This window comes from Capra hircus, chromosome 29, assembly GCF_001704415.2.
Source record: "Capra hircus breed San Clemente chromosome 29, ASM170441v1, whole genome shotgun sequence".
In the NCBI taxonomy this organism is placed as follows: domain Eukaryota; kingdom Metazoa; phylum Chordata; class Mammalia; order Artiodactyla; family Bovidae; genus Capra; species Capra hircus.
This window is the reverse complement of record NC_030836.1, coordinates 46623250-46693905: the sequence shown is the minus strand read 5'-3', so window position 1 is coordinate 46693905 and position 70656 is coordinate 46623250. Positions and strand designations below refer to the sequence as shown.

The following is a 70656-nucleotide window of genomic DNA, read 5'->3' as shown; positions in this document are numbered from 1 at the left end:
AGGACCCATCTTTTAAAAATGGAAGCGAGAGAGAAGAGTGTTGGTGAATTGTGGGAAAAGGACAACCCCGGTGCATTGTGGGAATGTCATATGGTGCAGCTGTAGAAGATAGTGTGCAGGTCCTCGAAACACTAAGCACAGAGCTCCCCTTTGATCCAGAAGTTCCACTTCACGGAGTATCCTCCAAAGAACTGAAAGCAAGCCCATGGACAAGTATTTCGGCGCCATGTTCCCGGAAGCGTTATTCACAGCGCTGAAACGCGAATTCATGATCTGACAAAGGCTTCGCCTTGTTTCTTGGAGTGGTTTGTGGTCCCGCTGCAACGAATATTTGAGATCCTGGGTCTTGGACACCACTCACAATCTACTGAAGCAAATCTATTTGTTTTTCTCTTTTCCCCTGTTTTAAAAAATTTTGTCAAGTGATTCTGATGTACCTTATAAGTTGAGAACCACTGATCTGGTGATCCAGGTCAGAGGCTTCTACACTAGGCTGCATATTATCACCTGAAAACGTAAAAAAAAAAAAAAAAAAAAAAGTTTCTGGAAGATTTTTACTCATTAGTTCTTAGGTAGGGCCTATGCACATTTCAAGAAGCCCCCCAGATATGTCTGATGCAAGAAACCACTGGTCAAGACTTTCCAGTGACTTATAAGGAATGAATTTGAAAGCTACCCCCATAACTCTTGGGATTAATCTTATGAATCAATTGTTAAACTACTGCTTTTGATTTAAAGTCATATTTGAGACTGAAATCAAAAGGCAGGAAACAGGTATAGAGTTTTGGTAAATTGAACTTTTGTGACCTATTTTAAAACAAATCATATTTATTGAATGAATGGCAAGGCACATGTATTTTTATAAATGTATTTACCTTTTGAAGATTTCTTGAAATGTCTACAGTATGTATTAGCATCGACTATTTTGGGGACTTCCCAGGTGGTGCAACAGTAAAAAATCTCCCTGCCCATGCAGGAGACTTTTTGTAAGAGACCTGGGTTTGATCCCTGGGTTGGGAAGAACCCCTGGAGAAGGGAATGGCTACCCACTCCAGTATTATTGCCTGGAGAATTCCATGGACAGAGGTGGGCCCCAGTCCAAGGGGTCGAAAAGAGTTGGGCAGGACTGAGCAACTGAACACGCACAAAAGGTAGTAACAACTAGTGTCCGTCAACGGAGAGATGGATTTTTAAAACGTGATCTAACCATATGGTAGAATATTTTTTTGATCTAAAAAGGATTAAAATTCTGATACATGCCATAACATGGATGAACCTCAGAGGCATTGTGATAAATAAAATAGGTCACGGATTTCCCTGGTGGTCCTGTGGCTAAGACTCTGTGCTCCCAACCCAGGGGCCTGGGTTCAATCCCTGGTTGGGGAACTAGATCCCACATGCCACAACTAAAGATCCTATGTGCTGCAATGAAGACCCAGCAAAGCCAAATAAACAATTTTTTAAAAAGAATTAAAATAGGTCAGACACATATTGCATAGTTCCACTTATATGAAGTGCCTAGAATACACACATTCACAGAGACAGAGAACAGAATGTGGTCACCAGGGCCAGATGGAAGGAGGAATAGGAAGCTGTTTAATGTGTACAAAGTTCTCAGTTCTGCAAGATGAAAAGAGTTCCAGAGACTGGGTGGACAACAATGTGAATTTACTTAATGCTACTGAGCAGTACACTTAAGGATGTTTAAGATGGTAAGGCTGATTGTCTCAGATGAGAAGGTCCAGGTTCCTAGGACAGGCAGTAGAACAGCGTGAGGACCCCACTGGGCCCATGGTCATGAATTTGAAAGAAAACCAGTTGAACCAGTCTCAGGATGTTAATGCAGAACATTCAACTTTCCAGGGGCAGCTGAGAAGGGCAGGTGAAGAGGAGCCAGTTGGGTTCGCCTCGGTGGGGGTTTGCCAGGTGGATGTAACAGAGGAAGAGAGTGATGTATTAGGAGAGGCCAGCTGCGGTAACAAAGAGCCCCCAGATCACCCTGGTGAGTACCACAAAATTTTGCTTGAAGCTCATGTTAAAAGCCTTCTTTGTTCCTGGTCAGGGGTCTCTCCTCCAGGGCCCCGCTTCTCTGTTGCCTTCTCTCGGCAGCTCCCTAGGTCTGAACTTTCACACCAGGAAAGGGGAGGTGTGAAGGCATGTCAAACACGTAGCCTCCTTGGCCCTGGAGGGGCATGTTTGGCCTCTGTGTGTCACAGTCCATTCATGTGGTGGGCAGGCAGCCTTCCTTCCACGTGGAGATCCACGGGGCCAGGCACTTTGGGGTTTCTGTGTTCCTGTTGTCTTCAGTCGCGCTTAGTTGCGGCCCATGGGATCTTCGTTGTGGCAAGCAGGATCTAGTTCCCAGACCAGAGATTGAACCTAGGGCTCCCTGCCTTGGGAGCAGAGTCTTAATCACTGGGCCGCCAGGGAAGTCCTAAAGCAGGCACTTTGGAAGGAGTGCCCTTGCCCTGGCTTCTTCCCCTGGACCCAGGGAAGCAGGAGGGCAGAGAGGCTCCCCCAGGACCCAAGGAGTATCGTGCTCCTAGCCCACCGCAAGGGGAGGGGTTACAGGGAAGTGCGGTCTTCCCATGTTCCCAGGAAGAAGGGGGCCCAGGTAGTGGAAGTTCTCACGGGGTCTCTGCCAGGAGGGTGGGTTTAAGAGAGCGTGATAATTGCAGCTTGATCCGAGGGTTGAAAAAGATCAGAAGTGGTAGCCAGAGTGCTTCCTTGGGGGTCCAGCGGCTAAGACTCTGCACTTGCGATGCAGGGGGCCCGGGTTCCATCTCTGGTCAGGGAACTAGATCCCACATGTCGCAATGAAGTTTGAAGATCCTGCGTGGGGCAACCAAGACCCAGCGTAGCCAAATAAATAAATACTTTTAAAAATAGAAAGAAAGAAAAGAATAGAAGTGGTAGCCAGGGAAGGTCCCAGTGGAGCACACTAAGATCAAACAATAGGAGCTGGTGGATCTAAAGTAGGATGCTGTAAAGGGCTATTTCTGGTGGTGAAACAGCACAGTTCAGTCCAGTCACTCAGTCATGTCCGACTCTGCAATCCTGTGGACTGCAGCACGCCAGGCTTCTTTGTCCATCACCAACTCCCAGAACTTGCTCAAACTCATGTCCATTGAGTTGGTGATGCCATCAAACCATCTTATCCTCTCTTGTCCCCTTTTCCTCTTGCCTTCAATCTTTCCCAGCATCAGGGTTTTTTCCAGTGAGTCAGTTCTTCACATCAGGTGTCTGAAGCTGATTGGAGCTTCAGCTTCAGCATCAGTCCTCCAATGAACACCCAGGACTGATTTCCTTTAAGACTGACTAGTTTGATCTCCTTGCAGTCCAAAGGACTCTCAAGAGTCTTCTCTAACACCACAGTTGAAAAACATCAGTTTTCCAGTGCTCTGCTTTCTTTATGGTCCAACTCTCACATCCATACATGATTACTAGAAAAACCATACCTTTGACTATATGGACCTTTGTTGACAAAGTAATGTCTCTGCTTTTTAATATGAGACATATTAAATAATGTCTCATATTAAATAATGAAACAGCACAGGGCCCCCAGCACATGACTGAGTGCAGGTGGACATGTGGACAAGAGGCCAGGAGAACAGAGTTCTTTCTCCTTTCACTCCCCAGCTGTGGGCCAGGCTCTGTTTGAAGCTCTAGGTAACTATTCACTTATTCAATCCTCTAACCACTGTATGAGGTAGGGGCTCAAATTGTTCCCACCACCGCCGGTACCCCAGAGGAGCAGCCCCTGGAGAAGGATGGGGGCTAAGGGGTCGGTAGAGGCAGAGGCCAGCACAGGTGAGAAGGGAGAGGGGGGAGGTCTCACGGGCAGGAGGACCAAGGCTGCGGGCCTTTGGGGGAGGGGATCGCTGCGGGGCCTTAGCTCCTGTCTGGAGGCCTGGCTTCCTGGGAGAATCTGCTGGCGGATTCCACTTGCCTTCCGGGAGTCAAACCTTTGACCCAAGGCTCCAGGAGCTGCCCTTGGCCACCCTCGCACCCTCCCCCGGCCAGTCTGGCGCCGCAGCCTCGGGCGGTGCCTAGCTGTTATCTGGTAAATACAAGCTCTAATTGCAGAAGCGACTTCATCAAGCCAGTCGGAAAAACCCGGAAAAGCCTTTAGCTGCTCCTGATGAACACGGGAGCGGCTCCTATCGGGTCCCAAGCGCGGGGAGGGGGCTTGTAAAGCAGGGGAGGCCTGTGCCCCCAGCCACCCGCCCCTCGGCCCAGCGCCCTCTCACCGACAGCGGCCGCTGGGAGCAGGAATCCTCCTCGCCCTCCTCCCCGTAGCCCCTGACCTTGGAATTTGGCCTGGCAGCTGTTGGGGAGAGGTGGGGGGCTGGATACGGCCTCTGGTCTCTAGGACCCAGTGGATTCCAAGGCTGCTGCCAAGCGCCCCTCTGCCCTGTTAGATGGCTCAGAAGCTGGGCACCGGCCAAGGTCACACAGAGGGCCGCCAGGGGAGCCCCACCTCTGGGAGGCTCCTTCAGACTGAGATGGGAGTGGGGGTCACCAAGGACAGAGCTAGGGGCATCAGGCTAGGGACCGGAGGTGCTCCTTGGGGGAGAGACCATCCCAGAGGTTAGACCCTCTCCCTAACCCTTCCAGGAGCGAGGGGCCAGGTCCTGAGCATGCAGAGTGGGGAGTTGGGGGTGGGGTGCCCAGCTCTGGCCATGGGATCCCGGATAGACAGAACCACTGACTCCTGCCTGTGCCCCAGCCTCAGCTTACCCATCTGTTCAAGGGGCCCTCGAGTCCTGCTGGGTTTTCTCCACAGGAAGGAAAGCCACTCCAAGGCCACTTGGCACAAGTCCAGTCCGCAGGGCCTAGGCCTGACTGAGCAGGAAGGAGTCCAGTGGGGCACAGTTCCTGAACCAGGGTTTCCTGACGCCTGCCCAGAGGTTTGGTTCCCCACAGTGTGACTTCCGTCAGAACAGGGATCTTCTAAACAACTGCATTTCTTGTGTCACAAAAATAAGGCATCTAGGGTGCAAAACCAGGGGACAGGTTTCCACCAAAATCGGAAGGTGGGTTTGGAAGGCTCTCTGGTGGGGACACAGGAAACGCACACAGGGGACCCCAGGGATCACTGCTGATAGGTGGATGGTCACTGCCAGGGTCTACCTTGGGGGCCCCAGGAGGGCTTCCTGTGCCCTAGGGCCTCAGAGTTAGATTTTTGGGGTCATTTCTAAATAAAGATAATCAGAGAGACGTGGTCAGGCTTGAAAATGCTCTTCAGTGTGCCACAAACCATGATTATTTTTAACGAATCCTGCTATTAGCTTGGGAACAGTAAAATTATCTTGTGCAGGAGTTTTTGCAGGTGTGTTAAGAGCACTGATGTGTGGGACTTCCCCGGCGGTCCAATGGTTAAGGCGCCATGTTTCCACTGCAGGGGGCGTGGATTCAATCCCTTTTCTGGGAACTAAGATCCCTCCTGCCACACAGCACTGCCGAAAAAATAAAAGGCATTGATTTGTTCAATTTACGTGTTTCAAATATGCCCCAGTTTTTTTTTTTTTTTAATAAATATTTTTAGATTAAAAAACATTCCATTTATTTTGACTGTGCTGAGTCTTTGTTGTTGAGAGGCTTTTCTCCAGCCGGGCTGAGTGTGGGCTACTCTCCTTGGCAGAGCGCAGGCTTCACATTGCCGAGGCTTCTCTTACTGTGGAGCACAGGCTCCAGGGCAAGCAGGCTTCCGTACTTGCGGTTCCCAGGCCCTAGAACACAGCAGACGCGGTAGTTGTGGTGCTCACGCTTAGTTGCTCTGGGGCCTGTGGGATCTACCCGCATCAGGGATTGAACTCACGTCATCTGTATTGGCAGGTGGATTCTTTTCCAACGAGCCATCAGGGAAGCCCTATGCCCCAGTTTCGATAATTATGTTGAGGGTACCAGCATGCCTTGGAGATACTGCGGCTTGAGTTCCAGACTACAACAAAGTGAGTATCAACATAAAGCAAGCCACACGATTGTTTTTGTTTGTTTCCTAGTGCACATACCACATACTCCTAGCATACCGCAGTCTATTAAGTCTGCAACAACCATGTCTAAAAAACAGTGTACATCCTGTCAACTGGAAAAATCCACAACCTAAAAGTTTCGAATTACAGTTTTTAAAAGAAATTTTTGGCTGCGCTGTTTTTGTTGTTGCGCCCTCGGGCCTTCTCTACTTGCGGTGAGTTTGGGCTACCCTCTAGTTGCAGTTTGGGGCTTCTCACTACAGTGGATTCTCTCATTTCACAGCACAGGTTCTAGGGCCTGCAGGCTTCAGTAGCTGAGGTGCATGGGCTTAGTTGCTCTGGGTCATGTGGCATCTTCCCAGACCAGGGATCAAGCCTGTGTCCCCTGCATTGGCAGGTGGCTTCTTAACCACTAGACCACCAGGGAAGCCTGAGAATTGTTTTATTGGGTGAACATTCTGAGATAGCTTGGAGAGACTGCTCCAAAGAGGTAAGGGATGACTCAGGGTATAGAGGAGTTTTTGCAATAAAAACCAGGTAGTGGGATCATTCAAAGATTACTGTTAATTAAAGGAAACTAGACATGTCGAATTAATGAATTTAGCACTTTTCTATGTATGGAAAGATGCCAGAGTCTATGTTCACTGAAATAATTCCTCTGCTCTGCACCTGAGCTATCTAGGGCCTGTATCCTCTTCTTCCCCATCCCAGTTCCTCAGGGTGCACCGCTGGGTGTGGCTGCAGTGGCTGATGGCTGGATGGCCACGGCCTCGTTCATTGATATGGCAGGGAACATTCTTTATCCACATACTTAAAAAAAAATACTTTATTGCTAAAAAATGCTAACCATCATCTGAGCCTTCACTGAGCAGTAATCTTTTTGCAAATCTATCAATATCAGCTGGAAAAAAAAATGCACAACCTAAAAGTTGAGAGGTATGTTTATTTGGGGACCTTCCTGAGGAATGTAGTCTGGGAAAGAGACTTTCAGATGGCTCTGAGGAAACATTCCAAAGAGGCAAAGGGAGAAGCTGGGATATACAGAATTTTTGCTGGAAAAAAAAACAAACAACAATAAACAAACAAATAAATGAAACTCAGAGTCAAACATTAAAAGATTACTGCTAACCACAAAAATCAGACATCTTGAGTTAATGGTTTTAGTGTTTTCTCTGGATGGCAAGCTGCAGGAATCTGGGCTCAGCGCAATTATTCCTTTGATAGGTATCTCAGCTATCTAGTGCCAGCATTCTATTTTTCTCCATCCTGAATTCCCCTCAGGGTACACAGCAAGGGGGCTGCCGCAGTGACTGATGGCTCCGATGGCCACAGCATTCATCGTTTACCGAAATGGTGGGCAGTAATTTTGGTCACAAAAACAAGATCTCAGATCACAATAACAAATATAATAATAATAATGTTTCCCCAAATTACCAAAATGTGACACAGACATGAAGTGAGCAAATGCTGTTGGAAAAATGCTACCAATAGGTCTGCTCCATACAGGTTGCCACAAATTTGGGGGAAAAAAAAGTGGTATTTTTGAGGAGCAATAAAACACGTTTTGCCTGTATTTCTTCATTTTTGAAAAGTGCTAGGTGCCTCAAAGAATGGAAAAGGCCCCAGGCCCTGGTAGACTTCCGGGAGGCTCTGTATTGCTATTAACAGAGTTCTTTGCTCCCATCTCCCCTGGACCCCCCTGCCCCTGCCCCAGCCCCTGGCTAATGGGATGAGTTCCTGCAAGGCCACCCTTACTATTAATAACACCAGGGGCTGGGGATCCAGAGAGCAATCAGTACAAGTCCACAGCTACCCTTTGCGTGGGCCTGACCTTGAGCCCAGCCCTTTCCCTGCTCCTTCAATGATTCTCCCCACCTCCAACAATCGAGTAGGGTAGGAACAGTCATCTCCATCTGGTTTAAAGGGGTAGGTAACTTGTCTTAGGTCACACAGCTGGTGGACGCAAATGCTCCAGACAGCTTTTTACCTCCAATGCTATACTCAAGATATCTGCATGTGGGGGGGTGGGTAGGGTGAGAGCCTGTCCCAACCACCGGACACATGGGTGTATGAGTCCCCTGCTTTCATTAAATTCTGTGGGCCCTCCGTCCTGCCTGGGGCCTTGGCCTTGAAACACTGAGGCTAGGTGTAAGGTAGAATCGTGTCTCAGAAAGGCCCAGAGGCCTCTGGAAGCTGCTGGGCCTGCTCGCCCTCAGGCTAACAGAGCATCCTGGGCACGGGTCAACCCAGGCACTCAGTGAAGAGCCCAGTTCCATGTCACACTGCTGGCAGGGGCTGTAATTCAATCTTGAACAGTTACGATTTCAGTCTGATGGCCTCTCTCCACCCACATTAACATTTTAAGGCTCAGAACTGAAACTGAGGTGACTGGGTTGAGTACAGCCTGGGAGGGGGTGGTAAGCAGAGCCAACCAGGGCTCTCCTGCAGTCCTCTAGGAAATCCCCACTGTGCCAAGTGCCTAGGACTTTCTGGGTCAAAGGTGCTTTTGGTGCAGAAGGATGGAGTTCCCCTATATTCAGGGGGAGGAGTCCTGGGTAGGTCCCTGGGTCCTGTCCTTACTAGCTGCCTGCCTTGGACAAATGGTTTTACCTCTTGGGTGAAGCTCAACCTTCTCACCTGAGAGACGAAGTGCTGATTATACTTAACATACTGTTGGCTTTGAAAGTTCAAAGATGCTGGATACAAGTAAGGAGCTTGCCTATGGTCTGCCCAACAACTCCCCTGCCAGGCCTCTCACGCCAGACCACAGGAACCAGTCTCCAGGAAGGCCAGAGTCTGGGCAGGGCCTCGTAATCTCCCCCACGCCCTGCTCCCTGGCCCATCCTGAGGCCCATCACCCATGCCATATGTCTGCTCTGACAGAATTTAGCATCAAGGAGCTTTCAGAAAATTTTTTCTGATGTCCTAGAAGAAAAGATTTTATGCTTGGAACACATTCCTCCCAGCACCAGCACCTGCCGTAGCAAATTTCTCTCCAAGCCTTGTCCACATGTGCACAAACGATCACATTCTGGTGATCAGAATGTCCATTGCATTCTCATCTTACACAGTATTGTCTTCCAAGGCTGGTTTGCTACAAGGCTGTGCATTATTCATTACTCAATGCCAGCTGCTGGATAAGAAGCCACACCAAGCAGAGACTGCATGTAACAACAGGAGGGTGGGGGTGTCTTGCTCGCTGCACACATCCTGTACGCCCACCCGTTCACCCTTCACAACCACCCTGTGCCCTGCGAGTGATAACCCATTTTACAGCTGAGGAAACTGAGGCTCAACCCAAAGTGATAGTTAGCAAGAGCTGAGCCAGGACTTCATTCGTTCAGCAAATATTTCTTTTTAAAACCTTTTTCTTTCTGGCTGTGCTGCATCTTCATTGCTGTGTGGGCTTTTCTCTAGTTGCACCAAGTGGGGGCTACTCTTCTTTGCAGTGCATGGGCTTCTCACTGCGGCAGCTCCTCTCGCTGCAGACCACAGGATCTAGGGTGTGCAGGCTTCAGGAGTTGCGGCACGTGGGCTCAATAGTTGCGGCTCCTAGAGCTAGGAGCAACTAGGGCTCTAGAGCACAGGCTCAGTAATTGTGGTGCATGGGCTTGGTTGATCTTCCCAGACCAGGGATCGAACTTGTGTTTCCTGCATTGCCTGGTGGACTCTTTACCATTGAGCCACAAGGGAAGAACTTTTCAGCAAATATTTCTGGCACACTGAAGGCACTCAAGGGAAAAACGAACCCTTCCTACTAACTTCACTCCCGGCTGATGCGCCGACATCCTTTACAGCTCAGACTGGGACGCTAGACAAACATTTAGGTTATTTCCAGCTTTCTTCAGTGAGAAATAATGTGGTGATGCCAGTTTTGTACATGTATTCGGGGCTTTGTGCTGCTGATGACTTCTTGTTTGGGGAGGAAGTCCTGGGGATGGGTGCTCCCTCAAGGGTCATGGGCATATTTATCCTTCCGGATTTCTCCTTTCGGTAGTGATGTGTCTGATATTTTTCCTGAGCACCGTGTGTTGGATACATCATCACAGATGATTCAGGAAAGTTGCTCCTATTATTATGCTCATTGCAGAGGTAAAAGCAGCCTGAGGCTCCTGACTGCCTAGGAGAGATGTCTTCTCAACCTTTCAAAGCTCAGCTTAAACACCCCCTAATGTAAAATTTAATATTTTACCATTACCATGCCAAGCTACCTCAGTCTCTGCCATGGAGGTTTTGCGTGGAGTTGACAACCCCGGGGCTAAGGGTGGGCCCTGACTGGCCATTGAGAGAGAGCAAGTCCAGGACTTTAGTTAGACTGTAGTGGGCGGGAAGTTTTGCATCCATACAGGCATGATGCTCTTCACATGAAGGAACCAGGACACCTGCCTTGCTCTTCACCTTCTTCACCATGGCCAAGGGTCCTCACCTGAGTCATTCAGCCTCCACAGGACTCAGTCTCCATATCCATTAAATGGGAGCAGTAATGGACATAACTTTCCAACATCTTTAATGAGGCAATTTCTTATTCCTACAACGAATTGTGATCCCATAAGGAAGCTGTGGGTTCTAATAGCCCAAACCAGCAGACACCAGAGTTCCCTCAAAGGACAGGGGCCCAACCCTCACTTCCTGTATCCCTTCCTCCCTGCCACGTTTCAAGCATTCCTGTGAGATTACCAGGCTGCTGCCACGGGATAGTGGCGTAAAGGCCTGTCACCTGGGCAGACCATAGACACAGCCCCACCTTCTCAGGGCTGGTATTTTTAGACAAAGTCCTTGGCCCTCTTATCTAAATGGCCTGACTGGAGACCTTGACTTCTCAGCTTTCCCGACATCCAGCTCCTCCTCTCCCCAAAGTGCTGGGCCGGCTCCCAGCTCCCTCCAGTTCAGTGTCCAGGCCCACCTCCACAGCTGTCTTGACAAAAACCCCCTTTCATCATAACCCTTTGTTCAATGAGCCCTCCCCTCCCGGCCCCCTCTTGGAGCAAGTGCAGCCAAGCACACACTGCTAAGAAGAGATGTTTTCTTCTCGAAGACTGTGAAATCCCTACACAGAAGCCATTTCCTGTATGCCAGGCGCTGAATTTCCTAAGCAACCAGGGAAACCTCTTGTCCCAGCTCACGCCGGGTAAAAAGAGGATCCGTAATTTTTAAATGTATCCGTACTCCAATTACTTTTGGAAAGGACTGGGGCGCCGGGGTGAGAGAGGAGAGAGGGACACGGGGCAGTACATGGGGTAAATGGAGGGTGGGAGGAGGCCCTGCCCCCCCCACTTCCGCGAGCAAAGGTGCGTTAGTCACAGTCACGGGACTGCCTCCTGTGCGGGGGCGGGCGGGGCGGCCTCCACAAAGCCAGGAGCCCCCGCGACACTCACCTTTGGCCAGTGTTCGGGGAGGTCGCGGGGACGCCGCCCCGCCCGCCCCGCGCCCGTAGGCCCAGGCATCCTCAGCACCACGGACAGGGAAACTGAGGCTGCAGAGGGTTGGGCCGGCGGCGCGGCCTTGAACCTGTCTTCCCCCTTTCGGGCCTCGGCTTCTGACCCGGGGACAATAATTTCTCACGCTCCAGCTTGGACGGGGTGTGGCCACGCCTCCCGGAGAGCGGAGCGGGCGCCGGGAAGCGTTCTAAAAACACACCTACGGAGCTGCAGAAGGAGGTGCCTCGCTCCAAGGTCGTGGGGAGAGAGAAGCCGGCCTCCGGGCACCCGCTTCCTGCCTGCCCGCCCCCTGCCAGGCCTCAGCCTCTGCTGTCCTGCAGGTTTCGAGGGGGGTCCAAGCAAAGTTTCAGGCCCCATAGCCGAGGTCTGGCTCTCCCGAAGTTCAAGGGCCGCCCGGCCTCCGACCGCTCTCGGGGAACCCCCAGAGGGTTTACTAGCTTGCTCCATCGTTGCGACCCCAGGAGCCCGCTCGACGCTCCGCCCCCTTGAGGCGCCGCCCCTTCGAGGCCCCGCCTCCCTCGCTCGCAGCACTCGGGACTGGCAAGGAGGCGGGGCGGGGCCGGTGTGCTCCCGCAGCCAATGAGAAGGCGGCGTGGAGAGGGCGGAGGCGGTTGTGATGCACCGGGGCCCGCGGGCGGCGGCCAATCAGAGGCGAGCTCGAGGGCGGGCTGTGACGCGGCCGGCGCTCCTCGTGCGGCGGCGGTATAGGAGCGAGCGCCACGGCGAGCGGGATCAGCCGAGTGCTGCCGCCGCCGCCGCCGCCGCCCGCCGCTCGCTACCTCCACTCCGCCGCCGCCGCCGCCCCGCACCGGTCCGCCGCGCCCCCAGCCGCCCGCGCCCCGGGCCTGCCCGTCAGCGAGGAGGGGAGCGGCCTCGGCGCCCGGCCTCCGTGAGGGGGGCGTCCGGCCGGACCCTGAGCCTCGCTCTCACGCGCTGCGGCCGACCGCGCCTCCTCGGCCGCCTGCCCGGCATGAAGACCAAGTTCTGCAACGGGGGCGAGGCAGAGCCCTCGCCGCTCGGGCTACTGCTGAGCTGCGGCAGCGGCAGCGCGGCCCCGGCGCCCGGCGTGGGGCAGCAGCGCGACGGGGCCAGTGACCGCGAGCCCAAGCAGCTGGGCGGGCGGCAGCCGCCGCTCGCGCTGCCCCCGCCGCCGCCGCCGCCGCTGCCGCTGCCCCCGCCGCCCCCGCCGCCGCCGCCGCCGGCGGACGACCAGCCCGAGCCCCGGACGCGGCGCAGGGCCTATCTGTGGTGCAAGGAGTTCCTGCCCGGCGCTTGGCGGGGCCTTCGCGAGGACCAGTTTCACATCAGTGTCATCAGGTCGGTGGCAGGGGGGGCGGGCGGTCAGGTGACGCCGGCCGGGGGCGGGGCCCGATGAAGGGGGCGCGGGCCCGCCGAGGGGCTCTGTGGCCGACTAGGGGCCAGATCCAGTAAAACGGACCCCGCGGCCCCTCAGGGCCACCCCCCACGCCCCGCCTGAAGGCAGGCTGTTGCAAACATACCGGTGTCGTGGGAAAGCAGGTCTCTTCTAAGGAGAACAATATTGTTCAGTCACAAAGTACACTTTGTACAGAAGCTTAAAATGTGTCTGAAAGAAGTGAAAGTGTTGGTCGCTCAGTCATGTCCGACCCTTTGTGACTCCATGGGCTGTAGCCCATCACGCTCCTCCGTCCATGGGGATTCTCCAGGCAAGGATACTGCAGTGGGTTACTATGCCCTCCTCCAGGGGATCTTCCCAACCCAGGGGTTGAACCTGGGTCTCCTTCATTGGCAGGCGGATTCTTTACCGTCTGAGCCACCCAGGAAGCCCGAAATACGTCTAGCAAGTCCCTTTGGGTTTAGGGCCTTGAATGAAGGAGGGATATTGTGGCCCGCTTAAAAAAAAATCACTTGGTGACTTTTGCTTTTAGTTTCTGTAGTCCAAGATTAGATCTCTTTCCTGTTGAAAGAGACATTTGTATGCGGTGAAGTGGAGGCCTCTGTTCATTCCTCACTAACCTTGCAGACAAGTAGGTGGGTGACAAGCCAAAATTAGGATGTGTGGCTCTAAAAATAACTACTAAAGGTAAAAAGATTTTGCCCCCTTTTTTAAGCTTAGAAAACTTAATCATAAGTTTAAATTACAAGAAATGTGTGTGCGTGTCTGTGTGTGTACGTACGTATTCAGGCTTAACCAGAAAACATAAATTTGCTTTTTGTCAATACTGTGCCTTTGAGATGACCACTTGTCATTTAGTAGACTTCCTTTTGTTGAGGCATTTAAAAATGTGTGGTCTTTTACTGCTAATTTTCTTTTAACTGTTTGACCAGGTTGAGTGCAGTGTCTGGAAACTGGCTGGCTGGCTGGCTGCCACCAATAATCCTGAAATCCAGTTTTCGTCATTTGATTCCTTTTCTGTGCCCAGACCGCAAATGCAGCAGAATTAACTGACCTTCACTTTCTTTTTGTGCCAGTGGCCTTTCTTACAGATATGCTTAGGAGCAGTGAGAGTCGAAGAGAAAGGAAAGCCCAAGAATTGCCTAATTAAATGTTTTGTTTTTTTGTTTTTTCTCCCCAAATGAAACTTTCTTCCAAGCTATCACATTTAGTTAGGCCTGAAAATTCTGTGAGAGGATGGTCCCATGTGATGCTCAGATCATCCAACTGTAAAATGGAAGGTGTAAAGGGGCAGCGGCTTGCCTGAGGTCAGTGGCTCTGAGCCGACCTTAGAGCAAGCTGCCCAGCCTCTTGAACCCACTGCCTACTCCAGTGCTCTCTCCTGTTGCCTCTGAAAACATGTGGACACCCTGGATCCAGCCGTAGGTGTTTTTGTGGCCCCTTTCTGGGGAGTGTCACTCATTAGCGAAACCTTTTGTGTTTTGTGCAAATCTGACAATCTTAAAAGCTTAGAGGATGTCGATGAAAAAACTAATCAGTTGTCAATCTAAGAAAGAAATGGGAAGTTTTATTCGAGCCAGGCTGAGCCTCGTAACCCAGAGAGTCTCTGAGAGCTCTGAGAACTGTTGGGGGTGTGGGAAGCTGTGTGTACGTGGCCAAGAGCGACCTTGCTAACAAGTACGCGTCTCAGCAGAAGGTTGCTGCTAATCAGGAGGAACAGACATCTGTGTTAATGATCTCAGTGTGGAAAGGTGCAGGAATCCGGCTTTGTGAAATATTTCTCCTGGAAACAATCCGAGGGCCAATTCGGTCATTTTTCCTGGAGCAAGAAGTGCCTCATCCTAATCTTTGCCCTGAATTCCTTTTGGGATGTATGTGAGTCAGTGACCGCAGTGGCTAATGATTTGATGCTTATAGAACTGGACGGTGGGCAAGATTCTCTACAGTCCTTTCCCTTTCAGTCTTAATTTGACCAAGGTTTAGGAGGCATTTGGTGAGCAATTCCATGGTGCTAGCCATGCTCATTCCCAGGTCAGGGAGGATTTCCTTGATAGGCCCCTTGATGTGCTGTTAGGGGACTAGGCCCTGTGAACAGCAACCAAAAGCCTCTGGACCACATATCTTAGTAGTCTGTTATGCTCCAAGAAACAATTCCCTGTTGTTGCTTCTTCCCACATGTAGAGCTATACTACTATAGTCACTGGTTTTACAGAGCTTTATACTTAGTCAATCATTTCAAGTTATCTAATGGCCATTAATTTTATTGGAGGCTTAGTCACACATTTGATAACGCAGGAGACACTAATCTTATAAAATAGGCAGAATGCAAGTAATATAGCTAGTGACATTAACAAGGTCATGAGTGACTATTTAAGAACTCGCATTAGGTGCAGCCCAGTCTCTTCTGGGCCAGTTGCTGTCCTGAAGGGAAATGATGTGTTGGCCTTGTAAATGTGACATATGTATGTATGATATACTTTAAGGGAAATGATTATCAGCACTAAAGTTCACTGAAGATGTCTGCACATGCAAGGCGAGTGACTCCTGAGACGACTGAGAGAGAGGAAGGATTGAGAGAGGAGTTTTGTGGCTGGCCCCAGAAGAAGGAAAATTGATCTTAATGGTTGAGTGGGTATTTCTGCCATTGGGGAGGGCTGGTTAGCAACGTAACACTCCAGGGGGGAGGGAGCAGGCCGAAATGGGCAGAGAAGAGTTTTATGGTTCAATTTTTCTTGTCTTGCTGTAAAATACAAATGTTTATTTCATCAAGAATGTTTTGTTTCTTTTCTCCAAGAAAAGACACAGCTTTCCTACTGGCTTGGTGGACCTTTTAGAATAATGTATGGTGTGGTGTCAGTCCTGTTTTCTGGAATAATGTAGTTGTGGAATGAGTTGAATGAGGAGAAAGAGGTGTTTTAGGGTATAGAAAGTGGGTGATGCCTAGTTAAAAAAAAAAAAAGACAAAAGAGACAATTCAGAGTGGGGAGAGGGATACACCTGGTTGAAATTCAGGGGCCCTCCACAGCCAGTTGCTTTGTAGGTTCTGGTGATCACATCTTCCTGGCCCACATCTCCAGCCCTGGCTTTCTGCTGGGTGCTGGTCCGTCTTCGGCTTATGAGAGCTCGCTCAGCTCAGTCCAACCAGTCTGTCCCATGTTTAACCCTTTTGCTTCTCCCCACCCTGGAATATGCTTCTTTTTTTTTTCTTTTTCTTTGAACTATTAATATTAACAGCAGCCGGCTGGTGCCCCAGGGTTATTTCTCAGACTTCTCATTCTCTCTGGAAGCCCTTGTCAACACACAGTGGCAGCTAAACCCTGGTGACCTGCCTCTGCGCCCACACCTCCCGTCTGCTCCAGCCCTGCTGTCCTGGCTTAGATAAAATAAAAAATCCAAACTTGTTTGCATGTGTTACACTTGGGCCCCAGCCTTACTTTTTCAGAGTGGTTCTTTTTTTGTTATTGTTTTATAAATCTCTCCTTTCCCCTAACCAGCAACAACTAGCTGAGCTAGTTACGCTTGACCTTGTATTTCTTGAATGAGCTTTGTGTTTTCAGTCTCCAGGCCTTTCTTCGTTCCTCACTCTACTTGGCAGCCCGGTGTCTGCTTTTAAAATACCTCCTTCAAGGCCTAAGTTAGAGAGCCAGAAGAATTAATTTCTTACTCGCTTAGGTTTCTTCTATAGCACTTTCTGCACAGACGCCTTTGTGTCACAGCACTTACCGTACTGTGTGTTTATTTGTTCAATTGCGTTAGATTGAATTTTTAGAGGGAGGTTGTGTTCATCTTTACATCTCCAGCAATAGAAAAGTGCTTGACTTTAGCCCCTGGATTTTAGCTTAAATTGGCTTCTTTTCTGTCCTTCTAATGTTGATGACAGGAGTCTTTGTCATCAGACTGCTGGTTGCCCAAGTCCCTCCAGCTAAGAGTGGTATAGGGAAAGATACAAATTATCGGAACATGAAAATTGTCTGTAATGAGCTGACCACTTGGGAGTTTTCTCCTTGCCTGGACATCATAGCTGAACATCAGCCTGTATCTCTGCCCATCAGATCAGTGTTATTGTCACACTCAGTGCTGGTTGGTAAAGCGGTCACAGCTGTGAAACGTAATTGTTAATCTTGCAGAAGATGCACGATGTCTTTTAAGTTTGAGGAAAGAAATGTTTGAGGACTGAAAGTTTCACACATATCCCTCCACAGCCCACTACTAGTTAAGAAACGATGGGGTAGATGGTACTACCAGCTCCTCAAAAGTGAATCATTGGAGTATCAAGACAGAGAGGCCCTTGAAAAAGACTGGCAAAATCCTCAGCTGCACTTGCAGAATTCTACAGCAGGAGTTAAAGAAGGAGTGAGTTGTGCTGTATGGTGCCATCATAAATGTTTTGGAAAAATTAAGCCAAAATTCCCTACTTGGTTTCCTTTTTATGTCATAGTTCCATTTATAACCTACATTATGTTACATGTAAAAACATAAATGATTCTGTTTCATTTTTCAAGATAAAGTTTCATTTACACTTTGTTTTTACTACACACTGAAAATTTGGTCCCTTAATTGGCTTTACTTCTTTCCAAAAAAAAGAATAAACTTTAGAGCAGTTTTAGATGGACAGCGGAATTGGGCAGAAAGCACAGAGTTCGCTTTTTACCTCCCCCCCCCCCCCCCCACAGCCCCCATCACTGTTGGTCACTCCTCCCCCAGCGGCACCTTTGGTACCGTCTGCGGACCTGCGCTGACATGTCTTTACCATGGTCCACAGTTTACGTTAGGGTTCACGGCGGTGTGCATTCTGTAGGTTTAGACAAATGCATGGTGACATATCGTATCCACCACTGTAGGATCCTACAGAAGAGCCTCTTGACCCCCAAAGTCCTGTGTCTTCTGTTTATCCCACCCTCCCCTCAACCCCTGATCTTTTCAGTGTCTCCATAGGTTTGCCTTTTCTAGAATGTCATATGGTTGGAATCATGCGGTGTAGCCTTTTCATTGCCTTCTTTCACTTGAAAAGCATTTACGTTTACTCCATATCTTTTCATGGCTTGAGAGCCTTAGCACTGAATTGTTTCCCATGGTCTGGGTGTGCCACAGTTTTATCCGTTGGCCTACTGAAGGATGTTTTTGATTGCTACCAAGTTTTGACAGTTATGAATACAGCTCTTAGGAACATCCTTGTACAGGTTTTTGTGTGGACATAACTTCAGTTTATTTGGGTAAATAGCAAGGGCAGCTGCTGGATTATATGGTAAGAGTATGTTTATGTGAGAAACTGCCAAAGTGGCTGTACCATTTCTCATTCCCATCAGCAGTGAGTGAGGGGAATGTGGAGCAGTGAGTTGCTCCACACCCTCATCAGCATTTGATGTCAGTTTTCTGGATTTGGGTCATTTGAGAAGGTATGTAATGGGATCTGGTTTTAATTTGTGATTCTCTAATGACAAGTGATGTGAGGCATCTTTTCATATGCTTACTTGCCATCTGTATATCTTCCTTGGTTAGCCCATTTTCAGTCAGGTTGTTTGTTTTCTTATTGTTGAATTTTGAGAGTTCTTTGAATATTTTAGGTAATAGTCCTCTATCAGAGGACTTCCCTGGTGGCGGCTAGTGGTAGAGAATCCGCCCGCCAGTGCAGGAGACACAAGAGATGTGGCTTCAATCCCTGAGTCGGGAAGGTCCCCTGGAGGAGGGCACAGCAACCCACTCCAGTATTCTTGCCTGGGAAATCCGTGGACAGAGGAGCCTGGCGGGCCACAGTCCGTGGGGTCGTAAAGAGTCGGACACAACTGAATGAGTTGAGTACCACCTTTATCAGATTTGTCGTTTGCAGATATTTTCTTGCAGTTTGTGGCTTTGTCTTCACATTCTCTGGATAGTGCTTTTTGCAGAGCAGAATTGTTTAATCTGAATGAAGTCCAGCTTATGAGTTATTTCTTTCATTCTGTCTTTGGAGTTGTATCTAAAACCTCATCACCATACCCAAGGTCTTCTAGATTTTCTTCAGTGTGATTTTCTAGTTTTCTAGTTTTGCATTTTACATTTCGGTCAGTCATTCATTTTGAGGTTCTTTTTTTTTTTTTTTTTTTCCCTCACTGCACAGCCTGCAGGATCTCAGATCCCCAACCAGAGATTGAACCCAGGCCCACGACAGTGAAAGTGTCAAATCCTAACCACTAGACCACCAGGGAACTCTCTTTTGAGTTAACTTTTGTGACGATATAAGGTCTGTATCTAGAGTTCATTTTTCTTTTGGCTGGGCTTCGAGGTTTGGGGGATCTTAGTTCCCCAGCCAGGCATCGAACCCATGCCCCCTGCAATAAAAGCACAGAGTCCTAACCACTGGATCGCCAGGGAATTTCTTAGGTTTCATTTTTTTTGCTTGTGGATGCCAGTTGTTCCAGTGCCATGTTTGAAAAGACTGTCCTTTCTCTACAGTTTTGTCTTTGCTCTCTGTCATGATCAGTTGACCACGTGGGTCTGTTCCTAGGCTCTGCATGCTGTTCCATTGATCTGTCTTTTTTCTTTCTTTGCCAGTATCCCAGTGTCTTGATTACTGTAGCTTTGTAGTAAGTCTTGAAATCTGATAGGATTAGTCCTCAGACTTTGTTCCTTTTCAATATCCAGTTGACTATTCTAGGTCTTTTGCTTCTCCATGTAGCTTTAGAATCAGTTTACTGATATCCGCAAAATAACTTAATGGGGTTTTTATTGGGATCACATGAATATATAGACCCAGTAGGGAAGAACGGACATCTTGACAATATCGAGTCTTACTCTTCACATGGGTCGTGTCTCCACGTATTTGATTCTTCTTTGATTCTTTCTTTGGAATTTCTCATACAGATCTTGTACATATTTTATTAGGGTTATACCTCAGTGTTTAATTTTGGGAAGTGCTAATGTGAATGATGGAGAAGGCAATGGCACCCCACTCCAGTACTCTTGCCTGGACAGTACTATGGATGGAGGAGCCTGGTGGGCTGCATTCCATGGGGTCACACAGAGTCGGACACGAGTGAAGCGACTTAGCAGCAGCAGCAGCAGTTTGAATGATATGTTTTAAATTTCAGTTTCTCCTTGTTCATTACTCATGCATAAGAAGGAGACTGACTTTTGTGTATTAACCTTGTCTCGTCTAACCTTGTTGTAATCGCTTAGTTGTTTTTTTTCAGCCTAGTCTCTGGCTTGCTCAGCTCTGACCTGATGCCCATGCTCTCCTTTCCAGTTTTCTTCTCCAGTGGAGCCCTGGCCACCAACCTACACTGGCTACTGCCCCCTGATCTCAGCGCCCTCTGCCCACTGGCAGGGAGTCTTGTACTGCCCTAGGACAGCCATTGTCTTCAGCTTTCCATCAGCCTGTTGTGCATCCGTAGCTGGACTGCCATCTCCCTGTGTATCAACATTCAGTCGTCTCACTGCGCCTAGCCCTTATGGCACCCCACTCCAGTACTCTTGCCTGGAGAATCCCATGGATGGAGGAGCCTGGGGGGCTGTGGTCCATGGGGTCACTAAGAGACACGACTGAGCGACTTCACTTCCACTTCTACGCATTGGAGAAGGAAATGGCAACCTACTCCAGTGTTCTTGCCTGGAGAATCCCAGGATGAGGGAGCCTGGTGGGCTGTCGTCTATGGAGTTGCACAGAGTCAGACACGACTGAAGCGACTTAGCAGCAAAAGCTGTATCACAGTAGTCCAGGGGCTGGTGATGAAACAATAAATGTAAGGCCTGGGAGGTCTGGGTGGGCTGGAAGGGATGTGGGTACTTTGTGGAGAAATTGAGAGCATCCCTGAATTCACTCTGAAAGGTGGAAGGACCTTGCAGATGGGAAGAGAAGCAGAAGTGGGTTGTGTCCCAAGGATGCTCGGATTGGTGGCTTGAAATGGGTATCTTTTTCTGAGGGACACCTAGTCATGTCTGGACACCTTTTGATTGTCATGGTTTCGTGGTGGTGACCCTGGCACCAGATGGTGATCCTGGGAGCGGGCAGGGACACTGCTGAACGTCTTGCAGTGCACAGCGGAGCCCTCTCCTCTCGTGCCCCCAGTAGCGATGGGGCTGAGGATTGTGCAGCCTGGAGTAGAGGACTGAAGACAGAGCTTTCCCCACCCGGCACACCCTTAATAAATGAGCTTTGGGCACTTCCACTGCAGGGGACACGGGTTCAATCCCTGATCAGTGAACCAAGATCCCGCATGCCGTGCAGTGTGGCCAAAAACAATTAACCTTTGCTTTGCAGTTGGTGGTGATGGTAACCAACCGACGTCACCCCGCACTAGACACCGTTACGTTGTTTTCTGAGCAACGTGACGTCACCCCGCTCTAGACACCGTTACGCTGTTCTCCCGAGCAACGTGACGTCACCCCGCTCTAGACACCGTTACGCTGTTCTCCCTAGCAACGTGACGTCATCCCACTCTAGACGCCGTTACGCTGTTCCCCCGAGCAACGTGACGTTACCCCGCACTAGACACCGTTACACTGTTCTACCAAGCAACATGCTGAAAACCCTGCAGCCGTCTGCAGATCCAGCGGCCCACCTGGGACAAAGCCTCTGCCTTAACTGCCTGTGGACTCGGTGCCGAGAGGGCTGGACGCTCAGGCGCCTGCCCCCGATGACGGTGCAGCTGTGCTGCCACTGACATGAAGTGGTTTTTCCCCCTGAGCTGTGGTTGTGGTTGGTTCACGTTGAATTTTAGACGGTTAGAGGAAATTTTTCAAAAATGCACTTTGTTCCCCCTTGTTTGTGTTCTAAATTCAGGTATTTAGGAATTTAGATATTTAGATGTTCAGGAATTTAGGTATTATCTAAATACGTTTCGATATTATCCTGTCTTCCATCTTCCCTGCTTACAGCCCTATGGACTTAAGGATACTTTTTTCTGCTTAGGTTTTGGTTATGATGTTAACATTTTTCTAGTCATCTTGACTTTTATTTATTTTATTCTTTATAATTTTATTTCATGTTTTTCTTTTGGCCACACCGTGCAGCATGTGGGATCTTAGTTCCCCAACCAGGGATTGAACTTGCCCTCTGCAATGGAAGCATGGAGTCTTAAATTATTGGACCATGAGTGAGGTCCTCTTGACTTTTATATGGTGCCCTTGCAGCTCCTGGGTGAGGCCCTGAGCCTTAGGGAGGCCAAGTCCTGTGCGTGTTGGGTTTTGCACCAGGTTGGTTGTGGACAGTTTACAGAGGTTTCAGGCACTTTTTGTTTTTCAACAGAGTGCAGTCGGTTTGGTGCAGACCAGAAACTAACCACTGCAGTTTAGCAGGTGAAAGCCTTTGTATTGAAGGCTTCCCTGGAGCAGGCAGTGTCTTTGGTTTCTCATTATTTAAGCTGACTCTTTTTACAAGTGATTAAAAATATATAGATGTTTTTGATGGATGAATGGATGAGCAGAGTGTGGCATATACATACAATCAGATATTATCCAGCTTTGATAAAAAGGAGATGCTGAAATGTTACAGCATGGTGAACCTGGAGGACGTTATGCTAAGTGAAATAAGCCAGTCCCCAAAAGACAAATATTGCCTGACACCACTGCTGTGAGTTCCCAAGAGGAGTCAGGTTCATGGGGATGCAGTATCCTGGTGGGTCCCAGGGACTGGGGGGTGGGGAATGAGGAGTTCGTGTTTAAAGGGGGTCAGGTTTGTGAGATGAAGAGCTCTGGAAGTGGAAAGTGGTGATTCACAGCAGTGTGAATGTATCTAATGGACAGTCACAAGTGGTTCAGATGGCAAACTGTGTGTTATGTGTTTTCTACCTCAAACTTACAAATTGGGAAGGAATACACTCTGGATGTTTAACATTAGGAATGGCGTATTGCAGACCTTGGCCACTGCACCAAAGTGTAGTATCCCCACAGCATGGGTTTCCCCCAAGTAAAACGCTGTAGAATCAAACAAATAACCTCCTTAAGACTTGGTTAAGTCTACAGATTAGGGATACAAGCCATTTGTAAAGCTACTTGAACACACGTTGCTAGAACAAAAGCTGTGTTACACAGTGAACCTCAGTCTAATGAGGTGATTTTACTCCAAAATTTTCAGAGATTGTTTCTCTGGGACAGAGTCCACGGGCTGGATGCAGGCTCGCCCCCTCGTCCTCTTTATCACTGTAGTTAACAGTACCAGCCACTTCTTGTCGCGAGTACTCGCTGCTCCGGGCACGACATTCTCAGGTGCCCAGTGCTTGCCCGCGTAGACCAGCTTCCTGCTGCCGCGTCAGAGTGACTCACACAGCACATCTGCTGGGCTGTTCAGCCTTAACGGGCTTAGCGTGGACTCAAACGTGACCTCCTTTCTACACGTGGGGGATATTTTCAATCTGTGAGAACTTCCCAGAGCAACCAATGTTGACTGACAGTCTTAACAGCCAATACCTGACGGTATGAAAAACACCCCAAAAAACATTTCAGTGTTTTTTCACAAGGTGGGTGAAGAGTCCGGAAGGATTTGTGAAGCAGCCGTGCAAGCAAGATGCCATCTTGCCCTGCAGCTTCCTGGCTGGAGAGGGAGTGAGGCGGGCAGGGCTGGGTCAGGCGTCCACCTCGAGAACTGCGCCGTAGGGGGGCCGGGGAGCTGGGGGGCTGGTTTTTCCCCTTGCTGGGGCTGCAGCCGCCTTCCTTTGCTTCCCGGTGTTCCAGTCAGGTTTCCTGGCTCTCCGTGTTGGAGTGGGGCGCGCTTCTGCCACCTCTGGCCTCCCGGGGAGAGCGCAGCAGTGCCGGAAGTGGTGAGCTGATAAGTCAGCAGTGTTTCTTCCTCATTCGCCTCATGGCGGGAACGTGTTCATCATCTTCTCCTTGAAAATCTCCACTGCCGTTAAGTCTGGAAATTAATTGTACTTCATCCCAAATATGACAGTAACCTATTTGAAACGTAGTGACCTGAGGGGGCGACGGGATGAGACAGTTGGATGGCGTCACCGACTCAGTGGACGTGAGTGTGGGCAAACGCCAGGAGTTAGTGAAGGACAGGGAAGCCTGACGTGCTGCAGTCCGTGGGGCCGCAGGGTTGGACCTGACTGAGCGACTGAACAACGGAAACAACAATTAGCAAATTAAGAGGGTCTTGATTACTTTTGTGCCTTACCAGGTTTGGGGGCTTTGCCCTGCGTGTAGGTAACATGTAAATTTCCCCAAGCCCTTTCATTGTGTAACATAGTCGACTTCAGTTGGAAAGGGTTATGCTGTAGGTTCTGGAACCGGGGGGCTAATGTAGAAAAAGACGAGTCAGAGAAAAATCAAGTTGGCTGAATCTAGAACCGGCTCTCGAGTTGAAGGTTAGAAAAGTGACCAAGAAGCAGATTCGTCATCATTATTATAGAGTACCATCAGTGAAAAATGCTTTGGTTTTTTTAAGGACGCTGCCATGAAATTCAGGGCTGAAAATGAAGCCTGGGTCTAAAAATCCTGAAACGTACCCAGGGTCTTATCTGTTATGTGACTAGAGGAAGGAAATCAGCAGGAAAGGTTCAGTTAACTGGAGCCAAAGTTACTAAACATTTCCCTTCATTTTCTAAAGAGAATGTGTGAAAATAAGAAAAACCAAGACTAAGAATTCAGAACATTTCCTGGCCTGCCCTGGGAGCTGTTCACATCAGCGCCTCTGTGTGTGCGTCTTACCCCCTAGGGCTCTTCCGTGATGTTTCACGTTCACGATAAGGGCCGCAGACCAGTGAGGGGCTCGAAACACTAACAGGCACCTTGTATTTGCCACCCTAGATTTAAGGCAGGAATGGAGAGAAGGTGTGAAGAGTTTTTAGGTTTTACACAAGAATATTTCATTTGTTAACCTCTGATTATCTTGTGGTTAGGATGGTACTTCATCCAACTTGGTGATTAACCAGGAAATTCAGTTGAGTGGGATAGCTCCCTTCTTTTTGTTTGTGCAGTGATTAGAGAAAACAGTTGGAAAAAGAAAATAAAGATTATTTTTGTTCATTATAGTAAAAAAAAAAACTTTGTGAGTAGGTAATCAGTGTACTGGATTTAAAATTCAGAAATTTTTACGGAAGGGTGTCTTTCCCCCTCGCCCCAGTGCCTCTCCCTAGAAGCAAGTATTGTCCCTCCTTCATTATCCGTTCTTCCAGAGAGATGTCAGGCAGTATAGCATGTGTGGGTATACCTGTTTCTCCAGCAAACCCGAGAGCTGCAGTGTGCCAGGGGCTGGGAATGCCTGGCTCCCCCTCCTGGTTTAATGTTGATACTCACAGTAGGTCACTTTTTTGCACTAAAAGCAGCATGGTATCTTAAGAGATTGTTCTGTTTGGTATTTATTGAGCTGTCTTATTCTCTTGAATAGCCATATAGTGTTATATTTTAATTGAAATATCATTTTGATGTTTTTCAGGACAGTTAAAGACTAGAGCTTCTGCTTTCTGAAGTTAATCATGGTAATAAAAGAATCCATTCGTTAAGTGCCTACTCTTGCCAGGTACTAGGGCAGTTGTGCTTATCTCAGTTAACCTGGGCACCAGGCCTCCAGGAGAAGTATTATTCTTTTTTTCTTTCTTGGCCAAGCTGCATGGTAGGTGGGATCCTCCTTCTTGGACCAGAGATCAAACCTGTGCCCCCTGCAGTGGAAACACGGAGCCTTAACCACTGGACTGCCAGAAAAGTCCCTCGAGGAGGTATTCTTTACCCCAGGGGCCCAGAGAGGTTGAGGAACTTGCCAGAAATTAAAGTGTCAACAGGTGGTGACTCCTTGCCAGTTGTAACACAGTATGCTGGTTATTTCAGCTGTTCCCTCAGGCATGCACTTCAGTTTTGGTGGAGATTACATACACCTGTCTCTATTTTTTGCCCACATTTTTTTGTGACAAGCAGTTCTCTACAACAGTACCTACTGCTTGTGAAGTATGTGCAAAAGTATGCTGAGAATATGATGTCTGGCAAGAACTTCAAATGAACTTGAGTGTGCTGATGAGTCCTGTCTTTTAGGTGAGAAATGCAGTCAAGGGGCAGGTCTGCCTTCAGGCCCAGTCAGTGCTCCCGTGGGTTAGAAACCTCTGGATAGGCCTGCTGTCACAGTCCAGGGCCACGTGAGAAGGCGGGGGTGTCTGACCTTGCCAGGGACCCTGTTTTACCAATGAGAACTGCAGACAGACCAGGTTTGTAAGTCGCCTTTGTCTGTTTGGGGGTTGTGGATAAGGATGCTAAGGGTTCTGTTGGGTGCACACACGATGGTGGATAATTAATACCAGAAGCAATGGTGGTGGCGTTCGATTGTTTTCCCCTGCACATAGGCTGTTGGAAATTTCATTTCTTCCACGTCTTCCTCTCTGTTTTCCCGCACTGCATTTGTCCTGGCAGCACAGGGGTGGAACTCAGGACGCTGCATCAAAGAGTGCTGTAGAAGTACTGCCCCCAGTGCAGAGGTGGTCACAGCTGCTAAAGCATACGTTTAAAACTTTGAGAAGTCCAGAGATTATGAACACATGGAAGTGCGCCAGTCAGCAGGAGGAAGGCAAAGGGCAGAGGAGGCAGGTGTTGGCAAACCTTCCCTCCCCGGGCTTGATTCTGAAATGTTTTCTCTTGACAGTTTTTGCAACGGCCTGGATACCTGGCTTGTGAAAGGTGACTGGGGACAGGGTTGTGGCAGAGAAGGCTCTGTGTGAGGGCGCTCCCTGCCAGGCATCAAACTGGGCAGGGGTGGGGAGGGAAGGCCTTGAAAAGATACATGGGGAGGAAAGCAAGAAGTTATGGCAGGACTGCAGGAAAGGACCCCTGGTGGTGCTGGTGGGGAACAGGTGCCACCTCCAAACAGAGTTGCAGATAGGTGTGGGAAGCTGGAACCCAGCGTAACCACAGAGGCTTCCTGAAACTTGGTAACTTTTCTCATTCCAAAGCCCTTACTAGCACTTCTTTCTCCAGATCCTAAAATCAGAGGTGTCCTTTTCATGGGCTTGATTTCTCCTAAGCTCTGGTAGTTTCACTGAAAGTGTTCAGTACTTGGGAGCAGATTTTAATCAAATAGTGATCGCCGTGGATCCTACACAGGGAGCTTAATATTAAAGAGGATGGTCATTCATAGATTCAGATAAATCAGTGAATGGTTGATCTTAATAAACTATGTAAGGCAAGTTATCACTGGTTTAGAAAAGGAAAATATAACAGCTTTATTGAGACATAATTCACATAGTATGAAATTCATCCTCTTAAATGGTACAGTTCAGTGTTTTTACTATTTTCACAGTTACACAGCATTCACTGCGATTTTTCCAGGACATTGTCATCATCTCAGAATGAGACCCTATACTGTGTTAGCAATCTCCTCCCATCCTCCCCTCTCCCTAGCTTGACAACCAATGACTGATTGATTTTTATCGATTTGCCTCTTCTGATGTTTCATATAGATGGAATCGTACAATATGTATGGCCTCTTGTGACCAGTTTCTTTCACTTAGTATAATGTTTTCTAGGTTTATCCTTGTTGTAGCATGTATTGGTACTTCATTCCTTTGTATGGCTGAGTAATATTCCATTACATGATATACCACAATCTGTGTATTCATTCAGTAACTGATGGACATTAGGGTTCTTTCTCTTTTTGGGCGCTGTTAGAAAATTGTACAGTGTCTGTGAGAACATATGTTTTCATTTCTCCTAGGTATATATGTAGGAGTGGAATTGCTGGATCATTCAGTAACTCAGTGATTAACTTTTTGAGGATGTTCCCAGCTGGCGCTAGTGGTAGAGAAACCCCCCTGCCAAAGCAGTAGATGGAAGAGATACAAGTTCAATCCCTGGGTCGGGGAAAATCCCCTGGAGGTGGGCACAGCAGCCCACTCCAGTATTCTTGCTTGGGAAATCCCATGGACAGAGGAGCCTGGCAGGCTACAGTCCATGGGGTCACAAAGAGTCGGACACGACTGAAGTGACCTAGCACCCACTAGAGCATGCACTGATTTTTTGAGGCCTGTGTCAGAGGAGCCCTGTGGACCCCCATAAATACCCCTGTTGCGATTAAGAGGTCATTGCTGTGACCCACTGTGATCCTTCACCAGCATCTTTTTTTCCTGGTGACTTTGGTTTTATACATATGCTAAATTGCCAACTGATTTTTGAGAAGAGTTCATTATAGCATAGGCTGGTGATTGTTTTAGATGCCATGAAGTTTTATGCAAAATAAGTTCTCTTTATTAAAAATTACATTTGTAAAGTAGTAAAGAATAAAATTTTAAAAATAATAAAGTAGCTTTATAAAATCTGAACATTTTGCCAAATTGGCCTCCGGTTCCTTTCCTTTATCCAGAGGTAACCACCATTTTACGTTGATGTTAAAATTTGCTTGTTTCTTTCTGAAATGAGTCTGATCTTTAGAGCAGACTTTTGAAATCTTTCATAACCTGTGTGTTTGGTGTAAGTGTCCAAGTGTTAGAGCATTTTGTGTGACAGGTGTACTTGTAATAGCATGGTTTGTCATAGGAGGGTTAATAATCTGTATGTTTTGAAACATTTTGGTTCCAATTTGACCGAATGGAACCGGTCGATCTAGTCTTCTATTTTAAGAAGACCTTTCATATCAGGAAAACATAATGATATTTCCTGCTATGAGAAACCTTGAGAGTAAGTATCATCAGATGCCAGATCTTAGCTTCATGGAGTGGCTTTTGTTTTGCATTGATTTTGTGGAATTGGTCTTGGTTCTTTTAAAGTCAGTTCTAATCAATGTGATGCCTATTGAGACACAGTTTCTTTGACCCATTTTTGGATCAACTACGTTTTTAGATTATCTACTCTTGTACATTTTCCAGTTTTGATTTCACAATTAATTGTATGACTTTGGTTGAGGGGAGTAATGAATTGATGTTTATCAGTTTAGGGGGAAGTTATTTAGCATAGATCACGAAGATGTTTCAAGAAATCCCTTTAAATTGGGTAGCTTTAAGTATGTTTCATAATTTATTTGAATTAATGATTTTTCCCGTATTGATGTACTTACAAATATTCCCTTTGCAGTATTTTTTTAACTTTAAAGTATTTCATGCCATGTGTTAACTTTATATATATCTTGAAGCATTAAAAAATTTCATTATCTTCACTAGCAATTTAATGTTTAAAAAAGTTATATTCTGCTAAATCAGGTTTTAATTGATTAACAAAAAACAGGTCCATCTAGATATGAGACAGGAGCTCTGATGCCACTGGTGGGTGGAGAGTGCCTTGGTGTGGTTCTTTTGTGGGACACTTTGACAGCAGCCATCAGAAAGTTTAAAATGGTAGTGCCCTTTGGCCCAGAAAACCCAGCTTTAAAGGATCTCCTCAGATTGTGCATAAAGGTTGACATGTAGGTATGCATTTTATAGGGTTGTGTATAGAAGTGAAAAATAATGGAAAAACTCTTATCTTTAGCAGTAGGCAGTTGGTTAAACCATGCTGTGTCTTTAAGGTGAAATTCTGTGCCTGATTAAAAATGATGTTTTTAATACTGAATTGATGGAAAATGCTCATAATAAAAGTGGAAAAGCAACTTAACAGAGCAGTATATTCACCATGATTTCAACTTTAATACAAAGAAAGAAACTGGGAAAAGGAGCTTGGGAAGATGACAAGAAAAAATATATACCACAGTATTCAAAGTGGTTATATTTGAATAATAGAATTTGGGCAGGAAGTTATCTTTTTTATTTTGAGGAGGTCTTTCAGCTCCTTGTACACACAAATTTTTGGAACCTAGATTTTAAAGTCTGCTAGTCAAAAAAATTTTAATACATATTAAAATAGCCTACTTTCTTTGCTTCAACAGCTAATAAACTGATAAACTTACTTGAGTTTTAAAAGTTATGCCTGGGTCACCCGGGTTCTTTGTCCCTTGTGTGTAGGTGACGTTGAATGTGCTGGAAGCATCGAAGCCCTACCAAGTGACTGCTTTGTGGCTCTGTGATCACAAACTCATTTTCTTTGGCATGTAATCCAGTTAGCCTTTTGGGTCTTCGGCTAGGGATGTGTTCTTCAGTTTGTTTCTGCATTTTTTTCCCAGATATCCCTTATGTTCTATGTGTGTTGTCGTTTGACCCATCAAATTATTCTTAATTGTAAGTTCATTCTTTTCTTTAAATTGTTGATTGCGCTTACCCTTTTTCCTTTTTGATGTTTATTTTGTTTGCTGCTTTTCGGCCCTGCTAGGTCTCTTGCTGCGAGGGCTTTGCTCTGCTGCAGGCAGCGGGGCTGCTCTTTAGCTGTGGTGCGCATGGCTTTCTCGCCGCAGGGGCTGCTCTTGCTGTGGGGCGCGGGCTCTAGATGCATGAGCTTCGGGAGCTGCAGCACGCAGGCTCAGTGGCTGCAGCTCTAGGCTCGGCGGCTGTGGCGCATGCGCCTATCTGCTCTGCGGCCTGTGGGATCTTCCCAGATCAGGGACCAAACCCATGTCTCCTGCATTGGCAGGCAGGCTCTTTACCGCTGAGCCACCAGGGAAGCCCGTAAGTTAATGCTTAATAGTATCTAGAGAAATTGTATATTTCAGTTGAAATTGAATATCAATTTCAAGAGCGATTGAGATGATTTTCCTCTGTGATCAACAGTCTGTAAAAGCAGCTCTGTTCTCTCTTGTGGTCCCGTTGGTGCTGTTTGAGGGACCGTGGGGTGGAGATGAGGGGCCACACTCAGCTGGACCCCCAGGGCACTGGTTAGAATTCCCACCACAGGGACCTCTCTCTTCAGCATCTTACCTGCCATGGCTTGCTTACTTACATGTGTTGAATATGAAATAAAGGTGTTATTTTCATTTTATTGATATTTTGCTTATGTGAGTATCTTTATTACTTCCTAAACTGAATTATGGCAGATACGTTTATTATAAAGTGCTTCTGCCACTTGATAAAAAGTGTGGCATTTCAGACTTCTCTGGAGTCCTCCAGCTTTTCTGGGGTTTTGTGCGGGAGGACATTCCTGACAAGTCACATGGTAAATTGACTGTTGTATTTCTGCTACCGTTTCTGTGGCCTGTCAGGGTTTCATTTGATTGTCACCCCCCCCCCCCAAAAAAAAATCCTCAATGGTTTGCTTCCTCTCACTGGAGCATATTGAGCAAGAGGCTACAGAAAGTGCAAGAGATGAAGGATTTCCAGGTTGTGGGCCTGTTTCTGGCAAAGCCGGCCCGGCTGTCTTTTTCAGGAGTCCAGGGATAAACTTTGAATCGAGTTACACAGCTTAGAACAGTAGCTCATCTGTTTGCTCTCACTGTGGACTGAGCTTTGGAGAGTATGTGACAGGAAGGAAAACTAAGGCTTTTAGCTGATGTCATGCCGGTCCTGTTGCTTGGCAGCCAGATGCCCATGGCGGCCAGGACTGGACGTGGCGGGCCCTCGTGATGGAAGGTGGAGGCTGCTGGGCCAGCCTGTCTCCGGGTCTGCCTTCTCTCCTGTCTTTCTGGGCTTGCTGAACTGAGGTGCACAGCTAGCTTGCCTCCTGGAAAGTTCAGTTCAGTTCAGTTGCTCAGTCATGTCTGACTCTTTTTGACCCCATGGACTGCAGCACGCCAGGCCTCCCTGTCCATCACCAACGCCTGGAATCTGCTCAGACTCACGTCCATTGAGTCAGTGATGCCATCCAACCATCTCATCCTCTGTCGTCCCCTTCTCCTCCTGCCTTCAATCTCTCCCAGCATCAGGGTCTTTTCCAGTCAGTCAGTTCTTCACATCAGGTGGCCATAGTATTGGAGCTTCAGCTTCAGCATCAGTCCTCCCAGTGAATATTTAGGACTGATATTCTGAATATCAGACTCCTGGGAAAATAGTCCCTTATTCTTATAGAGGCTCCCAGATGCTGTGTGATTGCTTTTCTTTAAATAAGCTGTTGAAAATATTCTTAAAAATGACTTATTTACATCTGTGAAATGTTTATGTGGAAGCACATTCCAGTTTACTTGGTTCAGAAAAAATTACACAGGAACAAAGTTGTTTTTCCCCCTAAAAACACCTTTATTGAGATACAGTTCACATATCGTATAATCCACCCACTTAAATGATAGATTCAGTGGTTTTTAGTGTATGGTTTTGAATATATCCACGGGTATACGCAGCCATCACCACAATCAATTTTAGAACATTTCCTCACCTCAAAAGGAAACCCAGGCCCCTTCAGACCCCTCTACCTCGCCCTAGGCACCCACTCTGTAGGTTTCCTGTTCTGGACGTTGCGTGTGAATGGGGTCATAGTATGTGGTCTTTTGTGCTGGCTTCTTTCATGGAGCATGTTTTTAAGGTTCGTCCGTGTTGTAGCATGTGTCAGGACTTCATTCCTTTTTAAAAATTATGGTAAAACATACATGGTGTTGTTGTGCGGTCATTCAGTCATGTGTGGCTCTCTATACCCCATGGACTGCAGCACACCTGGCTTCCCTGTGTTTCACCATCTCCGGGAGTTTGCTCAGACTTACGTCCGTTGAGTCAGTGATGCCATCTAGCCATCTTGTCTGTCGTCCCCTCATAACATTTACCGTTTTAGCCATTTTTACGTGTACAGTTCAGTGTCATTAAGTCAGTCGTTTGTTGTTCCGCCATCACCACCAGTCATCCCATGAATGTTTTCATCTTCCTAAACTGAACCTTTGTGCCCATTAAACACGAACTCCTCATCCCAGCCTGTGACCCCTCTTTGAAATGCATTTGTTGTTGTTCAGTTGCTAAGTCTTGTCCGACTCTTCCGCTGCCCTGTGGACTGTAGGCTCCTCTGCTGTGGAGAGGAGCCAGGCTCCTCTGCCCATGGGATTCTCTAGGCAAGAATGCTGGAGTGGGTTGCCATTTCTTCTTCAGGGAATCTTCCCAACCCAGAGATTGAACCCGTGACTCCTGCCGCTCCCTTCAGATCTGTTTCAGCTATGTTTCGTGTTTCCTGGAAGGTGGTATGTCCTGTTGATGTCTAGCCCTGCTGACTCCTTGAATTTAGCCCCGTGAGACCTATGTTCAGGCATCTGACCTCTGGAACTGTAAGACAATGAATGTGTGTTGTTTAAAGCCACTAAGTCTGTGGTCATATGTGACCACAGGAGCAGTCATTTGTCTTACGCAAGACTTCTGCAGACTTGTTCTGACATCTTGCTCCTGTGACCCATGGGGGTGCTCAGACCTGCTGTGTGTCCAATGCGGCATGTGGCACCCTCCAGGTTTGTCTCCCGTCTTGCTCAGCATCAGAGTTAAACCCAGGGACTCTGGAGCCCGACACCTGCCTTCCCTCCTGGCTTGGCCACCTCCTTGCTTTGCACCTCCATTTCCTCCTGTGTGCGATGGATGCAGGCCAGGTCCACCCTGAGATTGTCGGGAGGTTGAGATGGTCCCGCTGTGTCAGATACTGGGAGCGTCACAGTCCCCGGGCTCCGTGACCCTGCCTCCTGCAGTGACTACGTGAGGTGCTGCTCTTTGACCAAGCAGTGGATTTTTGTGAGTCAGAGAGCTTTAGTGCTGTGCCCAAGGTCTCACAGTGAGTGCAGAAGTGGGGTTTGAATCCCTGGCTCCCTGACTCTGAAGCCTGTGGTTTTTCTCTTAAATGATGCCCTCCCTCAGGAGAAAGGGCCTGTCTCTGGGGGAGCTTTCAGCCTCATTAGAGAGCCGGGCTAACGCGCCAGCCTGGTGAGGAGAGTGTAGGATGGCCAGTTACGCCGCGCAGCAGGGAGGAGACCAGCGGAGGGAGAGTGCCGCGGGCCTTGCCGTTTTCAGAAGGTGTCTGCTGAGCGCCTTCCCTTGGGGGCCGTGGGCCTGGAGAGCTGAAGCTAGACATGACCCCTGCCTTCAGGGAGCTAGCAGGAAGATACAGAAGCTTCCTGAGGACGCTGGGCTTCAGCCTGGTTTTAAATCATCGGTAGTTAGAGTAGCAGAGAAGAATGAGGAGTTTTGATTGGAAGAGCAGAAGTCAGTGGGTGAGGTGGCGAGTGGTATCAGTTAGTACTGGGCTTAGCTGCTTATGACAGACCCCAGAGTCACAGTAGCTTAAACCACCTAGAAATCCGCTTCCTTCGTGCATTGAAGAGGCCTGGGAGTAGCCAGGCCGAGCCGGTGCAGCACTGCCCCTGCATCAGTGGGGATGCGCACCCCTCGCGGCTGATGGCTGCGCCGTTCCTGGGATGTGGCCCTTAACCTCATGGTCTAAGACGCCGCCGCAGCTCTGGCCACGTGTGCTAGTCAGGATCCTGGCAAGAAAATGGAAACGACACTGGGTATTTCAGCAGACCTAGAGAATTAGGAAATTAGGTGAACAGGCGGAGAACCAGAAAAGCAAAACAGGGGCACAAGTGAGTACGATAAGGGCACTAAGTGTGCAGGGGCAGCCTCCTGGGGCTGGGGAAGCGAGGGAGGAGGGGCAAGATCCTGGAAGCTGAGAGGAGGGGCCCGGCTCTGTGGGTCCACCTCCGAGGGCACTGCTAAGCTGTGCTGGGGCCCTGACCTCTGGGCTGGCACCCTGAGGCGGGACCATGAGGCTGGTGCCGGCATTGCCCAAAGCGGTGAGGATGGGAGCGGGCGGGTTGGCACCACAGCACATGGGCAGGTCTGCCTGCCACCAGAACCCGGTGACACGGGAGCCGCTGCTCACAGAGGGGTGTCCCCGAAGACACCAGCGTCATCGCAGAATCGACCTGGGAGTCGGTGCACACTGCAGAATGGACGGAGGGCGGGGCCCAGCGTGTAAGCGGGTCCGTTGCTGGTTTCAGGCCCTTCCTTTACGCTCTATGTGCTGGCACTTGGTCACACAGGCCTGGACGGCTGTAGAGGCGGCTGCTAAGTACAGTCCTGATGTGAGGCAGGCTGCCCCCTGGGCACAGCCCAGCTCCTCTCACGCAGGAAGGGTGGAGAACATCCGCCCTGGGAGCAGAACTGGGCACGAGTCTGTGCCACCGTTAGTGCAGAGCGTTAACACCTCCAGATAAAAAGTTCTCCCAGTTATCTCTCTTCGGCACACAGACTGAACTCTCTCTCTTGGACTGGTTCTTGGCGGTGCCTCTCACCGTGTGCCATGAGCCCTGTCTGGGCGTGTGACGGCTCCGTTGTGGTTTGTATTTTAGCCTCCCTTGGGGAGCATAGTTTCACTGGACTGCTGGTGGATAGAGTAGGGAGAGAGGCATCAGGCTCTGGAGACGGGGCTGCTGTTCTAGAAAGCCGTGCTCCAACTGGCTCATGACTTTGTCTCCAGAAGTTGCACAGGCGCGGCATTGCCGTGTGGCACAGCTGCATTTGACGGGCAGGTGCCGGTCAGGGTTTGCTGAGCCTCTGGTTTAGACACTGTCCTGCGGTTTTGCAGTCTCTCTTATAGTTTTATGTCTGCTTTCTGCCCTGGAGCGGAAGTTTCTCGAGGTAGGACCAGAGCCTGTTTCAGTTTTGTGTTATCTGAGCTTCTAGCATCGCGCTTCGCCTAGGTGGTAGCTCTTCCCGATCTATTGACTAGACTCTGACGCCTGCTATAGTTGAGGCGCCTTGGGCCCTGAGTTCCGAACTGTAGTGTTTTATGTTTCTTCGTTTAAGTCTCCAGTATCTGCACTAATCATTTCCAACCCAGGCAGGTGGTTTGTCCCCAGGGCTACGCTTTCCTGTTAAGTGTCCCCTGTAACGTGTTCCTCGTCTTCGGTAGTCATGTGAAAGGTTTTGGGTGTTGAGGTCTCCCCTTTCCCCTGAGAGCTCCAATAATTCTTAATGTTGCAAATTGTTTGAAACGGCTGTTAGTCAAATCTGGTTGAGAAGGGGTGGATCTTGCAACTTCAAGTGGAAACCCCTGGGGGGATGGTTTAGGTATTGCTCCAAGATTTTAACTCAGCAGTGATGGGAACAGGATGGGAATTTGGGGTCACAGATGAACATGGACTGGAAGGGATACATCTGAGATACCCCCACCCCCACTTCCCATGGCTAAGGAGGGTCTCTTTGCCCCTTGTCCCTCTCTGAGGCAGATGCTACATGCAATTAAAAGCCATTCTAATGAGGTAGATGAACCTGCAGCCTATTATACAGAGTGAAGTAAGTCAGGAAGAGAAAGACAAATACTGTATATTAACGCATATGTATGGAATTTAGAAAGATGGTACTGATGGTCCTACATGCAGGGCATCAAAGGAGACACAGCTGTAAATAACAGACTTTTGGCTTCAGTGGGAGAAGGTGAGGGTGGGATGATAATAGCATTGAAACTTATACGTTACCATATATAAAATAGATGACCAGTGCAAGTTCGATGCATGAAGCAGGGCACCTAAAGCCGGTGCTCTGGAACAGTCTAGAGGGATGGGGTGGGGTTCCAAATGCGGTGGGGTGGGGGGGCACAGGTATACCTATGGCCAGTTCATGTCAATGATTGTCAAAAGCTAGCACAATGTTACAAAGTAATTATCCTCCAATTAAAATAAATTAAAAACAAAACGCTTCCCTCCTGGCTGTCCTTGAGGACCAATGGGGAGTTTGCGTGTGGAATTGATCTAAGAGCTGTGGAGCTCATCTGTGTTTCCGGTTCCCTGAGGGACGGAATGGAGACTCAGGTGAGGGCAGGTATCGTGGGCGGGAGCCGACTTCTCGCGCAGTTACCCCAGAAGAGTGACGTGGCTTGCCCTCAGGTCCCGCTCCTTACGCTCTTCTTGTTTCCAGCAGAGGTGGCCTCAGCAACATGCTGTTCCAGTGCTCCTTGCCCGACACCCTGGCCACCGTCGGAGACGAGCCTCGGAAGGTGCTCCTGCGGCTGTACGGGGCTATCCTGAAGATGGTGAGTCCCTCGGCTGCTCGGGGCGGGGAGCCTGGCCGCAGTTCTCATCCTCTTGGCCTGATTACCTGGGAGGAGATTTAAGACGTGTTAGTGGTGGTGTGGGAACTATTTAAAGACACTGCTTTTATTGTAATCGGGCTGCACCCCTGGGTTTTTTCTTTATTATTCCAAGTGAGTTCTGTCTTACTATTTGTTAGCAAACTAGTACAAGTACCACTTTTACGTCCAGAAAAAGTACATGTTGGTCAAATCTGCAATAGGGCTTTGATGACGCCTAGATTTTCCCCACACTGAAATTTTCAGCTCAGACTTAGGTTGTAAGGTTCCAACATGGGGAAGGTATGGTTTGTTTAGCATCGTCAGAAAGGGGCTACAGGATAACTCCAGTGCAAAGGAGCAAGCTCAGTGCAGCTGAATTTAATAAGTACCTCCTTTTGAGATTTCTTTTAAAACTTTGAGTTTGTTAGATTCTTAATCTTTCTGAATTTTTATATGACTTCAATAGTTGAATCTAACTTTCAGTTAAAGCGCCTTATTTGTTGAATTGTCTTAACCAATTATATCCCAAATGTCTGGATTTAAAAAAAAACAAACCTATACATGAATTTATCATTTTACTGAACACACATATAAATGTGTGTATATTGCAACGGCAGGATCTTTATACCCATTTAAATCTCCCTTGGAAGGGCCTGTTTTGATCCTCGTGAAATGGAAAGTTCGTTTTCTCAGTTTTTTTTTTCTAAAACTAGTCTCTCTCAGGTGAAGTCGCTCAGTCGTGTCCGACTCTCTGCGACCCCGTGGACTGTAGCCTCCTCTGTCCAGGGGATTCTCCAGGCAAGAATACTGGAGTGGGTTGCCATTTCCTTCTCCAGGGGATCTTCCCGACCCAGGATCAAACCCAGGTCTCCTGCATTGGAGGCAAATGCTTTAACCTCAGAGCCACCAGGGAAGCCTCAGCTCAGTCTAAAAAACAGGTCATGTCCGTTCTCTGTGATGATCGATCATATGTTTAGAAATAATAAAGTTGGCGTTCTGAGTGTTAACTCACTTAAAAAATTGTCATGATGTGACCAGACCTTCCCACTGGGTAGCTTCCCCTTAGAGGGTGAGGGTCTGAGGAAACCTGAGCTGCCGTGGAGTTGGGTTCTCACACCTGGCCCTGCCCGCTGACCCTGCGGTTCAGTTTTTTTATTTAATCAAGTTGCAGTCTCAGAGAAGTTCCTGAAATACTCAGTTTACGTCCTTTTGGGTCTTTTAATGAAATCAACTTTCAGCCATTTTTCCCCCTAAGGACTCTCTGTAACGGTGAAGTCCCATTTTGGCTCATTTGTTTTGTATGCTTTCATTTAAGCAACACTTTTAAAATACCTTAATAGCCACCTCCTGGAATCGCAGGCAGTAAGACTAGTATTTACCTCTGATTCCTGAGGCTGCTGTTTTAACTTAAATAGGAGCGTGTTCAGCATGCCCTGTGTGCTCCCCCTGGGCCAGTCGGGGTCCCAGGGCCCTGTCCAGAGGGGATGAGATGCTGATCCATGCTGTCCAGGACGCCGGTCACCAGTCACCTGTGGCCGTTAGGCACGCTTGAAATGTGGCAAGGGCAGCCGCGGAATGGGGTTTTACATTTTATTTAATTCTAGTTCATGTAAACAGACAGTCCCGTGTAGCTGGCGGCTGCTGTGCTGGTCAGCACTGCTCTAGAGCGTGCCGTGTTAGGGACGGGCCACTTAGAAAGCCAGCTGCAACACAGCCCATGCTCCCCGAAATTTTCTTTTCCCCAAATAAAGATTCACCATCTGTAGTTAATATTCTGTCTTTTTTGAAATTTTAGCAGTCTAGAAATATTACTTTATAGTGCTTAAGTGCAATAGACATGTCTGGAAATAGAATTTTACAGAATTCTCTGTTCCTGTTTATTTTTAAAGGGAAGGAAAGAAAGATTATTGGGTAACTCAATAGAAAAATAGAGAATAATGGACGCCACTTAAAATGAATTTAACTTTTTACTGAGCTAATGGATCCGAGCATGTTCTACACGCAGTGTTAACGGGGGAGGTGGGGGCAGCACTCTGCATTTGGCTTCTGAATTCTATTTTTACTAGGCTGTCAGTTTCCATTCCTAAAACTGCATCTGCTGAGGAGGCGCAGAAGCCATGCTTGGAAGCACATGGGTAGAGAGGGAAACAGGTTGCTCACAAGATGGGCACTGAGCAAACGTCGGGCGGCCTCACAGTTGACTCAGTAGACAACAGACTTGCTTTTGTTAGAAAAAAAGCTGTTCCTTTGCTTTCTAGATGGGCTCAATGTTTCCACATAATTACTCAAGTTCAAGTACACTTTTGATTGAGGCCCTAGTTCAAGTACACTTTTTTTTTGTTGAAGTATGAGCTTAGTAAAAACTGTGAAACCTGCAGCCTCAAATATTTTTGGTTCCCACGTTCTTCTGGGTTTGGCAGGGGCCCTTGCTGCCAGTTAAGAGTTTCAGACGTTAATGACCCTTGTCAACTGCTGGCCATTGGACACTTGGGCAGCATGAGGAAGGGGAGAAATTCAGGATCTCCGAGCAGGGACTTCTGTTTAAGAGGGAGGAGGAGTTGAGGAGTCAGGGGTGGAGACTCAGCGGCCAGTAAGACTCGATCCAAGCGCAGCGCCCTCTGCTTTAAAAGCTGGGCTTTCACGGCATGCGGCCAGGATTCTACCACAAATGTGAGTCCTTCCTCTTCTCATATTTTCAAGTCAGATTTTAAAATGTCTATTACTTATTTTGTTGTTGGGTCATATTGCTGATCAACTCTTTACAATGAATCTGGCCTCTAATGGGAGGAGGGGTATCTATAGTCTACAGGTTATATTCTCATCATAACCAAAAAAATGGCCAGAATTGATAGTAAATTGTCAGGATTTGCATTCGTTAAGAGATGTGGCTGATCAAATATGGAACCCAAATAATAAGTCACATTACTTTCATGAATGCATGGATTAAAGACAAAAATATACAACACATACGCCATGCTTGCCTTATTTTTCGCTCTGCCTTAGAGGAAAGCACACACACGTCCCTGTACATGTATGTACACTTATGGTATTTCCTGCACTGGCCATATGAATGCATTTCTCACGTCCTTCAAGGTAGGTTAGAATAAGCTCCTTCCTTGAAACACGACAGATCATGACAGCATGTGGTGATCAGCTTATGTAATATTTTCTCAATGTTGAGCTGTTTGGCTTAATAACATGAGAGCCTGGTTGTGTTTGACACATCCCTTCTTTCCTTTTCTCCTCCTCGTTTTCAGCTCTGGGACTTTTTAGCTCTGTGAGAATCGAATATTCAATAGTACTTTTAAAATTTGCATTTACAATCATTCACAAGTAACTTGGTTTAAAATACTAAGATGCTTCTTGGCTTTCTCATTCTTCATCTTGGTATTGTGAGATGTCTGACCTTGTTTCCATAGCAGCCCTGAGATGCTCTGTGGTTGTGGTGCAGCTCACCATGGGCTAAACAATAGACAGCCAAGGTGAAGCCTCCCGGCGGGTTTAAAGCCAACAGTTCTGTCCCCACACAGCTGTCTCTGCCAGCCCCCATTTCTCCACGAGATGAATCAGAAGCAGACTTCCCAGCTGAACCCTCCTGGAGGTTCTATTCAGGATTCATGTTAATTTTAGGGGCACATGAAAAGTCCTGCATTGGACAAGAGGAAAATGGGCCCTTTTGAGAATGAAACAAGATCAGACACATACAGCTTGAAAAACTGCCACACCACACAATATTGTTTGTAGGAGATTATTAAACATAAAAATATTGGTCTGATCTTCAAACAGTGTACGTCAGTAGCATTTAGTGCCTATTTCCCATGGGCCAGCTCTAACTTTAATGAAAAGGAGGTTATCCTCCTTAGCTGGAAACTGACGATGAAAACTGAAATTAACCATGAAATCGACTGTAACTAAAGCAGGCAGGACTGCTGAGTAGAAGCTTTGAGAAGCCCTGGTTGAGTCTTTGCTATTGTGGGAAGAGGTATAATTGCTAGAAGAGAGCTTGAACTGATGACGTCAGCTGCCAATGTAACGTGATTTTTTTCCTTTCTGGTTTCTGGGAAGGAACATGCGCTCTGCACCGTCCAGCAGCAGCCTTTTCCCAGAAGCGAGTTTGGCTGATTACAAATAACCAGTTTGCTTATTTATCATGAATTGTGGAAGACACAAATGTCAGTACGTATTGTTCCTTCAGTGTGACCTGTGCCAGTGGGCGGAAGTCTCAGGAGGCTTTGTCCTCGCCTCTGTCAGAACAGTGACTGTGTGGAGCCGGTCCCTTCTCTGCATGAATGGAGAGATTCCGCCTGGCCTTTCCCAAGGGCCTCACAGGCCTGAACGTTTGTAACACACCCTAGATCTCTCGAGTGTTGTCTGGGGAACTTTTGTTTTTGTTCTCTGAGTAATAGAAGGCTAATATTAGTGCTTGTTGGAGTACTAACCGTAATAAAATGAAAGGCATCAAGGCACAACGCAGATATGTCTCAGGGACTCAAAAAGCACCATCTGGGGCACAGTCTTTTTTGAATCCAGAAAACCAAAAGTAACCGTCCCTGTCTTCTCTTAACCCCAGCTTAATTGAAAATTCAGGCATGATAAAGTCCGGAGCAGCCCACAGGTAGTCAGCAGTAAACTGCTGGCTCCCTGAGAAGCCGCCTGCTAGCAGCACTTGGCCCTGGAGCTGAGATGGGGTGGCTGCCCTGCTTCACACAGAGCCCAGCTCGGTCCCCAGTGGCTGGGCACACGTTCCCACCAGATGAGCAAGGCGCACTGAATTTTTTTTCTCATTGTATTAGGTCATTGTGACCTAATTTACTCTACTTTAAAAACTCCCCATCTATGTTGAGCATGATATATCTATTGTAAAGCAGTCAAAACCTTCCTCCTGGAAGTGAAGCATTTTTCTGGTATTGCGTGCTCCCATTTGGTCTCACCCAGCCTTTCTCCCATGAATCCTCTCCAAAGGCAGTTGCCAAATTACCCCCTACCCTGGTACCACCTTCCATACCTGCTTTGGTGCCTTCTTTTGATAACGAAATAAACCACAGGCTACTGTGTCTAATTTTGACATATGCAAAGTGTCTTTTGTCTTGCTGGTCTTAACTGTTTGGGGTTTCTAGCATGAAGCCAGGGCAGATGCCTGGCCCCCGGAACGCTGGTGTGGCTGCAGCCCGCCCTCTCGGGAGGGAGCGTCTTTGTGCTGGGCGGCGTGAAGGGCGCGGGGTGATGTACGACTTGAGCTGTATGTGCATGTGTTCTCTGCTGCAGGCTTGTCCATGCGATCGTGCCTGGAGCACTCTGGTTTCCAGGTGACAGACACGATTCACGGTATAGTATGAGTCCTCTGAAGTTGGAGCATTCTCTACGGCTTTAATTTCTTTCTTTTAGTTCTTGGTTTCAAGAAATGTTTTCTAAGAAAAACAAAGTTGTAATGCTTTTGTTAAGTAGCACCAGCTACAGTTTGTGCTTGCTTAAAAAGCTACAGTAATTAAGATTTCAGAATGTTATGTATTGAATATATCACTTTGGGGTGGTTTTTTTTTTTTCAGTCCCAGGCAAATCAGATCCCTTTCTTCTGTTTCCTCAGTAGAAAATGACAAACATTTAGTAATTATAGACGTTTATGGGCCTCAGCTTGAAAATTCATGTCCAGTATTCAGCTGCTGCTTCTCTCACGCCATTTTCGGCCTTCAGGAAATGCCACGTACATATTGATGTTGTGGTTGGAGTTGGACACTCTCTTTGCCCTTATCACGTAGGGTCCTTCTCCCCACCCCAGGCCTTTATGGAGCTCAGCAGTGCTGCTCTCACATGGGAGCATGCACAGGATCTGTCCCTGGAAACATGCTGCCTGCCAGTCAACCTTGGGGCGCTCGTGCCGGAGGAACCCGAAGCCGTCAGAGTCCTGGGGCAGCAGGCCACCTGGGATTAGACCTCAGTTTTGAGAAGTCACCTTCGGAAAGCCACCTTCTTTACCTGACCTTGCACTCACCTGTCTTCCTCCTAGTTTAGGTCTGCCTGGAGCCTTTTAGAAGTTCCAGTCTCCTCTCGATATTCGTCACATCATCTGGTTTTGCAGAGTTCAGCGGGATCAGACTGTCTTAGATTGGTCCTTGAGTAGATGGAACACACTCTAGAGACTCCAGTGAAATGTTAGAAATCATTGTGTTTCAATTCTCCCTACCCCTGTGTGTTCACTAAATAATCACACGAGCTATACTTTAGATCATTGCATTGTCACCTCACAATTTAATGTGTTCTGTAATATATTTTCAGGACATGGCAGAAGAAGCCGTAAGAGCAATAAATACAGAATGTTTTCAGAAGGTTAGGGTCCATGATATTGAGGAGAAAACATCCTGCAAAAGGTTACTGAAGAGCCGCATTCCTGCCGTGCAGTCCTGCCACCTTGGTTAACAGGGACGGCAACAGGTGTAGCCCTCACATTGAGAACCTCTTCTCTCGTCTTAGTCATCCTCAGAACCACAGGCAGTACAGTCAGGAAGCCCATGGCCCTCCAGGACCTGACAAGCCTCGTAGTGACTGAGTACTCAGGGTGGTGCAGCCATCCTGTGACTCAGGGTGAAGCCTGGTGGCCCAGAGTCCCTTGGGGCTCAGTGCAGCAGGAGACCCTCTGCTGGAGAGGGAGAGGGTTTTCCCAGACCAAACCTTAGATGCCCTAGAAGCTGAGTCTAGCTAACATTTGGCTTATTCTTCCTTAGTTACTCATTGATGGATCCCAAAGCTCTTTTATTAAAAGGCTGCAGCCAACTTAATCTTTTGTTTTATGAGAAAGAGCCTTTAAAAGAGACAATAGCTGAATGATGCTTTCCCTTATTGTGCGTAGATTCCCATTTGTATCTTTTTATCTCTGTAGCCCCCATCATATTTAACATGGTACACCTTCCTCCTGACATTATCTGTAATTGATGATTTGATTTTAAACAGCATTTCCAACTTAGTATACTAGTGAGGACGTGTTACTCTTCTTTCTCAGTTGGTTCATCACTTTTCCCCAACCTACCCACAAGCAGCTAATGCAATAGTGGGTCTTTAAATGCACTGTGAAGATAAATGTTTCAGGTTTTATGCATGATATTGAAGTAGCTGTATGCCACTCTCATTTATTTACACACACAGCCACACATACACAGACCAGGGAAAATCCAGATGCTGCTTTTATTTCATCCAGCAAATGTGGCTTTATTAAAGTAGTTTAATCATTGAACTAGTTCCCTCATCATTAGCAGAATCTTTTATTAACAACTGCCCGAGCAATGAGAGTTTATTTGGCTTAAACAAATGTAAAGAAATAACCCTGTTATATTGTGGAATATTAGGTAACTTACTTTCTTCATAGTCTTCTTCATAGTAAGAAATCCTTTAAATGTGATTTTGTCAGAAAAGTAACATTTGAAACCTTGTACCAAAAATATTTACTGTAGAAATAGCATGCCTTTAAATCCTTTCTAAGTATAGGCGTATGTAAAGTGAAAAGTCAGAGTCCTATTTGGTCTCATCTTATTACCTAGCCAGTAGTGTACAGGCTTTTAGGAATTTAGGTTTTAAATTTAGAGATGCTTGGCCAACCAAAAATCTGTTTCAGCTTTTAAATTCTTCCATGACTTTAAAACAAAATATAAACCACACCCCCTTTTTTATTACTATGACTTTAGCCTGTTTCCTACAGCAGAGCTGTTGAATATTTGGATTATAATGAATACTTATAGATTCTCTTGAAAACCAAGCCCAGATTAGGAAGAAAAGAACAAGAAAGATGGCAGGAAACCAGTGACAGTGTATTTTATTATTATTGCATATCTTCTCTCTTTGTAGCATACAGTCACTTATTTGAGTATACAATTCAGGAGTCTTTAGTTTATTCCTAGCATTGGGCGTCTTCTGTAGCATATTTGGTGCATTCTGACTTCTTAGGTCTTGAAGTTTCAGTGTTTATTTTAAAAAACATATTACGGAGAATTTCAGATGCATATAGAAGTAGACCAGAAGAGTGTAGCGAACCCCAGGTGCCCGATATTCATCTGTGTCTCTGCCCAGCTTTCTTTCGTCTTTACCCTCATTTGTTCTCTAGGGTTCTTCCAGATTTCATAGTATTTCTTCCATGCAGGTTTCATGTACTCATGTAAGCTGATTTTAAAAATACATGACCACAGTAGTGTTGAAAATGAAAATTTTAAAACAATTATTTAATATTAAATAATGTTAGTGTTCAAATTTCTAATAAATGTTAAAACTTACCTTTATTTTATAACTTATTGAAAGCTAATTTTTATTAATGTACAAGCTAGTTGGTGAAGAACTCAGAGTCATGTTAAATATTTCTATATTGTATTTTAATATCTGCTTTGAACAAGCCTGTGCCTCTGATAAAATCCCAAGAGATCCCAAGTTAAGTCTTACCTCCTCTCTCCCTGGACAGAAGGGCCTCTTTTTCGGTGGCTCTCTCTGCGGGCCGCCGCTTCCCTCACCTTTCTGTGAATATTCAGCCTGCTTGGTTTTTGATTTCCTGCCCTTCTTACCTGCAGGATCGAGGGGCCCTGAACATTCTGTACTGAGGAAACAGAACAGAGGGCTGGGTGTGGCACAGGTCCATCTGGCCTTCCTGATGGTGCTCTGACGGGGAGGAGCAACGATGCACTGGGGGCAGAATGGAGTGGGCAGGGCGGGGAAGTTATTCGTAGAACTTATTTCTACCTAATGACGCTACTTTGTTTAAAAGAAATGGCCTTGGGAACTAAGGCAATTGGTAAGTCAGGTGAGGTGACCTGCTGTTATTGAGAGCACCATTAGGCAAGGGAGAGGGACTTGTGTTGGCTCAATAACCCCTTAACTGTATCTCCCTAAGAAGATACAGTTCAAGTAATAACAGCATAGAAATAACCACGGTTGTCTAGAAGTGTGTACAGGTCAAATCCCGTTACTGCAGACTTCAGTGGGGTCTCCAAATTCCTTATTTGTCTCTTCTGATGAAGTATCAATATGCAGAATATCAGATCATAGAACTTGTTCTGTTCTTAGTGTCCTTTGGGGGAAAAAAGCACAAGAAGTTAATCTTTGGGGGGCACTGCAGCCCACTGGGCATCCTACCTAGTGCCGTAGCCCGTCTCCCCGCTTCTGGAGTCACAGACCTGGGTCTGGACTCACCAGGCTCGTTCGCCCTTGGTTGCTCCTTGAGCTTCCTGGCGAAGGAGTGTTTATTTAGTCCTGCCATCCACAAAGTATCGTGAGCACCAGGATTTGTTGGGAAAGACCAACAATAAAGAAAAGGTGGAGTCCCTGTCCATTAGGAATTTGTGGGCCACTGGGGAGAGGGGACCGCTAGAGTGTAGGGCTAAGGCCATGGGTGATCAGAAGGGTGTTTTGCAGTTAGGGAAGGAGTGACCGTACCTAATACTCCTCCCTAGGGTGTGTCCCGCCCCGCGTCAAGCCATCAGCAAGAGTCAAAAACTGTCTCTGTAGTGTTTTCATTTTGTAGTTTTCATTGTAACGGGATTTAACCTGTAACATCTTTCCATCAGAGAAATGCAGATTACATAGAAGAAAATAGCATCTATCCCCCATTTGTACTTTCTGTACTTTGTACAAAATGTACTTCACTGAGTGCTAAAAATATTACCGAGTATGTATAAGTGCGAGTCTTTTGCAGATAACTTCATATGAACATTATTTTGTTTACCTTTTATATTGAGTAAACTGGAACATGTACTATTTATACAGAACATACATTAAAATGTCTGTGGGTTATTATTTCCGTGTTGATGGATGGGAATGGTTGCTCTGTATGGCTAGGTGTTTTGAATGGTGCTAGAGTAGCTGGTGGTGCTTAACGTGGCATTTTTTTTTTCCTGTCCACACTTTCTACCCTTGGTACAGGTATTTTTGATAAAGCTGTGGAATGGAAAGGTATGTTTTTCATGGGATGTTCAAGAATCTTTTACCTTAAATTTCTGTAAGAGCTTCCTTTCTGGGCCTCCGTGTCTGACTTAAGCAGACTTAGTTTAATAAATTAAACAAATAACGTTTTTCTAGGGGCAATATTTGAGTATAAAATTTGACAGGACACATAAGTTTCTCACTTGCTTTCCCCTGTCTCCCTATTAAACACCGTGTGAAGGTTTTTAAAGCACTTGGGGTGGGGGTTGCTTTTAAGAGCTCAGATCTGCCGTGAGGGGCCGATGTGGGCAGACAGTGGCTTGTGGAAGGTCAGAGTCCCAAGTGTGTCGCTGACAGACTCCTGGTTACCGCTAACTTGCAATTTCATTGAGGAAAGGGGTGTAGAAGTCTTTCTCAATACGTTAACAGATGAAGTAAGTTTAGGGCCTGTATTAAATTGGCTCAGGCCTCTCTTGGGTGGAGAGACTCCACACTGAGCTAGTAGCTGCCCGACCAGCAGGCCTCCTGCCTGCCCGGGGCACCCTCGTCCACCCAGTGCTGACCTTGGCGGCCCCGGGCCTTGTGCCCCTTATGGGACAGTGTCTTCCTGGGCTGGCACTGCCTTGAAAGACCCACCTGGCTAAACTGGTGAGCTGGCCCAGCGCCCACGTGAAAGCTCCCTCCAATGACCTTCCTCCAACGATGAAATTGTAAAAAGGTACCAGGGTGGTGGTGAGGTGGCGGCTATGTGTACCCACAGCACCTCCCTTTTCTCGTAAAGCAGCGAGGTGCTTCCTCAGGTGTTGGTCCGAGTGTGGGACTCTGGTGGTGCGTTTAGACTGTGCAAGAAACCCTTGTTTAAAGATCTGTGATGTCTTGTACACCTTGACTGTTCTGATGGTTGCTGAGTGAGTGCTTGCTCAGCGTTCCCCATTTCACCGGAAGTGTTTGCTTTTTCTCGTTCGTAGCAGTCCTGTAATAAAGAGGGATCCGAACAAGCTCAGACAGACAGTGAATTTCAAGTAAGTAATTCAGCCCGCCCTGCGTCCAGTGTGAGGTGTGAGCTGGTGGTGGGCAGGGCAGCGCTGGGTGGACAAGGGCCCCTGTGCTGTCAGGAAGCGGGCACAGGGTCTCTGGGCCTTGACCCCCTTCGGCTGTGCCCCTTCCTGTCCCTGAGTCCTGGTTGTGTCCCAGAGGAGGGGCTCTGGGTACTGGGCGCCACCTCAGGAAGAGGTGGCGAACAGCCCATGTTCCTGGCTCCTGCTGAGGGTGTAGGGAGGGCTGTAGGGAGCTGAACGGCACTTGGGCTGCGAGGAGACAGTGGCTTGGGTGGCTGGCATGCGTGATGTTCCGACGTGGAGGCAGCCTGGCGTCCGTGCTGCTCAGGGGCTGCCGTCCCCAGGCAGGTGGAGTGTTTTTCCCTCTGCACCGCAGGTGGACCCTTTACCGTCTGAGCCACCAGGGAAGCCCTCTTGGTGTGGTGCCCGGGTCCAGAGGCTGCTTCTGAACTGCAAGGTCTCACTCTCAGCAGTGCGTATGCTCAGAGGAGCTTCAGGTCAAGAGCGCCTGGCCCTGAGACTCCGAGGCAGGGTGTCCGCAGGGAGTGGCTGCTGTGGAGCCCACTCTCCCAGAGTGCGGAGGTGTGTGTGCGGTGTGTATGCCCACACACGCTGCAGATGAAAGAAATAGCTGCACACAGTGAATAAACTGGTTTTGTTCATTGTACGCTTACTTGTGGCATGCAGGATCTTTAGTTATGGCATGTGGAATCTAGTTCCCTAACCAGAGATCAAACCTGGGCCCTCTGCATTGGGAGTGTAGTCTTAGCCACTGGACCACCAGGGAAATCCCTCTCTTATTGTCTCTTATTGTCAAAAAAAGTGGTTTAAAACTCAATATTCAAAAAACAAAGATCATGGCATCCAATCCCATTACTTTATGGCAAATAGATGGGGGGAAAAGTGGCAAGTGTCAGATTTCATTTTCTTGGGCTCCAAAATCACTGCGGACAGTGACTGCAGCCATGAAATTAAAAGGCGCTTGTTCTTTGGAAGAAAAGCTATGACCAACCTAGACAGTGTATTAAAATGCAGAGACGTCACTTTGCCAACAAAGGTCCGTCTAGTCAAGCTATGGTTTTTCCAGTAGTTGTATATGAATGTGAGAGTTGGACCATGAAGAAGGCTGAGCACCAAAGAATTGATGCTCTTGAACTGTGGTGTTGGAGAAGACTCTTGAGAGTCGATTGGACAGTAAGGAGATCAAACCAGTCAGTCCTAAAGGAAATCAGTCCTGAATAGTCATTGGAAGGACTGATGCTGAAGCTGAAGCTCCAGTCCTTTGGCCACTTGATGCGAGGGGCCAACTCATTGGAAAAAGACCCTGATGCTGGGAAAGATTGAGGGCAGGAGAAGAAGGGGAAGACCGAGGATGAGATGGTTGGATGCCTAGTACTCAATGGACTCAATGGACATGTGTTTGAGCAAACTCCAGGAGACAGCGAAGGACTGGGAAGCCTGTTGTGCTGCAGTCTATGGGGTCACAAAGAGTTGGACACAACTTAGCGATTGAACAGCAGCAGCAATACTAATTACTAAAATTATCAAGAAACAGGAATTTAAGAGAGCGGAGATTATAATGGAATAAAAGTATTGACGTTCTTTCTTGAGTTTCCATGCATCTTCCTCCTGGGCCGAGCTCCAAAGACCACGGTCTGGAGGGTCTGGACTGTGTGCTCTCAGGGGAGACCCTGACTCAGCCACTGTCGGGGGGAGCTAGCTGATGTTCTGTCTTTCGTCTCCCGGGCCTTTGTGTACAGACTTCTATCTATACTGGGACTGAAACTGTTGGATTACTAGGATCTCCAAGACGCTGAACCTAAGTTGAATTTTCAGTTCGTGTTTCCCCTTCACTTCTTAGCAGCCGAGGGGCCAGGACTCAGGGGCACCAAGCAAAGGCCCTTCCTTTACTCCATCCCTTCCTTGTTTTCCTTCTGGGCTTGCCCTCCTATTGTCTTTTTATTTTTCCCCAGTATTTATTTCTTTGGCTGCACCGGGTCTTACTGGGGGCACACAGGATCTTTAGTTGTGACATGTGGGATCTAGTTCCCTGACCAGGGATTAAACCTGGGCCCTCTGCATGGGGAATGTAGGGTCTTAGCTACTGGACCACCAGGGAAGTCCCTCTCTTCTTGTCTTAAGTACTAGGCCTGACCCCTTGTCCCTCCCCACTCTTCCGAGACCACCTGATCCAAACCTGGTCCTTTGTTTCTCCTGGAGACCAGGGATCTGTGGCTCCTCCAGCCCATGGAGCCAACCCCAGCTGCTCCCTGTCTCCCGGGGTGTCTAACCAGGTCCAGGACTGAGCCCACATTCTCTTTCAGTCCGTCCTTCCTGGCAGGCCAGAAGCAGGAAGCCTCCTCTGTCACTCCTCCCCTCCCGCTATGTCCCACCCGCAAGTCCGTTGGTTGTGTTCCTTTGGACCGGACCTTGGATCTGTAAGTTTCTCTCTACCCGGCCTGTGAGCCTGGCTAGTCCAGACTGCCCCAGCTCCCCTCAGGGCTCCCACTGCGACTCTTGCTGCCCATAGACCATTCCCTTCGTCATCACCAGAGCCATCTTTTTGAACTGTTATCTGATCGTGTCGGCCTCTTGCTGACAGTCCTTTGGTGATTGCTTTCTCTCCTGATCCAAGTTAGGTGAGCTCTATCCTACCAGGTCCCGGCAGCCTGACCCCACGGAGCCTTCTGGCCAGATTTCCACTCGGGGCCAGTCGGTGCTGTTTGTTTACGATCCCCTTGGGTCAGAAGGTAGGCAGCTGGTGGTCAGAACAGGGAAGGTGGTTGGTCTTTGGGCCTCTTTGAATGGCTGTTCTTTGTCTCCTCTCCTCCAAACCAGCAGGAGGCCTGACTCCATTTCCGGTTAGGGGGCCCGCGAGTCACTGGTGGGCTCACCTCCCCGGCCTGTAGTGGCTATGTGTCCCACCTTTCCTCTTCAGACTCCCCCTCACCTGGGAAGTACTGTTGTATTTTCTCAGGAGGGTCATATTGTTGTTACAATCTGGGTATTATTGCTGGATTTAATTTTTTTCAGGGATAAAGCCACACGGATAAAGTGGAAAGGCAGTCTCACACTTCTCCCACCCCCTGGGGCCCCTGCAGCCACTTCTGCTCGCTCTGCCCCAGCTGCATTCTGAGCCCTGTCCCCATGGCTTCCTGAACCCCTCTTGGTTTTGTTACCAGTGACTCGTGTGGCCAGATCCAGTGGCCACTTTCCTCTGCCCCATGTTCACCGTCAAACACCACTGCCCAGTCCTGACAGCAGGCATCTCCCCTCCCCCCACTGCCCCGTCTCCATCAGCTGTTCCCGGGGTGGGCTGTAAACCTCCGCTGGGGCGTCTGATGTCAGCCTTCCTTTGCTTCCTTAAGTGAACCAGAGTAGAAAATATTAGAAAGCATTGCACAGCTGTGAGCATGTATGGTTTGTTTAGAATGTGTGCGTGTGTGTGTGTGTGCGCGCTGAGTTGCCATGTACAGTGTGACAGCGTAGCTGTGAGTGCGAGGCATCCTCAGGCTCCGTGCTGCCTCCTCCTCTTGGGCCAGTTCATGTAATGCTGTCCAGATGCCGAGGGCTGTCTGGCCCAGACCCCTGGGCACCCCAGGGGCCCCTCTGGGCTGGTTCCGTCCCCTTCCTCCTGGGTTCCTCTGCTCCGCGTGTCGGCCCCTCCCAGGGTCCGCGTCTCTACTTCGGGGTGGCCACCGCCCTCACACCCCATCAGGATGCCCTCTGCTCCTTCCCTGCGTGTGCTCCGGTCTGCCGACGACCCTGCTCAATTCTGGCTGCTTCTGTCCCTGGAAGGCAGGCACCGTCCAGGCAGTGGCCATGTGTGTCTAGTTCTTGTTTCCTTGGGGCTGGAGTATGTAAATGTATATTTCTGAAGCCAGCGTGAATCGTTTCCAGTGGAGGTATTGCCTTCTCTGCTGAGAAAGCAGGACCGGCTGTGGGTGGACAGTCAGAGTCCTGCCCAGGTGATGGGCAGTGGGCTGGGTCACGGCCCCCGCACCCGTGTTTCACTGGGCACGCTTTCCTTGAAGGTTTGGAGACCCGAGGTTACCTGCTGTCCTTTATGACCTACCCACTTTCGTTCTGGGACTTGGGGTGTTCTTTCATTTTCTCCCTCTCCAAATTCTTCCCTCTGCTTCTCCCTGCTGTGAATAAATATTGACCTATGACATCACAGAAAAACAGAGGTGTTTCTTGTTCACAGTGTGCAGAGCAATGCCAAGGAGAACTGGGACACTCCAGAGTTTCTTTGCTCTTCTCTGCTGTCCTGGCGCTGGTTGACTGTGCTCAGGAGGGTCCTGACAGTGTGGGTTTAGCCCGGGGCAGGGGCACCGGCGACAAGGCTGAAGGCAGCGCCCGCTCTCTGCACTACCTGGTGCCATGAGCAAAGCGCTGAGCTTCCTGAAGTCACGGCGTGGGTTAAATCCACGTCCAGAACTTTCAGACAAAAAGGGCCATTTCCGATTGGGTGTACGTGTCCCCGGTGCCCTCCAGCTTAGTCACTCTACACACAAAAAGTTGAAAAACCAAACTTTAATTCTGACAGAATTCCGGCTACCTAGGACAGAGGATACCCTGATCCTGCTCTTGGAAACAGTTGGGAGTGGGTTGGATCTTTGAGGTGGGAGGTTGAGCAGAGGGCAGGGGGCTGCCAGGAGCCACTGCCTGTGGATGGCCTGCTCCGGACCTGAGCCCAGCACCCCCTTTCCACGATGTGAGCCTCCATTCGCTTGCAGGGTGTCTCTGAGGCTGGACTTGAGGTAAACAGGCCCACGCTGACCGTACTTCCTGCCGACGTTTGCTGTGAGGTCAGATGAGAGAGAGAAAACATTCTGCTAGTTCAGTAGAGCTGTTAGGGATTTGTTGTCATTCTCTAAGGGTTTGAGGAGTGGAACTGGCAGAAATCCTGTCTGCCAGTAGACGTCCTACAGAAATCCTGCCTCGTAGAAATCCTCCTCAAATCCATGAACCTGACAGGTCGATGCTGTCTGGATGGTGGTGTCTTCATTTGCTGGACTGGCGGGAAAAACTACCCAGGGTGGTTGTTCATGGTTCTGGAGGTTGGCGGGCCAGGGTCAGGGCGCCAACACACAGCTGGGCTCTGGTGGCGGTCCTTTCCTGACTTGCAGATGCTATCTTCTACCTGTGTCCTCACATGGCAGGGAGAGAGAAGTAGGCGGGGAGAGGGTGCAAGCTCTCTGGAGTCCCCTCTTAACAAGGATGTTGACCTGTTAGGGCTCCGCCCTCGTGGCCTCATCCAAACTCAGCACCTCCCAAAGGCATCTCCAAACGGCATCTCTCTAGGGGTGAGGGCGTGAACCTAGGAATTAGGGGAGGACACAGTTTGGTTCGTTGCAGTCGTATGTACAGAACTGCGAGTTAGTGAGATGGGGCTTCTCAAGGCGGTGATGGCCAGACCGTAGTCGTGGGGATCACACGAGGTGGTGGGTGGATTACCCAGAACCCCAAAGGAAAAGTGGCCGAGTCACCTTTTACCTGAATGTGTGTCCCATATCCTTTAAAAGCAGTTGGTCCTTTTTGTTTTCTTCTCGCCAGCTTTAGAATCATGTCCCTGCCTGGTGAGTTTGTCCTATGAAGTCTCTCCATCTGTTTTGGTAAAATGAGTATATTTTAAAGAACTGTGTTTTATGTGAGTAGTGTTTCTCTGAGATCCTGTCCCCGCAGCCCTTTTCTGAACAAGGGGTGACCTGGTGCCACCCGAGAGTGTTTCCAGACCACACCTGCCGCCCCTCCTGACACATGGATCTGGAAGCTCCACCTGCAGAAGCTCCTTCGGAGAACGAGATGTAGGGCTCCTTCCCACCCGTCCACCCCCACAGATGGAAACTCTTAAGCTGTGGTTTGCTGTTGAAAGGAAGAGGACTTAGGAATGGATTTGAATTGAGAACAAAAGATGGATTTTGAAGGCAGAATGACTCTAGATCCCACTTAGTTATTAGGACTAATGGCAGAATGTAGCAGCGTCTGTGACTTGGTGTTTTCTTTCATTTTCAAACAAACGTTAAATGACAGGATTGGGGGTAAAAGCAGAAATCAGAAAGCGTGACTGCTTTATGCTCGGGTGTCATCCCAGGCATGGCTTCCTGGGCAGAGGGCCCTTTGCCCATTTACTCTCACTGGGTGCTCTCAATCGAAAAGCAAATCAACCTTCACCAGGACGGGTGGAACTGTGTGGCCTTTGATGAGATGCCAAGGGTGAGACTAAATTGAAGTGGTAAACTATTGATACTGTTCTATTTTTGGAACCAGTGCCCTAAATTCAACTAGAATTTCGACTCTCATCAATAGAGTGTGATGCTTACCAGCATCCTTGTGTTAGTCATTCAGACGTGTCCAACTCTTTACGACCCCATGGACTAGAGCCTGCCAGGCTTCTTAGTCCATGGAATTCTCCAGGCAAGTATACTGGAGTGGGTTACCATTTCTTACTCCAGAGGATCTTCCCAACCCAGGAATTGAACCTGCGTCTCTTGTGTCTCCTACACTGGCAAGGGGGTTCTTTACCACTGAGCCACCTGGGAACCCCTCGCCAGCACGGAGCCTGTGGTTTACCAGTCTGTTTCTTCATGTTTAAAGTGGGAGTGATGAGGATCATAACAAGTGTAGTACTAATAACAATACCAACAACAGTAGCCGCAGCGCCCAATCATAGCATCGCTGTGGGAGTGGGTGGATGGCTCGCGCGGAAGGACTGGTGGCCCCTGGCACATGGCTGACCCAGTGACTGTCTGGCATGCCACCGTGTGTTTCAGGGCGCCGAGGCCATGGTCCTGGAGAGCGTCATGTTTGCCATTCTCGCTGAGAGGTCGCTGGGGCCGAAGCTGTTTGGCATTTTCCCCCAAGGCCGCCTGGAGCAGTTCATCCCGGTAAGGAGTGCGGGGGTGCTGGTTGGGGCTAGGGGGAGGCCCACAGAGAAGGCGGAGTCTATGTCGTCACCGTAGGAGCCCGGGCACCATGATCTGAAATAGTGAGAGTGGCCTGTGTTACCACAGAAGGAAACAAAAACAGAATTTCTATTGAATTTGCATAAAAACCTCTGTCTTTGCTGCAAAGGTACATGCACCCAGATCAAAACCCACAGGCAGACCTTGTTTAGCTGAGCTCCACAGATACTGCGTATTTTACGAATTGAAGGTTTAGGGTGGCTGTGCACTGTCAGACAATGGGTAGTATTTTTGAGCAATAAAGTATTTTGTAATTAAGTCGCTGTGGGGCTCTTTGACATAATGTCATTGCCACTTATGCGCTGTAGTGCGGCGTGAGCATAGCTCTTCTGCGTGCTGGCAAGCAAAAACACTCACGGCTCGCTTTGCTGTGGGGTCAGTGTGGCCGTGGTGCTCTGGGACCGACCCCGGTTTCTCCAGGCACAGCTACTCGCGGAGCCTGGCACTGCATCGGCCTCGGAAGCTGCTTGCCTCGGAGCCAAGCCCGGCCAGCCAGGCCTCATCTCCCTGGCCCTGGCCAGAGAGCCACTGCAGGAAGCGGTCCTGACCACACCGCCAAGTGTCTGCCCCGCAGGGGCGGGGCCGCTGCCGCTCCCCTCATTGTCTCCCCTGCCCCCGTGTGCCCGTCAGATTCCTTCACGTTGCCAGGCCTGGCTCGGATCCTGTTTCTGAGAGTCAGGGCTGCGCTCCCGTTCTCACTGTGCTGGCCCATTGTTAGTGTTGCCCTAACATCAGCCGGTGTGCCGCGCTTGGAGTCGTGTGTGCATCGTCCCCTCCCGGATCGGCTCGTGCCAGGCTGCCTGAGGGCAGGAGTGGGAAACACTTCCGGTGAGCAGCCGCCTTGAGCACCGTGCCTCACGGGCCAGCTGTGCAGGCAGAGGGGCTGAGCTGGTGGCGGAGCTGGGTGCGGTCCCGTCACAAACTGCTGGAGACCTGGCGCGTTGAGCCCGGGGAAGAGGCGCATCTCAGCATGGGGTAGGGTGACCGGAAGGCAAGCCCAGGGGTGTTACGATTGTACGTGGACGTGGACCTTTGCAGGTGGCTGCCCCTCCCTGAGGAGTGCTGTCTGTGGGCACAGTGCCCTTTCAGGAGGAGTTGTTCTCTGGATGAGACTGAGATGCCCCCAAAGACACGCTAGGTCTAGGGTCATGTGACCTCACATGTCAAGTTTACCTGGATAAATGCCATCTTTTCACTCCTCTTTTATCTCAGAGCCGGCGATTAGACACTGAAGAATTAAGTTTGCCAGATATTTCTGCAGAAATAGCTGAGAAAATGGCCAGATTTCATGGTATGAAAATGCCATTCAATAAGGAACCAAAATGGCTCTTTGGAACAATGGAAAAGTAAGTGCTCAGGCGCTTGCCTCTCGTGTGGCTTCCCCGGGGCTCCTAGAGTCTCCAGAGCAGTTCTTGTTTCCCCTGAGGGTCAGAGGCCTTTCTCAGTCCACTGGTGCACAGGCTGTCTGCTGGTACTTATGGTCTCAAAAATAAATCATTCTAGCATGTAAAAATCAATTCCTGAACCAAGAAAGAAGAGTATTTGCAGAAATGCTCCAGAACAGGCTGGGCGGACAGAAAATCAACTTCCTAGACTCTGGGGTCAGGGGCCCTGAGGATTCTGCGTGGTCCCTTGAGTGGGAACCCCAAGCTAAGGCCACGGTGAACTCAGCCCTGATCCTCTGCTCCCCTTTCTTCCAAGATACCTGAATCAAGTGCTGAGAATTAGGTTTACCGGGGAGTCCAAAGTGAAGCAGCTGCACAGGTTCCTCAGCTACAACCTGCCTCTGGAGCTAGAAAACCTGAGGTGAGTGTTTGCCTCCGTGTCCTGCCTTGGCGAGTGCATCTGCCCAGACACGTCAGCGCTCCGCGTCACTGCGTGTGCTGCCAGTGAACACTGCAAGCATCGTCTCAGGCCTGGTGTCTTACGTTGGGTTGGTGGGATGAGTTTAAACAGGTTAACTCTGCCATCTCAGTTTTACATGAGCGGCGTCACCTTCCTCTGATCATCCACGAAGGCTTCACGGAGGAAGTAAAACGCCAGAATTCCAGGCCTGGTCAGTGACTAGGGCAGCAGGTTTTTCCTGAAACAAAAAGCAGGAACCCTTGGGACAGGCTGGAGAGCGTCAGCAGATGAGGGGTACAGTTGAGCCCAAGCTTGGGCGGGCGGGAGGGCACAGAGCAGGAAGCTTGACACAGGTTTCTGAGTAGAGACTACAGGGGTATCCCTAGGCTGCGGGGCACGCAGGGTTCTAGACTCTCACCCATAGCCGAGTATCAGCATTGCCACCTCTGATTTCTCACGAGTTTGAGCATCTGCTGTACCAACATCAGGAATGGCTCCGAGCTATTATGACCAAGACATCCTGCAGGGAGCTTCTCTCTTGTTAGGAGAGAGAGGAGGCAAGTATAAAAAAATAATGTCAGGTTGTGATGAGAGCTGTGAAGGAAACCAGAGGTCCAAACAGACCTAACACAGGGCTCTGCTCAGGCTCTGTGGTCAGAGGGCTCCAATGAGGAGGCCCCCACCCCACCCCGGGCAGGGGGCCGCCCGGGCAGGGGGGCCTCGCTCAGAGGCCCTGCCAGGGGAGGGAGCTGCAGATCTGAGAAGTAACAGCAGAACCTTCCTCTCTCAGGTCATTGCTTGAATCCACTCCATCTCCTGTCGTGTTCTGTCACAATGACTGTCAGGAAGGTAAGAAACACTGCCCGTGATGGAGAACCTGGGCCCTGTGTGTCTGCTTAGAAGGTTCCCTCCAGTGTGTGTGTGGTAACCACCAGGGGCCCATGAGGAGGGGGTGAGATACATGGATTTATGGCCCAGCTGTGCACGTGTATTGTGCAACTATTAAAATATGAGGTTGAGTTCTGTACAGACCAACAGGAAAATCTTTGGGATACATTTAGCAGGAAGAGCAAGTTTTAGAAAGATGTGTAAGATGATCCCATTTCCGTAAGGAAAATATTCTGAGAAGATCCACTAAACCGAGATCTGGGATCGACAAAGCTACATATTTGTGCAGTGTTTAACTCCTTTTGGTCAACGTGTGACCTTGTTGATCTGAAGAAGCGTTAAAGAGCAAGATGGCCTCCTCAACCAGCCCGGGGGCCATGGCCTCTGGACCTTGCATGCACTGTGCTGGCCAGAGCCCCTGCTCTCTCCGCACTGGTTCAGGTGCTTCTAATGACCTTGGGTTTCTCTGCTTTAAAAAACTGCAGGGACTCATCTGGTGGTCCAGTGGCTAAGGCTCCACACTCCCGATGCAGGGGACCCAGGTTCGGTCCCCTGGTCAGAGAGCCAGAGCCCACATGCTGCAACTAAGACACAATATAATAAAAAAAAAAATTTATTTTAAATATTAAAGTTTTTTTAAAAAATTGCAATGCCAGGTACTACTTACTGTAACCAAACTTCACTCAACGTCATTTCAAACCGAAACAGTTTCCTCCGAGGCCCCATCTGGCGGGCTTCTCTCCCCGACACTGCCATGGCACCTGGCTTTCCGTGCTGTTCTCACCCTGACCCTCCCAGGACAGCTGGCTGAGGCCCACCCTTGGGCCCTTTCCAGGCTCTTCAGGTTGTTTTTAATTTTGAGAACATCCCCTGGTGAAGACTTGTCATCAATAAGATGTCAGTTTGAGCCAGAATACCTTTTACTAATTAGCTGATGATTGCTGGACAAGTCAGATGAAGCAGGGTGTGGGCAAGGCAGCCTCATGTGTAGGATGCCTTGAGCAGATCAGAACCACTCTTGGCCCAGCTCTTGGAGGACCTGTGTCTTTGGTGACGGAACATGCCCAGAGTAAAGGTCATGTCATCCAAACCCTTTTGCAGGTAACATCTTACTGCTGGATGGCAGGGAGAATTCGGAAAAACAGAAACTCATGCTCATCGACTTTGAATACAGCAGTTACAACTATAGGTAATGTCAAATGTTTTTATTTCTGTGAACATTTTAATACGTGTATGAAACAGTTGAAGGAGACCTTGGGTCACGGTACCACCCTGAGCTGCAAGTTTCCTCGCTGGGGGCTGGTGCTTTCCGTCCCAGCGGGTGAGATGGGCACCTACCCGGTTCTCAGTCGAGCTAGTGAGGAGCAGCCCCAGGCTCCTGAGTCCAGAGCTTGGCCTGACATTGGCTCCTCAGAGCGCTGACCGCAGGAGGGCTCCCGAGCAGTTGCTCCGGACAGTGGGGCCAGGCGCCGTGGTCACTGGGGCTGCCCAGCTGGCAGTCCTGTCGCTGACACAGTCGTGTTCTCGGGACCCCTGGGTCTGGGGAGGGCTCGTGGCAGGCCTGCTGCCTCATTGTCTGCCTCTCTCTCTTTTTCAGGGGATTTGACATTGGGAATCATTTCTGTGAATGGATGTATGATTATAATTATGAAAAGTACCCTTTTTTTAGAGCAAACATCCTGAAGTACCCCACCAGGAAGCAACAGGTAGGAGCCTCATGCGTGCACACTTGCTGAGAAGTGAGTGACTCATATATACATTGGTTTACCCAGTTAGAGTTGACTACAGCTCCACTTCTAAAGATGCTTGTTTTGGTTAAGCAGGTTCTTTTGCTTTAAAATGTTGTGTTAGACAGTATTGGAATCCAGCCTTTTAAAGTCCCTTTGCCAAAGGTGGCCTGTAGCTAGTCAGAGACAATCACAGCCTCCTTGGTAACTCCTTCCAGTTTTTTCTGCCCTGCCCTCTGGCCTTTGGAGGGTCACTGACTTTCCTCTGTGTTTCACTTTGTGCAGAGGTGGTCTCGGGGCACTCAGCAGCTGTTGGAGCACCCACAGCCCCCTTTCTTGTCCTGGGTGAAAGGAGTCCGGTGACTAGAGTCAGTCCTGTGGGACTCCTCCCGGGAGGCTCTCTGTTCCATTTGTCAGCCATGGCCCAAGCCTTGGGTTGAGGATGAGTAGGGTGCGATGTGGAAGCAAGCAGGCTGGGCAGAGGGGACACCACCCTCGACTCGCCCAGCCTTGCAGGGCCTCAGCAGTGTCTGTGCTGCCCAGCCCTGCTTTAGGTCAGCCTTCTCCCAGGAGCCCTGCCTGATCAGAGTGTTGCCCAGGGAGTGGGGGCGAGGACACAGCTGGTCAGTTGCTGTGGCAGCTCACTCAGGAGAGGTCTCTTGAGTGCCTGCCTGAGCTGGGCACAGGCAGCCTCTCCAGCAGGTGCCCATGCTCAGGGGCAGCCGTTGAAATACAGACCTGCTGTGCAGCCAGAGCTGCCCACTCCGCTCTGGCCACATTTCAGGCTGACCTCATGACCTTGCCTATGTCCAAAGTGACTGGGATGGTTTGGAACCTCAGGGTCATGCTATGTGGGCAGGAAGGCTGGTGAGCCCAGGGAGGAGAGCACACAGTAGGCTTCAGGTTGCCGCTGTGACACTGGGCAGGCGTCTCCAGAGAGGGGGCTCTGCACCCAGTAAGGGGGGTTTTCAGTAAGAAGGACTTCATTCTAGTGGTGGCAGAGATGTGTGGCCGCCCTCACTGCACAGCAGTGGGAATGTAAGGAAGTGCCATGTCTGAGAGATTTTAACAATCATATACACTGCCCGTCTCGATCACCTACCCTGTCGCCATCTCCTGAGGTCATCTCATGCTTTTCTCTCTTTAATGCATTGAGGTGTTTTAAAATGTTAAACATTACTGGAATTCCTAAAATAAATTATTTGAGTGAGTTACGTTATTTTGTGATCCTCAGTTGGATCCAGTTACGCAGTTTCTTATTTCACAGTTTTACATATATGAAACAGGACTTTAATGTTCATTTAAAAAATTATTCATACCTGCTTTTGGAATAAAAAATTATGCTAGTTTACAAAATGAGTGTCCCTTTTTATTTTCCGGAGCAAATTTTTATAAGATGGTGCTGTTTGAAAGTTTGGTAGACTTTGCCCATAAAACCATCTGGGCCTAGAACTTTTTTGGGCGGGAGCGCCACTAATTGACACTTTGTTAGGGTTTCAGTCTCTTCAGATTTCCTATCTTCATTTGCTACCTTCAGCTTAGAGTCTCCCAGAAATCAGCCACCTGTGGTGGTAGTTCCAGCATGGGCTTTAAAACCTAATAGGCCTGGATTTGAATCCCAGGTCTACCACTACTGGTTGTAACCTACTGTTTCCATGCTTCAGTTTCCTCACCTGTGGAAATTACTGTGTCGTGGGAGTGAGTTACTGTGCAGGAACGATGCTCAGTTTGGTGCCTGCCACACAGAGTTTAATAGGTGTCTCTTGTACCAAGTTTATTGCAGAATCCACGGCCCCCTGCCTGGAACAGTGCTAGAACATGAAGGATGCTTTCCGGTGGCGGAGGGACAGTGTGGGAAGCCGATTTCAGAGCAGCAGGATGGAAGAGGGGCAGATTCGGGAGGGAGAGGTACTGGTTGCTTCCAGCCAGGTAACCAGTTAGCAGCGGTTCCTGCCTGGAAGAAAGACTGATGGCTTTTTGCTTCTTCACGAAAGCAAACATGCAGTGGTTGGCCACATTCTGTCGCCTTTTGATACAGTATGAAATAGTGAGGCACAGGGACTCTCAGAGATCCTAATTCACACACAGACTCATGGTGCCACCTGGTAGAACATCAGGGTAAACCGTGTCTTCTCTGGACTGGAATTAGATGCTGCTAGTGCACGGACATGAGTGTATAGTCAAGGCATCTGAGAGGTGGAAAAAGGCACCTTCTCAATGCCCGGGCCAGCTCCTGCCCTGAGGGAGTATTTAACTGGTGAAGGTCAGGGTGCCCTGGCGCCTCAAGCCCATGCCACGAGGCTTCCCATCCAGGCTGGGGGGTGTGCTGGAGGCTGGCCCCGCTTTGTGGGCAGACAGTGGGAGACAGGAGTGTGGATGAGAGGAGAAGAGTGACTCTACCTGAACAACCCTCTGCAGAAGTAGTAGTGGTCTCGGCGCCAGTGCGGCCTGGAGAGTCCTTTTGTTCTCTGTCACCCCGGCACCCCAGCGGGGTGGGGCGAGCTCCCCGGATCCCTGCCCGTGGGCAGAGGAGCGTGCGGGCTTCTCTGACATCTGGAAGAGTCATGTGAGGTGTGCGCGTGGTGGCAACTTTGACATCGTCTATTTTTAACAATCATTGATCCTGATGTAATTACTTTTTTTACAGCTCCATTTTATTTCCAATTACTTGGCTGCATTCCAAAATGAATTTGAAAACCTCAGTAATGAAGAAAAGTCTGTTATAGAAGAAGAAATGCTGCTGGAAGTCAATAGGTAACTTTTTCTTTGTTGACCCGTTATGATAGCTTCCTTCTTCAAGGCATGCACTTGGGATGCTTCCTTGCAAATAAGAGTATTTCAGGAGCTTCCTCTTAACCCTACATCTCTGGGTCTTGTAGTTTGCCAAAAAAAAAAAAAGAAAAGAAACGAGAACATTTGGTTATGGCTCTCGGGGCTGAGTGTGTTAGGATCCTTCAGCTCTCAGCACATGGCATGTTAGGAGAGGGTCTGTGCACAGGGTCAGCGCGTGGGGGTGGCGTTCCGAACCGTCATCCCCGCCACAGACTCTGCTGCCCAGCCCCTGCCACCAGGGCCCATGCCCTCCTGTCACTCCTGCTCCTGGAGTGGGGGCTCCATCAGGTAATACGAGGAAATAACTGAATGTCTGTGTCCTCAGCAGCTCTCCAAACAAGGCTGAGAAACCCCCAGATTCCACAGAGGTGTAGAGCACGGTGTGATCACCCTCTGTCATCTCTTTAGTGGAGAGGCCCAAGTTACCCCTAGCCTCTGGGCTCTCTCATGAGATTGCGTGGTACCAGGGACGGCTGGAGTCCCTGTGACCCCCCTCCCTCGGCACAGAGCCCCCGCCTCGCGGGCCTCAGAAGTGTCCACACTCCTCTCTCTGAGCTGCGGCCACCCTCGCGGTCCCTCAGCTCCTCCTGCGGCAGAGAGCTTCCCTCTCTGGTTCCCGAACAGATGGAAATAGGAAAGGGGACATGGAGAAGAGGCCCGGACAGAATGGTGGTGCCAGGGCATCTATGGGTCAGGGGCGAAGAGCAGCAGAAGCCCCGAAGTCCTCGGTCCCCAGTGAGAGCTTCATTGTTGGAGGGGAGTATGGGTTCGCGGTGGCAGAGGGAGGGCACAGCCTAGAGGCGGGGCCTGGCTGCACCTCTCCCAGGTCCGCTTCCGGGGCGGGAGGGGCGGGAAAGGCAGCAGGTCCTCCAGGCCCGGGCTGTCCGCCCGTGGCTGGTGCGCGCTGGGGGCCACCGGCGCCCACCCATGTGCAGAAAGTCTCATTCCCCCATGTGACCCCTGTTTCACCAGCACGGCTGCCAGGGCCCCCACGTGAGTCCTGTGAGGGTCGGCCCGTGTGCCTGGGACAGGCTGTCGGGGCTTCACCCCTGTGGGGCCGCCGGTGTGGGGAGGAGGGCCGGCTGCAGTCACTGGGGCATGTAGTCCCCTGCACCCCGCCACCACGCGGAGTCAGAGCGCCGCCAGGCAGGGAGTGGCATCCGGGCGCCGTCTCACTGCGCGTCCTGCTGCTGTCTTTACAGGTTTGCCCTCGCGTCCCATTTCTTCTGGGGACTCTGGTCCATCGTTCAGGCCAAGATTTCCTCCATTGAATTTGGGTACATGGTATGTACTGGGGCGGTTTTTCTCTTCTACTCCCAGGGGAAACGCCTCCTTGTACAGGAGCGCTTGGCAGTAAATGGCTCTTCCTTCCAGAGGGTCACCGTCCCCCTCCGCGTACCTGCGCCAGGTGGCCAGCACCGGGACAGCGGGCTCCCCCGGCAGCACAGTGGAAGCCACCGGCGTGGGTGCTGAGTCTGCCACTGGAAGCTGCCCTCCCTCCCGGGGCCCGCAGCTGCTGCCTCCTCACTTCAGGGGAGTGCCCTGTGGTCCTGTGACGGATGGCGTATGTAGAAATCGGGACCCTCAAGACCCATCCCCGACCTCAGTCCCCCGACACAAAGGACACTGAGCGAAGCGGGGAGGGGGCCTGTGCCTCCCACGCCTGAGTTTATTCATCTGTCCCCACCCCATCCTCCGGCCTGCAGTGCCCGGCCTAAGAGCTGGAAGCTGGTGCTGAATGAATGAGACCCCTTTTTGCAGCAAGTTTGTACCATGCTAGGCTGTCTTTATATTCTAACCTGAGAACTGTCCTTGGCACAGACTCTGTGTTCAACTCCTCTCCATAGTGCGCGGTGGGGGGTGCTCCTGAGTGCAGCGAGCATCTGGCTTTGGGACTTGCGGAGGGAAACGGCTGGGTCCTTTAGTCCTCAGTCCACCGTGACGACGGTTTCTGCTGCTGGGCAGAAGCTTTGGTAACGCACAGACTCTTGTAGACAAGAGAACATTCAGGTTTTTTAAAGCGGATTGGAAGTCATGACCAGATGTTACTGTAAGATGGAGTGGACTTCAGATCAGGACCCAAAGACAGAGAAAGGAATCGCATCCTAGAACAGGCATCAGTTCGCCCATGGGACACAGAAGTCCTGAGTGCCTGTGCCCCTGTCTTCTTCCAGAGACACAGGGCAGGGGCTTTCCTGGTGGTGCAGTGGTTAGGACTCCGCGCTTCCACCACAGGGGCATGGGTTCAGTCCCTGGTCAGGGAACTAGGATCTCACGTGCCTCACAGCATGGCCAAAACGAAAGACATAGGGCAGAAACTGACAAAGCTGAAAGAGGGGTGCCTTCACCTGGTAGACTGCACACCTGGCGGTAGCGGGTGGAGCCAGGGAGACCTGCCGCAGGGGAGTCTGACACCTGAACGTCACTCCAGGCAGCTCGACCTGACGAACATGCGCGGGGCCCCAGCGGCTATGGGACACACATCCTTTTCAGAGAATGGGGAGCCTTCATCAGGATAGGCCAGGGGCTGGGCTGTGAGACAGCCCTCAGATTTGCTGCAGAGTAAGTTCTCTGACCACAGTGCAATTTAATTGGAAATCACCAACCACCACAAAAATATCTGGAAAATTCTCAATTTGGAAATTAACTGTATACTTCTAAGTAAACCCTGGGTCAAAGGAGAAATTAAAAAGGCAATTAGAAAACATTTTAATTGAGTTATAATGGAAACACCATTTTTTTAAGAAGAGGAAAAAGTGGAAGCAGTGATAGGTTTTGTTTTCTTGGGCTCCAAAATCTCTGTGGATGGCGATTGCACCCATGAAATTAAAAAAGACACTTGCTTCTTGGAAGGAAAGCTTTGACAAACCTAGACAGTGTCTTAAAAAGCAGAGACATCACATTGCTGACAAAGGTCCATATAGTCAAAGCTATAGTTTTCCAGTAGTCGTGTACAGATATGCGTGTTGGACCATAAAGAAAGCTGAGCACCAAAGAATTGATTCTTCTGAACTGTGGTGTTGGAGAAGACTCTTGAGAGTCCCTTGGACAGGAAGGAGATGAAACCAGTCAATCCTAAAGGAAATCAGTCCTGAATATTCATTGGAAGGTCTGATGCTGCAGGTGAAGCTCCAATACTTTGGCCACCTGATGTGATGAGCCAACTCGTTGGAAAAGACCCCGATGCTGGGAAAGATTGAAAACAAAAGGAGGCGGCAGCAGAGGATGAGATGGTTGGATGGCATCACCAACTCAGTGGACATGAATCTGAGCAAACTCTGGGAGGTAGCAAAGGACAGGGAAGCCTGGGAGTGCTGCAGTCCATGCGGTTGCAAAGGACGTGGCTTAGCAACTGAACGAGTGGAAACACAACATCCTAGAATTTGTGGGATGCAGTTAAAACAGTGTTTGGAATCTTTTGGTTTTGTAGCTTAAACATTTGTACTGGGTAAGAAGAAAGTTCTCAAACTAGTAACATAAGCTCCTACCTTGAGAAGCTAGAAAGTGAAAAACCAAGTAAACCCAGAGTAAATAGAAGTAGAATAAAGGTAAGAGCAAAAATCATTGAAATATAAAATATTAAAGATAGGCAAAAGTCAATGATACCACAAAAGTATTTATAAATATCTGGCCATACTGAGCAAGAAAGGATAAGGCAGACATTACCAAAACCAGGTATAGAGAGAAGCCATCATCACAAAGTCAGTAGATGTTAAAGTAGAAGAGTGAGAAACAACTCTGCAGATCTGACAGCTTGCTCGAAACATGCCAGTTTCTTGGAAGATACGAATTGCCAAACCTGACGTCGTAAGTGGCCGTGTATTTATTAAATTGAACTGATAATCAAAAACCTGTAGACTAAACTTCAGGTCCTGGTGAATATTATCAAACATTTAAGGAAGAATAACAGTCTCACAGAAACTTTTAGAAAATCAAGGGGGAGGGATCATTTCTCAGCTCATTTGACGAGGCCAGCGTGACCCTGATACCACAACTAGACATTTCAAGAAGACTGCACATCAGTGCCCTTCATGGACATCACACACAAGCCATTTCCAAAGTACTGGCAAAAGTAAATCCAATACATATAAAAGGATAATTATTTTATGACCAAGTGGCATTTATCCCTGAAATGCAAGACTGACATCGACATTTGAAACACCCATTAGTGTATTTCACCATAGTAACAGAATAAAGAAGAATCATGCAGTCATCTCAGTGAACGCAGGAAAAGTGTTTGACAGAATTCAGTCACTTGGAACACCTGTTCACAACAGAAAGTCTCGGCAAACTAGTAACGGAGAACTTCCTCAGCCAGGTAAAGGGCTTTATGGGAGCCCACCGGGGGCCGTGATAATTGATGGTAAAGGACCAGATGTTCCTCCCACACGTGCCCCAAGTGGAGAGCACGGCCAGGGTGTGTGTGCTGAGTTCTCGCCAGTACAGGAAGGTGAAAAAAGAAAACTGCCTTTATTTTATAGGTGACATGATTGTGTACATGGAAAAATAGAAAAGAGTCAATAGAAAAGCTGTTTAAATTACTGAGTTTATCAAGATCATAGGACACAAGGTCAATATACAAAAGCCAACTGCATTCCGATGTGCTGGAAACAATTTGTGAAAAAAAAATTTAGTAGTTTGGCGTAAAAAATGTGAAATACTTAAAATAACGTGCATGATCTGTACACTGACAATTATAAATAGAGAGATACCATGTGTATGGATTTAGAAGACTTAAAATGTTCATTCTCCCCAAACCAATCTATGCGTCTCCATGACCCCATTGAAACCCCACAGGCTTTTGATAGACATTGACAAGCTGATTCTAAAACTTAGGTGAAAGTGCAAAGGCGCTGGAATAACTAAAACACCATAATTATAAAATAGAGTTGGAAGACATGCCACCTGATTTCACAGTTTACCAACCACAGTAATTAAGACCATGTGGTATTGGTGTAAGTGAAGTGAAGTTGCTCAGTCTTTGCGACTGACTCTGTCCGACTCTTTGCGACCCCGTGGACTGTAGCCTACCAGGCTTCTCCGTACATGGGATTGTTTAGGCAAGAATACTAGAGTGGGCTACCATTTCCTTCTCCAGGGGATCTTCCTGACCCAGGGATTGAACCCAGGTCTCCCTCACTGGAGGCAGATGCTTTAACCTCTGAGCCACCAGGGAAGCCCAGTTGGTGTAAAGACATACATAAATCAGACGGAATAGAATCGAGTTCCCAGAAATGGACTCCTACACATAGAGGCAACTGGCATTCCCCAGAAAGGCCAAGACAGTTCATTGCAGGAAGGGTTAGATTTGCCAAATAGGACATGGCAACAGCTGAATAAGCCATACGGGAAAACGATAATGAACTTCGAACTTGTACCATACACAGAAATTGACTTGAAACAGATAATAGGCCTAAATGGAAAAGCTGAAATGGGAGAGAAGCTTCATGACTGTGGCAAAGGTTTTCTGAGGTTACGTACAGCACTCACATCAAAGAAAAAAGATACAATAGATTGGACTGAATAAAAATTTACAACTTTTTGTTTTTTGAAAGACATCATTAAAATGAAAAGCCAAGCCACAGACTGGGAGAAAATACTGCAAATTTACATCTGACAAAGACTTGCGTTTAAAATGTCTAAAGAACTCATAACTCAGCAAGAAACCAAACAACTTACTTTATGAAAGGACAGAAGATTTGAACAGACGCAGAAGATAAATGACCAGTAAGCATCTGTTCATCTGCCAATATAGTCATGAAAGAAATGCCAGTTAAAGCCCAGAGAGATGCCCTGCACATCCATGTCAGTGGGTAGAGCTTAAACCGACAATGCTGAATGTTGGCAAGAAGGTGATGTCACATACACTGCGGGGGGGACTGCAAGAGGGGGTGACCAGTGTAGAAAACAGTTGCCTCTCATAGAAAGTCAAATACACACTTAACCATAGAGCCCAGCAGTCCCTCTCTGCTGTTGATCCAAGAGAAGTGAAAGCCTGTCTCCACACCAAGACCTGAATTCACATGCTCCGATAGCCCCGGACTGGGAGCCTCCCACGTGCCCAACATCAGACGAGTGTGTGACCACTCTGCACTGGGGCCGTGTCACAGAGCACTGCTCCGCACCAAACGGTTGAACACCGCCCTCCCCAGCCGTGCAGAAGCGTCCCTGACCCCAGAGGGGCCGGATGATGCCATTCATGGGGCTTTCTTCCCGGCCTGGAGGGCTTGACCACGGTGGCCGTGGAGAGCTCGGAGGGTGACAGCGGTGCTGGTGGTAGGCAGGCTGCATGCTTTAGCCAACACCGCACATTTCAGATGAGTTAGTTTGTGTTGGTTTATAAATTCTCCCTCAGTGTTCAGTTTTCTTAAGGTGACTCTATAGTCTTGGCGGCTGGCATGGCAGACTTCTCAATTTGGAGTGGTCCTTCAGAAACTGTGCCCACACTGATGGACGGACGGGGGCGCAGACCGGGGGCGGGGCGCTGGCCAGGCGTGCTCACTCCCTCCCGGTGTCCTTTTAGTAAGTGTGCAGCAGTGACCCCAGCACACAGGTGGCGCGCACGGGCACACACACACCCATCTTCCACCTTGGTGCCACACTTGCTGACGCCCAAGGGGCCTTGGGCTTGGAAAGAGGAGCCTGTTCGGGCTGTCAGCCTGTCTGTAGCATTCGAGGTGAATGAGTTGGTGCACCATGGTAGCGCCCGGTCCATAGATGGATGTCCTGCATCCTGTCCGGGTCAGCAGGGCCGGGCCAGCATGGCAGGCCATGGCGGGGAGCAGGGCTGCCAGCGAGGACGGCCCCGGGGCAGCACTGGACGGAGCGGATCCGCTCTGTGCCGGGGGCAGGCGGGACCCTCGGTGAGCCTCTCTTCCTTTTCTCCTAGGAGTACGCCCAAGCCAGGTTCGATGCCTACTTCGACCAGAAGAGGAAGCTCGGGGTGTGACCGTGTGTGGCCTTCCTGCCTGCATCCCTGGGTGGCGTGGGGGCGGCCGAGCCTGCGGCCGCTCTGTGCTCCTGCTGCTGTACCCACGGCCACGGCCGGAAGGCTCAGACATCTCGCCGCCCAACACAGATGTGTATGATATGAAAGACTGTATTAAAATTGAGTGACATTTATTTCTTATCTCGTTTACGACCTCACTAGGACTCTGACCTGAGATTGGGACGCAGAATTACAGTACACTAGTGCAATATTGCAATATCTCAGACCCCTCTCATCTAGAGAAGACGTTTCTGTCGCAGTCGGACACGGCGCCCAGCAGCGTCACTCCAGGTGCCTTTTGTGGTGAATGTTGATCTTTACACGATGTGAACGGCCATGCTGGCAGACAGCGCTGAGCTGGCTCTGTGACGGGCGTGCAGCCGCTGCCCGCTCCCGAGGGGCGGTGACACTGTGATCATGCCCCTTGGCTTGACCGCCCCCTTCGGCGCGGGGGCCGGGAGGAACGTGGCTACCTGCTTCCTGTCGTCCGAACTTCCCCCAGCCGGTGAATGTCACCCCAGCTGGGTGTGCCCTGCCCCGTGCCCTCTAACAAAGTGCTTTATTAACCCCGGCTTCGGGGCAGGCGGCAGGCCATGGCCACCAAGGCCACGTGGACACACCTGCCCCCCCACCTGCTCTCTGCCCCCCGCTCCCACCCCCCAGCTCAGCCTGGAGCTGGGGCTGCTCCGGCAGGGCCGGCCCCCTGCCCTCGGAAGCCTCCTGCCGTCCCCGGTGCTGGGGCCTCGGCGTGCCCACACCTGCTGCCTGTTCATATGGTCATTGTGCGGCCATCCCAGTGGGAGACCACAGCCCGTGTGTGGAGTCTGGGGGCGTGGATAGAGTATAGCTGTGAAGTCCATGTATATTAAATGTCCTTTGGGATAAATCCTTTTGTTTTTTACTCTGAACTCTTATTTGAATTGTTTTTTTGTGCATACATTCCTGCTACCACAAAGATTGTACTATACAAACAATAAAAAGTATAAAAGCCTATTTTTGCCGTCACCCTGGGATGTGTCCTGAGTCTGGGTGGTGGGGCGCGGCTGCTCCTGATGCGGCGGGATGGCGGGGTGGCTGGGAGGAGGAGAGTGGCTGGGGTGGTGGAGGGAGACCACTGCCTGTCCTTCCACACGTCTGGAGCATGGCCGGGAGGGGGTCTCAGTGCAGCGCCCTTTGTACGAGGTCTCGAACACAGCCCCCAGCTGCTGCCTGTACCCACGAGGCCGTCTGCCTTAGACCCCAGGGCTCTGCTGGGCGGTGCCCTGCAGGGTCAGGTCAGCTCCGAAGTCACGGCCCAGGTGTCAGCTCTCCTCCCAGCTCCACTGTCGCCCCATCGTTACTGCTTTCATCCCGGGTAGCATTCCTGGCTTCCCATTTCCTCATTGTCCTGGGCAGACCACACGCTCGCACGAGCAGGGGTCAGGCTTGTCCCTGGCGCAGGTGGCCCCCCTGCCTCATCCCTGCATCTCCTGAGGGTGACCTCCAGCCCCAGGGTGCCCGCCCCTAGAGCCCTGTGCGTGCTGGTCCCACAGTGCCCAGCCCTCTCAGCCAAGCTGCCAGCTGTCCATGCAGCCAGACTCTCCCCAGGGTCACACCTCCCTCCTCCCAAACACGCTGGCTCTCAGCCCTGAGCACCTGCCTCACCTGTGAGCACTCAGCTCTGCTCCCCAGGAAGGTGAGGCTTGGAGTCCTAGGCTTGGTTCAGGTCCTGAGACACACACCGCCCTCTGTTCCTAACCAGAAGCTGCTCTTTCTTGGATCCGACTCTGCCAGGCTTGTGGGCTGCAGCCCAGCGTCCAGGGGCCCTGAGCTGGGGCAGCCCTGGACTCTGGAGGGACAGGCTCCTCCTGGTAGCTGGCCAGATGGAGCCACAGTGGTGGGGCCTCCTTCCCGCTTGCTGTGCCCAGGGCGTCTCTGCCTTCAAGGCAGCCTTTGTTCCTGGGGCCTGCAGCT

General features: G+C 49.2%; 1 protein-coding gene across 2 annotated transcripts; it reads left to right on the top strand.

Annotated features, from left to right (window-relative positions):
* CHKA (choline kinase alpha) lies at positions 12206–69696 on the top strand. 2 transcript variants are annotated; one of them, XM_018042924.1, is made up of 12 exons: positions 12206–12730; positions 36356–36467; positions 47366–47419; positions 54232–54345; positions 55636–55769; positions 56125–56229; positions 57059–57117; positions 58258–58345; positions 58754–58862; positions 61531–61637; positions 62918–62999; positions 68605–69696. In XM_018042924.1, exons 1-12 carry the CDS (start codon positions 12384–12386, stop codon positions 68662–68664), a joined length of 1371 nt encoding a protein of 456 aa, XP_017898413.1. In that variant the 5' UTR covers positions 12206–12383; the 3' UTR covers positions 68665–69696. The 2 variants fall into 2 exon arrangements, with proteins under 2 accessions (XP_017898413.1, XP_017898414.1); XM_018042925.1 differs by lacking the exon at positions 47366–47419 and having other exon boundaries at positions 12314–12730.

Bases quoted from the DNA above. Each gene is read 5' to 3' on its own strand.
- CHKA (XM_018042924.1), top strand. From the start codon at position 12,384: ATGAAGACCAAGTTCTGCAACGGGGGCGAGGCAGAGCCCTCGCCGCTC. The intron at 36,468-47,365 runs GTGAGTCCCTCG...TCTCGTTCGTAG, and splicing joins ACGGGGCTATCCTGAAGATG to CAGTCCTGTAATAAAGAGGG. The intron at 56,230-57,058 runs GTGAGTGTTTGC...TTCCTCTCTCAG, and splicing joins CTGGAGCTAGAAAACCTGAG to GTCATTGCTTGAATCCACTC.